The sequence below is a fragment of the Pongo abelii genome, chromosome 10 (assembly GCF_028885655.2).
Source record: "Pongo abelii isolate AG06213 chromosome 10, NHGRI_mPonAbe1-v2.0_pri, whole genome shotgun sequence".
Classification (NCBI taxonomy): Eukaryota; Metazoa; Chordata; class Mammalia; order Primates; family Hominidae; genus Pongo; species Pongo abelii.
Genome location: NC_071995.2, coordinates 46,402,252 through 46,454,469, shown reverse-complemented (window position 1 = coordinate 46,454,469; position 52,218 = coordinate 46,402,252). Strand labels below are relative to the sequence as shown.

Here is a 52,218-nt window from a genome sequence, read left to right as displayed (position 1 = left end):
CTGGGAGGCTGAGGTGGGAGGATTGCTTGAGGCCAGGAGTTCAAGACCAACCTGAGCAACAGAGTGAGACCCCATCTCTGCATACTTAGACACACAAATTAGCCAGGCACAGTAGTGTATAGTCCCAGCTACTAGGGATGCTGAGGAGGGAGGATTGTTTGAGCCCAGCAGTTGGAGGCTGCAGTGAGCCATGATTGACCACTGCACTCCTGCTGGGCTATAGATCTATACCCAGTCTCAGGAAAAAAAGGCAAAAAAAACACACAAAAACTTCCTACTAAGTGCTGTGGACTGTACTAATGGGAATATGGCAGTAAACAAACATTCTGCCTTCAAAGAATTTACAAATAAGTAAAACATAGTATGTTAGGTGGTGTGATAAGCACTTTTTTAAATTTTTTTTTTTTTTTTTGAGACAAAGTCTCACTGTTTCCCAGGCCAGAGTGCAGTGGCGAGATAACAGCTCACTACATCCTTGACCTCCCTAGGCTCAAGTGATCCCCCCATCTCCTGAGTAACTGGGACTATAGGTGTGCACCACCACACCTGGCGAATTTTTTTAGAGATGGGGTCACCCTATGTTGCCCAGGCTGGTCTTGAACTCTTGGGCTTAAGCGATCTGCCCGCCTGGGCCTCCTTCACTCTTGTTGGGATTATAGGTGTGAGCCACCACACCTGGCCGTAATGAGCACTTTGGAGACTAAAACAGGGAATAGGGGATAGGGATGTGTGTGTGCATGTGTGTGTGTGAGCACACGTGTGTGTGTTTAGGTAAGTAGGGCTGTTGGAATTGGAAAAAAGGTGGCTAGGGAAGGCTTCATGACCAGAAGCCTCATGACCTCTAGGGAAGACCTGAAGGAGGTGACAGCAAGTCATGGGAATAACTAGGATAAGATCATTCCAGGAAACGTGAGACATCAAAGGTTCTGAGGTGAGAATATGCTGGTATGTTTGAGAAATAGCAAGGAAACCAGTGTAACTGGTATAGCAATGAGTGAGGAGGGGGTATTGGAGAGGGGAGAGTAGCAGGATATGAGGTTAGAGAGGCAATAGAAAGCCAGATACAACAGGACCTTGTATAAAGATAGTGAATGGAACAGACGCTATTGGAAAATTTTGAGAAGGGAAATGACATCCAACTTAGGTTTTAAGATGTTCATTTCGGCTGCTGTGTTGAAAATAGATTATAGGAGTCAAGGGCAAGGAGCTCTCACAATTTAGGTAAGAGATGAGGGTGGCTTGGACAGGTTGGAAGTACCCAAGGTAATGAGAATTGATATATCTTTTTTTTTTTTTTTCTTTGAGATGGAGTTTTGCTCTTGTTGCCCAGGCTGGAATGGAATGGCGCGATCTCAGCTCACTGCAACCTCCGCCTCTCAGGTTCAAGCGATTCTCCTGCCTCAGCCTCCCAAGTAGCTGGGATTACAGGCATGCACCACCACACCTGGCTAGTTTTGTATTTTTAGTAGACACAGGGTTTCACTATGTTGGCCAGGCTGATCTTGAGCTCCTGACCTCAGGTAATCCACCCGCCTCAGCCTCCTAAAGTGCTGGGATTACAGGTGTGAACCACCTTGTTCAGCCGAGAAGTGATACAGCTTGAAGATGGAGCTAATAGGATTTGCTATTAGGTAGAAGAGAAAGAAGTGAAGGATAACTCCCAGTGTTTGTCCTGACCAACTGGAAGGTTGGGGTTGTCATATACTGAGGTAGAGATGACTACGGGAGTAGCGGGAGGTTGGCTTTAACATTAAATTTGAAATGCCAATTAGACATCCAAGTGGAGATGCCTACTGGACAGATGACTAGAGAGTCAAGTTCAAAGGAGGGGTCCAGGCTGGATATACACATTTGGGAAATAACAGTTTATGAATGGGATGAAACAGAGTGAGATAACTAAGGAAGTAGTAGTAGAAAATAGAAATGTTCAGTGTTTAGAATTGGGGAAGAGAGAAAAAAGAGACAGAGAGTGGGTGACTGATGTAGATGGGAAACTAGGAAGAGTATGGAGATCTAGAAAGAGTATGGAGTTCTAAGGAGGAGGAGTGGCCAAGTGTGTTAGACATTGCAAAGTGGTCTAATAAGATGAGGCCTGAAAACTTCATTAGAATTAGCAAGGTGAAGGTCTTTGATAACTTTTTTTTGAGACAGTCTTGCTCTGTCACCCAGGCTGGAGTGCAGTGGCACAATCTTGGCTCACTGCACCCTCTGCCTCCTAGGTTCAAGTGATTCTGCTCAACCTCCTAAGTAGCTGGGATTAAGGCACGTGCCACCACACCTGGCTAGTTTTTGTACTTTTAGTAGAGATGGGGTTTTACCATGTTGGCCAGGCTGGTCTTGAACTCCTCGCCTCAGGTGATTCACCCGCCTCGGCCTCTCAAAGTGCTGTGATTATAGGCGTGAGCCACCGCGTCCAGCCATTTTCATCTTTTTTCTCACTTTTCTCTAGGATTAGCCCCCCAAACTCCAGTTTCCTAATCCCTATTTACAAATAGCTTCTGGTCTACTTTAACCTCTTCAATAGCTACGAAGTGTTCAGTGAATTAAAAATAGCCGTCTACCTCCAGCCTGGGCGACAGAGCAAGACTCCATCTCAAAAAAAAAAAAAAAAAAAAAAAAAAAGGCCATCTACTTTGTTAAACAGAACAAAGAATTTGCTGATATCTTGAGCTTTTAATATCTGCTCCCTCCTTTCACTTAGAAGTGGTTCTAGGCCGGGCACGGTGGCTCATGCCTGTAATCCCAGCACTTTGGGAGCCCGAGGCGGGCAGATCACGAGGTCAGGAGTTGGAGACCAGCCTGGTCAATATGGTGAAACCCTGTCTCTATTAAAAATATAAAAAAATTAGCCGAGCGTGGTGGCGCACACCTGTTGTCCCAGTTACTTGGGGGGAGACTGAGGAAGAAGAATCCCTTGAACCTGGGAGGCGGAGTTGCAGTGAGCCAAGATCGCGCCACTGCACTCCAGCCAGCCGGGGCGACAGAGCAAGACTCTGTCTCAAAAAAAAAAAAGAAAAAAAAAGTGGTTCTAAATAGTAATGTTTTGTCTGTCTTGGACTTACAAGAAGGATTCTTTTTTCAACTAAGACCTTCAGTAAATTCACTGAAAGAAAGTCTTTTGTTTCTTTCCCATCTATTCCTGTGTCTCTTCATATTGTTCACTACAGTAGTTTTAATGTTGCTTTTTGATATTACTACATTTGGTTGCAGATTCGGATTCCCAAATTTTCTGTGACATGACTGCTTCTGGCTGTTTTTTAATTATAGGGTGTTTATAACAAAACATCTTTTTTTGTACTCTTGAGGGTTGGTCTGTTTGCTTATGTATATAAATCATTGTTATTAATATTATGTTTGTATTGCATCCATAATCCCAAACTATCCTAGAATGTTCACTCCAAGAGAGCAGGTTTATCTTCCTTGTTCTCTCCTGGCATTTAGGTGCTCAATAAATATTTGTTGAATGAATGAATTTCAGGCCTTTTTCTAGGGCTGCTCTGGTCTCTGGAAACAGCACAACCCCAAGTTGTTTTTTTTTTAAATAATTTATCGGTCCTATAGTGTTTCTCTCTCTCTCTCTCTCCCTCCCTCCCTCCCTCCCTCCCTCCCTCTCTCTTCTTTCTGTCTGTCTCTCTCTCTCTTCTTTCTTTCTTTTCTTTCTTTCATTTATTTATTTGAGATGAGGTATCTCCATATTGTCCAGGCTAGGATTGAACTCCTGAGCTCAGGCGATCTTCCCACCTCAGCTTTTCAAAGTGCTGGGATTACAGGGGTGAACCATGACGCCCAGCCTTAGTGTTTTTCTTGAGGGCTGTAGAATCTTTATGTTCACTTCCACTGTGACTCATGTTCACTTGCTCGTTAGGCATGGATAAAACATCTTTCTTAAACTGACAGTGAGCAGATAAGAGATGCTGGAAAGCAAAAAATGTCTGGAAGGGTTATGGGAAGAAAGCGAGGAATCATTTCTACAAGTGGTGGAGATGACAAAGATTTTTAGTTTAAATGATTGGTATCGTGTCTGTCATTTTTATGATACCCGCATTATTTAGCATGGAATTTTAAAGACAGGGTACACAGTTATGAGAAGCAGCCCTAAACTAGAACAAATATTTCCTTATTCTCAGTCCAATGCTCTTTACTATATAAGAGGCAATAAGGGAAAAGAATGCGGGCTGGGTTCAAATTCGTCTTCCTTTCCCATTTACTAGCTATGGTCCCATTCTGTTCCTCAGTCCTCTTATCTGTAAAATGGACATAATACTAACCTCTACCTCTTAGGGTTGCTTTGAAAAATTCAATGAATTTATACATGTAATTCCCAGAATCAGTAAACACCCAAAAAATATTTTTCTTTGTTCTCTACACCAAATTTTCAGTACATGTATTGAACTGTTCACAAAAGAAAGCTAAAGACTTTTTATGTGTAAACAGTGAGCCTCCAGCCTGTGTCTGATTTTTTTTTTAATTTTAATTTTTTTTTTTGAGACGGAGTTTCGCTCTTGTTGCCCAGGCTGGAGTGCAATGGCGCGATCTCGGCTCACCGCAATCTCCGCCTCCCGGGTTCAAGCGATTCTCCTGTCTCAGCCTCCCGAGTAGCTGGGATTACAGGCGTGCACCACCACGCCCGGCTAATTTTGTATTTTTAGTAGAGACGGCGTTTCTCCACGTTGGTCAGGCTGGTCTCGAGCTCCCGACCTCAGGTAATCTGCCCGCCTCAGCCTCCCAAAGTGTTGGGATTACAGGCGTGAGCCACCGCGCCCGGCCTGTCTGTCTGGTTTTATACTAGCTGTGTACAGTGGTGAGGGTACAGCAGCCTAGGACCACAGAGTGAGGGTCCAAAAGTAGCCGGAAAAAGAGCCACGCTGCAAGGTGGAAAAATATCAGCAGTTGGCAACCCGCCCCGCAGCCCGCTCTCCGCCCCCTTCCTCCCCGGCTCACTCTGCTCCGGGCGGAGTTGCTGATAGACGTCTGTCTTAGCCACCCCAACCTCGCGTTTTTCTCAGCGCTCCGCCCTCCCAGACACGATAGGTAGTGGGCCTCGGCTAATGGCGACACCCTATCATAAGAGCGGTAGCCAGTCAGTAGCCAGGAGTCCGGAAAGGGGCGAGGCCGATCTAGGAGCCGCTGGCGCCACTAGAGGAGGGCGAGCGGCGGGGCAGAGAGAGGCGCAGCGCAGCTCCTGAGGTAAGATGGCGGTGCTTCTTGCTCTAAGCTCTTGCAGTTGGGCTGCTATTTCGCTCTTTTTGTCAGCTCAGAGCTGCTACTCCGCCTCAAATCAGTGTCAGAGTCAGTCTCCTTCCTGCAGGCTTCCAGGAGCCAGGATCTCCGGTGACCGGAGCCGTAGGACAAAATGGCGCTCGCATGGGCTTCCGAGGCCAGGCCCAGTAGTGCGCTGTGAGGCAGGCCGGGACAAAGGCGGCGTGCGGGGAGGCGGCGTGGCCGCCGCGTGGGGCTGGTGTTGTCACTTCCCTTCGTGCTGCAGCTGTGCGAGTCCTGAAGATACATTCAGCGTGGTGTGGTTCTGGGTGGGGCCGGGGGTGGAGGGACACGCTAAAGGGAGGCAAAGTCACAAATGCCTGTGGAGACTTGGGGAGGGCGGCGGGGAGTTACGGAGCGTACCTTACGGGGCCGACTTTTGCCTGTCCTTCGGAAACTGCCCGCGCGATCTGTGTGGAGCAGGAATTTTCGGGAAGGGTAAGGGCTTTTTGATCTTTCGTTTGATCCCGCAGGTTTTGGTTATGAACAGGATTCGGATTCACGTCTTGCCAACCAATCGGGGGAGGATCACTCCAGTGCCCAGGTCTCAGGAACCTCTGTCTTGTGCATTCACTCATCGTCCATGCTCTCAGCCTCGTCTGGAGGGGCAGGAGTTTTGCATTAAGCATATCCTTGAAGACAAGAATGCACCCTTCAAGCAGTGTAGTTATATATCGACGAAGAATGGAAAAAGATGTCCCAATGCTGCCCCAAAGCCAGAGAAGAAAGATGGGTATATATGTATAGATATATATGTTGTTTGTCTTAAAGGGAGGGGGTATGTGATATGATGCGGGCTTCAGCATAGCTGCCGCGTTTGAGATCACGTTCTTGTAAATTTGGGGTTATGGTTGTATCCTTGGAAAACTGAAAAAACGGTGAAGACTGGAAAGACCCTTGAGTTGGATTACTTAGTTCACCTCTTTGGTTCTTTTCCCTTATCTGTAAAATAAAGTCATATTCTAAATTACTCTTTTTTTTTTTTTTTTTTTTTTTTTTTAAGAGAGATGGGGTCTTGCTGTTTTGACCAGGCTGGTCTCAAACGCCTGGCCTCAAGGTATCCTCCCATCTCGGCCTCCCAGAATGCTGGGATTACAGGCGTGAGCGACCGCGCCCGGCCCTAAAATTAATTTTTTTTTTTTTTTTTTTTGGAGACAGAGTCTCGCTTTATTCCCCAGGCTGGAGTGCAGTGGAGATCTCGGCTCACTGCAACCTCCTCTTTCCAGATTCAAGCGATTCTCCTGCCTCCCAAGTAGCTGGGACTTAAGGCGTGCGCCACCACGCCCGGCTAATTTTTGTACTTTTTAGTAGAGACGGGGTTTCACTGTGTTGGCCAGGCTTGTTTTGAACTGCTGACCTCAGGTGATCCATCCGCCTCGGCCTCCCAGAGTGTTGGGATTACAGGCGTGAGCCACCGCACCTGGCCCCTAAAATTCTTCTTAATGGAGGGGTGTGTGGCTCTATTTGGCTGTCCATGAATTTTGTTAAATAACATGCAAAGTTGTATATGTGTGTATTCTTCTGTAAGAGGCTTCATAGTTTTCATCATGTATGCAAAGGTATCCATGCAAAAACATAACCTGACTAGATAATTTTTTACATATCTTGTAGTTTTAAAATTGTGTCCCTGGCTGGTTGCAGTGGCTCATGCCTGTAATCCCAGCACTTTGGGAGGCCACGGCAGGAGGATCACTTGAGGCCAGAAGTTGGAGACCAACCCAGGCAATACAGTGAGACCCCGTCTCTACAAAAGATTAAAAAATTCGCTGGGCATAGTGGCGTGGACATGTAGTCCCAGCTACTTGGGAGGCTGAGGTGGGAGGATCACTTGAGCCTGGGAGTTCCAGACCAGACTTGGCAAGATAGACTTCGTTTCTACAAAAAACTTAAAAAAATTTGCTGGGCACAGTGGTGCATGCCTGTAGTTCCAGCTACTTTGAGGCTGAGGCAGGAGGATCGCTTGAACCAAGCAGTTTAAGGCTACAGTGAGCTGTGATTGCACCACTGCACTTTAGCCTGGGCAACAGAGCAAGACCCAATCCCTTGCCTCAGCCTCCCAAAGTGCTGGGATTACGTGGGTGAACCACTTCATCCAGCCTGTTATTTCCCTTTAATAAAGTTAAATGAGTTGACCTTGGGCCAGTTAAATTCCTCTGACTTGCATTTTTAGAAATGAATGTAATAGTCATTTTAATTCCGTAAAAATGATTTAAAGATTAGGGACTATGAACATTATTAAACGCTTTCAAGAAGGAACTTATCAAATATTAATGTTTTGTCTCTTTAGGGTGTCCTTCTGTGCTGAACATGTCCGTAGGAATGCCCTGGCACTTCATGCTCAAATGAAGAAGACCAACCCAGGGCCTATGGGTGAAACACTCCTGTGCCAGCTGAGCTCATATGCTAAGACAGAGCTGGGGTCTCAGACTCCAGAAAGTAGTCGCAGTGAAGCCAGCCGAATACTAGGTAAGGACCTTCTCTCCTGGAATGAAAAGGAGGAAGAAAGTTAAGGGGGAACTATTTTGGGTTAGCACAATGCCTTGAACTATTTGGCAGTATTGTTAATTCATCAGGAATTGGGTGAGAATTCCAGGATTGCTTTGTTGTTTACCAATTCTTTTGAATTTGAAGTAGTGTTTGCCTAGGTTTACTTTCCTTAGTTGGTGACCATTTCTTTCATTGCTTTTTTAATGCTCAGCAGCTTTGTTAGGTAATTTCAGGAAACAGTAATTTTAAGTTGATTTTTCTGTTTGAGAGGGCATGGTTTACTCATTTATGTTGTAAGTAATCTCACTTGGGTTGTATTTTCTTAAAGCGTTTTTATTTGCCAGTACCTTTGTACTAAGTGTTTTTTTTTGTTTTTAAAATTTCAGGGTTTGGGTTGATAAGTAATCTAGTTTTGTGTGGTGGAGTTACAGAGGTGGGAAGTCTTAATGGCTGCTCTCCCTTCCTTGCCTCAGATGAAGACAGCTGGAGTGATGGGGAGCAGGAACCCATTACTGTGGATCAGACATGGAGAGGTGACCCTGACAGTGAAGCTGATAGCATAGACAGTGATCAAGAAGATCCCCTAAAGTAAGTTGTAACTCCACATAAGGCATTTGAAATGTAGTTAGTATGTGGATTGTAGCGCTGCATGCTGTTAATAAATCAGTAACCTAGGAGGGTTGAAGACAGCTATTTGTCAGCAGTAAGAGGTTCTGTATATAAAAGTGGCATGGTTCATTGTCATCTTGCTTCAAGGCAGGATGATTGTTTTTTAGAAGCGTTGTAATTTAAAAAAAGTTTGAACACCAAATTCTACGTATGAGAAAGTATAGGGGAGAAAACAGGAAATTTAGACATGGGAGTGTGGGAGGTGGATTGAGAAATGGTCAGACCAGTTTAGAGAAGAGAAAATGGTTGTGAATGAGTGCTTGGCCTAAACCTCAGGAATAATGTGATTGTAGTTGAATACTTCCGCAAAATGTCATGTTTATGGGATTTATAAATTTTTTTGAAGTTGTATATTGTTTTAAATTGACAATTGTACATATTTATGGGGTACAGTGTGATGTTTGGATACTTGTAAACCTTGTGTCATGATCAAATCAGGGTAATAGCATATTCATCAGCTCAAGCATTTAGTGTTTTTTTGTGTGTGGATTTTTTTTAAAAAGAAGAATAAAAAGGTATTCAAGAGTTTGGTTTCATGCCTAAGAAAGAGAAACCGATTTAGAAACCCAAAAGTGATTATATCTTAATGAGGTTTATATCTTAGTAAGCTTCTGCTCTTCACTTAACCCATTATCACCGTAGGAGTTGTAGAAGCATAAAAACATTACCACTCTGGAGTCTCATATTTCTGTGTCTCAAGGTCTGGGTTTAGTTTTTAAAAATGTTTGCCTGCTGACTTCTGTGTCCTAACACTTTGTACTGACAGTTTATATAGAGGGACTGTAAATAGTGGAAGGGGTAATTTCTAGATTGACTGTTGGGCTTTTGTTCTTGCAATAGCATTTTCTTCATTACTTTGGATTCTTTGGTTTATAAGAAGTCATTTAGGGTTATATTTTCTCCTGACCCTGCTTAGCTTCTGAGATCAGAGGAGGTTGGGCATGTTCCGGATGGTATGGCCATATGTTAGGGTTACGTTTTCTGAGTAGAATAATTTCATCCATTTCTATTGAGTAATCTCACTGTGGTCAGCTATTCAGGAAGTACTAGTTTAGAAAACCCGTCTAAGTAGTTTGAAAGGGAATGTCTGTTCTCTCACAGGATTCTCTCACAAATAGTAACTTAAATCAACATATTCATTTCTTTTTTTTTTTTTTTTTTTTTTTGAGATGGAGTCTTGCACTGTCACCCAGGCTGGAGTGCAGTGGCACGATCTCAGTTCACTGCAACCTGTGCCTCCCAGGTTCAAGCGATTCTCCTGCCTCAGACTCCCTCCCAAGTAGCTGGGATTATAGGCACCCACCACCACACCCAGCTAATTTTTTGTATTTCTAGTAGAGATGGGGTTCACCATGTTGGCCAGGCTGGTCTCGAATTCCTGACCTTGTGATTCACCTGCCTCGGCCTCCCAAAGTGCTGGGATTACAGGCATGAGCCATCAGGCCCAGCTTCATTCCTTTTTTTTTCCATTGTGGTTCTAGATGGCCAAACTTGCTGCTTTGAAGAGATGTATGCTCTCTAGGGTTACAAAGGGAGTGTCGTTTGGTGTGGTAAACACTCAGCTTAAGGTCGAGAAACTTGATTTTGTTAGTAATAATCTAAAGTGGATCAGTCTCTAGGAGGCACATGCATGCTGATTTAACTTACGAGAGACCGCTGTATAAACCAAAATACCAGGTCATTTTATGAGAAATATAAATGTGGAAAGGACTAGGCAGTTGATGTCACTCTCTCCTAGGAGAAACATGTTCAGAAGAGAAAATAAAGCCCCAAATATGGTCAGCTATTAGGCAACTAAGTATAAGGCTTTCATTAATTTTCCTCAGTGAGATTATTTTTTAAAAAAATTTAGGCCCACTAAATTTACGCATTTTTAGGCATGTAAATGGAGTTGTTAAGTGTCTCCTTATAATATGATTACATATTACTATCTTCTTATATTTAATAATATAGTAATTTAGTAGTATGGCCATCGAGTGAAATTCTTTTCATTAAGAATTTTTATCTTAGGGCACCAGTGTCTTTGTCATCAATGGGATCACTTTTTGAATCATCTAATAGTTTAACCATATTTATCTTCAATTGCTTGTTACACAAAGGGCACCTTTTATATTGTTTATGATGTTGCTAGAGACTTCATCCTAACTAGAATATTGTTGGCATAGATTTTTAAAACTTCCTGTGAGTATATATATGATTTCTCTCAAAGTAACCACTTACTTAATTGTTTTGTTAAAAGTAAAGCTTGTTTATGGCCAGGCACAGTGACTTACGCATGTAATCCTAGCACTTTTTTTTTTGACACGGAGTTTCACTCTTGTCGCCCAGGCTGGAGTGCAATGGTGTGATCTCAGCTCACTGCAACCTCCGCCTCCCGGGTTCAAATGATTTTCCTGCCTCAGCCTCCCGAGTAGCTGGGATTACAGGTGCCCGTCACCACGCCCAGCTGATTTTTGTATTTTTAGTAGAGACGGGGTTTCTCCATGTTGGCAGGCTGGTCTTGAACTCCTGATCTGAGGTGATCCGCCCGCCTCAGCCTCCCAAAGTGCTGGGATTACAGGGACAAACCACCGCGCCCAGTGATCCTTTGGGAGGTTGAGGTGGGAGGTTTGCTTGAGTCCAGGAGTTCGGGACCAGCCTGGGCAACATAGGGAGACACCGTCTCTACGAAAGATTTAAAAATTAGCCAGACGTGGTGGTGCACGTGGTCTGTAGTCTTAGCTACTCGAGAGGCTCAGGTGGGAGGATCGCTTGAGCCTGGGAGGTCGAGGCTCTGTGATCGTGCCACTGCGTTCCAGTCTGGGCAACAGAGGGAGACCCTATCTCATACACACAGAAAAAATAAATATAAGCTTGTCTACAGCATCTAATACTTAAGAAATTTTATCCTAAAGGTAATTGTTAAAATTTCATTTCCCTTTTTAAGTAATAATTGTATCATATGACCTCTGTAAACATCCAAAACTTGTTTGGCTGAAGGTTATTTCACATTATTGAATCTTCATCATTGTTTTCCAAGTAAAGAAATTTGGAGAATGCCCTTTATAAGAGAGACTATTTAGTAGAATATAAGGTGAGACCCTCTTTTTTGAAGATGAATTCTAATAATAAAACCTTGACTTTAATTTGTGCATACCAGAGCAAGGGGAATTAGTACATAATTTTAATGTCCAGCTCTGAAAGTCTGGCGCATTCATCTTTATGTAAATGAGCCATCTGTTACATGAACCAGCAGGCATTCATTTAGTAGGTTGCTTACTGCCCCCACCAAATGATTTCTAGTAACTTCTAATAGTAATGGCTTCAGATTAGTACATTTCAGTCCCAGACCATTGGTTAAATTCTTTTCTGACAGGGTGCAGTGAAATTAATTTTTTAAAACAATTTTTATTTTTCTCATTTTCAGTATTCAAAAAGTGAATTTCATTTTAACAAACTCTATATTAGGTTAAGGCCTCAGTATTTTAGGTTACAGACAGGTTAATGTAGGCATAACCCATTTTTCTGAAGATGTAACTTAGTCACCTTGTGAAACCGTTATGTATTTATTTTTGAGACGGATGCTCGCTCTGTTGCCAGGCTGGAGCGCAGTGGCACGATCTCAGCTCACTGCAACCTTTGCCTCCTGGGTTCAAGCAATTCTTCTGCCTCAGCCTCCCTAGTAGCTGGGACTACAGGTGCACGCTGCCGTGCCTGGCTAATTTTTTTTTTTTTTTGTATTTTAGTAGAGATGGGGTTTCACCATGTTGCCCAGGCTGGTCTCAAACTCCTGAGCTCAGGCAGTATGCCCACCTCGGTCTCCCAAAGTGCTAGAATTACAGGCTTGAACCACCATGCCCAGCCAACCGTTACGTATTTTTAAAGCCTTTTCACATTTTCTGATAGTCTGTTAGCTTTTGTCATTTCTGTAATTTGCTGGTTTTATTTTATTTTATTTATTTTTTAAATTTATTTTTTATTATTTAATTTAATTTTATTTATTTAATTATTTATTATTATTTATTTATTTGTTTATTTTATTTATTTAATTTTTTATTTTTGGAGACAGAGTCTCGTTCTGTCGCCCAGGCTGGAGTGCAATGGTGCGATCTCGGCTCACTGTAATCTCTGCCTACCAGGTGCAAGTGATTCTCCTGCCTCAGTCTCCCGAGTAGCTGGGATTGTAGGTGCTTGCGACCATACCTGGCTAATTTTTGTATTTTTAGTAGAGAGGGGGTTTTGCCATGTTGGCCAGGCTGGTCTCGAACTTCTGACCGCAAGTGATCCACCCACCTTGGCCTTGTGCACCACGCCCGGCCCTTTGCTGGTTTTATTAACCATGTTTTGATTTTTCTTAATTTCTTTTCACTTTTACTTCAGAATATAGTTAAGTACGTCTTATACACAGGTAATATTGGCTTTTGTTTATATTTATGAAGAAATTTTGGCAGAAATTACTTGCTGTCAGTCCTTAAGTTAATTTTATATATTCTGTGTATTTCAGTGCCTTAACAGCTAGTTTTTAAAAATAAAGCATAGGCTGGCCACAGTGGCTCACACCTGTAATCCTAGCACTTTGGGAGGCCGAGTCAGGTGGATTGCCTGAACTCAGGAGTTAGAGACCAGCCTGGGCAACATGGTGAAACCCCATCTCTACTAAAAATACAAAAAATAAAAAAATTAGCCAGGTGTGGTGGCACACGCCTGCAATCCCAACTACTGTGGAGGCTGAGGCACAAGAATTGCTTGAACCCGGGAGGTGGAGGTTGCAGTGAGCCAACATTGTGCCATTTCAGTGCAGCCTGGGAAACAGAGCAAGACTCTGTCTTAAAAACAAAAAAGTAATAAAATAAAGCATAATTTTTTGACTTAAAATTAGTGTAATTTATGTGTTTTGCCTTTTCAATAAAATTTTTACTCAGAGTATGAAACTTAAGGTACATAGCTTGTTCTTTGTATTTATGTAATGATCAGACAGTGAATGAAACAAAATTTTTAAAATTGAAAGTTATTCTCCTATTTATTTATTTATTTATCTATTTTGAGACATGGTCTTGCTCTGTCACCCAGGTTGGAGTGCAGTGGTGCCATCTCAGCTCACTGCAGCGTCCCACTCCCAGGCTGAAGTGATCCTTTCACCTCAGCCTCCTGAGTATCTGGGACTACAGGTATACACCACCGTGCCCAGCTAACTTTTGTATTTTTTGTATTGACAGGGTTTTGCCATGTTACAGCCCAGGCTGGTCTTGAACTCCCAGGCTCAAGCAATCTGCCTGCCTCGGCCTCCCAAAGTGCTGGGATTACAGGCGTGAGCTATCATACCTGGCCTCATCTCTTAATTTTGATTGCATAAATCAGAGCCAGAGAACAGTCTTCCACGTATTAATCACTAGCATAACTTTTAGAAGTTCTTTTTTTTTTTTTTCTTTTTTTGAGTTGGAGTGTTGCTCTGTCACCCAGGCTGGAATGCAGTGGCACGATCTCGGCTCACTGCAACCTCTGCCTCCCAGGTTCAAGCAATTCTCCTGCCCCAGCCTCCCAAGTAGCTGGGATTACAGGCGCCCACCACCATACCCGGTTGATTTTTGTATTTTCAGTAGAGACGGGGTTTCGCCATGTTGGCCAGGCTGGTCTTGAACACCTGACCTCAGGTGATCCGCTTGCCTTGGCCTCCCAAAGTGCTAGGATTACAGGCGTGAGCCACCGTGCCTGGCCAGGAATTCTTGTAGTTTATAATTGGCAGCAAAGCTTAATCAAGTTGATATGGATCCGTGCCAGATCTTTGGCAATTAAGGGTTAACCTAGGGTACTGAATTTTGAGAATATTGTCAAGAAAATAAGCTGAGGACAGGGTATAGCCCATTTTGACTAGTTATTTGAGGGTCCATATGAGCTCCAATATAGGCCTGTATTTTTTAAACAATTACATATTTTGGCTGGGCGCAGTGGCTCACGCCTGTAATCCCAGCACTTTGGGAGGCTGAGGCTGGAAGATCGATCTGAGGTCAGGAGTTAAGACCAGCCTGACCAACATGGAGAAACCCCATCTCTACTGAAAATACAAAAATTAGCTGGGCATGGTGGTAGGTGCCTGTAATGCCAGCTACTTGGGAGGCTGAGACAGGAGAATCACTTGAACTTGGGAAGTGGAGGTTGCAGTGAGCCAAGGTTATGCCACTGCACTCCAGCCTGGGTGACAGAGCAAGACTCTGTCCCCAAAAAAAAAAAATTATTTGATATTGGTATCTTTAGTGCTTTAATTAAAATATATTGCCAGGTGCAGTAGCTTATGCCTTTAATTCCAGCACTTTGTGAGGCTGAGGCGGGAGGATCACTTAAACCCAAACCCAGGGGTTCAAGCCTGGACAACATGGTGAAATCCCATCTCTACAAAAAATACAAAAATTAACCAAGTGGGGTGGTGCACACCTGTAGTCCCAGCTACTCGGCAGGCTGATGTGGGAGGATCGCTTGAGCCCAGGAAGCAAAGGTTGTAGTGAGCTGTGATTGATTGCACCACTGCACTCCATCCTGGGTGACAAGAGTGAGACCTTATCTCAAAAAAAAAAAAAAAAAAATGTGTATATGTATATGTGAGAGATACATGTTAATGAATTGAACACTTTAAAGCTGTCCTGACTGGTAAGTGATGATTTTATATCAAAACATTAAGAATGTAGATTAATAAAAGTTTAAAGTGTTCCACATGTTCACTTTCTTTTCAACATAATGCAAATAGCTGGGAAAAATAAGACATTTCTCCTTCCCCCATTTTGGGAAATCACAGATTAGTATCCTTTCTTGGAGATTTTCTCTTTTGTTTTATTTAATAACAACTTGAATGGTACAATGTTTTGCAAAAACATTACTATTAAGGTGATTATGTCACCACTTGTTAAATAACAAACTTAGTCTGACATCTCTACTCTTTTAAACTTGGGTATTATTATTATTGTTTTCTTATGCTTTGCTGAATTCTGTTTTATTCCAGACATGCTGGTGTCTACACAGCAGAAGAAGTGGCCCTGATTATGCGTGAAAAGCTAATTCGTTTGCAGTCTTTGTATATTGATCAGTTTAAACGACTTCAGCATCTGCTCAAGGAGAAGAAGCGCCGGTACTTACATAATCGCAAAGTGGAACATGAAGCTCTAGGCAAGTTTTATGCCAGTTCCGACAAGCTGTTGTGGGTTTAACATGTGAATTTGTCATGTGTCACTTAATGACGGGGATACATACGTTGTTAGGTGATTTTTGTCATTCAAACTTCATAGAGTGACTCATGCTAACGTAGGTGGTATAGCCTACAACGTACCTAGGCTGCAAACCTGTACAAGCATGTTGCTGTACTGAATATTGTGGGCAGTTGTAACAGTGGTATTTGTGTACCTAAACACATCTAAACAGAGAAAAGGTACAGTTAAATTATGGCATAAAAGATTTTAAAAATGGGCACTTAGCATGAATGAAGCTTGTAGGACTGGAAGTTATTTTGGGCGAGTGAGTGAGTGGTGAGTCAACGGGAAGGCCTAGCACATTATTATTTACTACTGTAGACGTTATAAGTACTGTACACTTAAGCTGTACTAAATTTATAAAAAAAGTTTCTTCAATAATAAATTAACCCTTAGCTTACTGTAACTTTTTTTACTTTATAAACTTTTTTTTTTTTTTTTAATTGAGACGGACATGGAGTCTCGCTCTGTTGCCCAGGCTGGAGTGCAGTGGCATGATCTCAGCTCACTGCAACCTCTGCCTCCTAGGTTCAAGCAGTTCTCCCACCTCAGCCTCCCAAGTAGCTGGGATTACAGGCACATTCCACCATGCCCGGGTAATTTTTTTAATTTTTAGTAGAGAGGGGGTTTTGCCATGTTGGCCAGGCTGCTCTCAGAACTCCTGACCTCAAGTGATCCCCCTGCCTTGGCCTCCCAAAGTGCTGGGATTTCAGGCATGAGCCACCGTGCCTGGCCTATAAGCTTTTTTTTAAAGGGACAGAATCTTGCTGTGTCACTCAGGCTGGAGTGCAGTAGCATGGTCCTCACTCACTGCAGACTTCAACTCCTGTACTCAGGCTATCCTGCCTCAGCCTCCTGAGTAGCTAGGACTACAGATGTACCACCACACTCAGCTAATTTTTAAATTTTTGTAGACAGGGTCTCGCTATGTTGCCCAGGTTAGTCTTGAACTCCTGGGCTCAAGTGATCCTCCGACCACGGCTTCACAAAGTGCTGGGATTGATTACAGGCATGAGCCACTGCACCTGGCCTTTATAAACTTAAGAAGTTTTTTAAGAAAAACTTCTGGGCTCTGTAATAACACTTAGCTTAAAACACAAACACACTGTACAACTGTACAAAAATATTTTTTTATATCCCTATAAGCTTTTCTAGTTTTAATTAAAAAAAAAATCGTTTTAAACTTCTGTTAAAAACTAAGATGCAAACACGTACATTAGCCTAGGCCTACATGGGCCTAGTGTCACTGTCTTTCACCTCCACATCTTGTCCCAGTGGAAGGTCTTCAGGGACAATCTCATGCAGTGAGCTGTCATCTCATGATAACAATGTCTTCTGCAATACTTTTTGAGAGACCTGCCTGAGGCTGTTTAACATTTAACTTTTTTTTAAAAATAAATAGAGTGGAGTACAGTCTAAGGATAAATACAGTAAATATATAAACCAGTAACATAGTTGTTTATTATCGAGTATAGTTACTGTGCATAATTGTAGGTGCTAGATTTTTTTTGTGTGTGTGTGATGTAGTCTCACTCTGTCGCCAGGCTGGAGTACAGTGTGTGATCTTGGCTCACTGCATCCTCCACCTCCCAGGTTCAAGCGATTCTCCTGCCTCAGCCTCCTGAGTAACTGGGACTATAGGCATATGCCACCACGCCCAGCTAATTTTTGTATTTTTAGTAGAGATGGGGTTTCACCATGTTGGCCAGGATGGTCTCAATCTCCTGATCTGGTGATCCACCTGCCTTGGGCTCCCAAAAAGTGCTGGGATTACAGGTGTGAGCCACCGTGTCCAGCCTCTGCTAGACTTTTATATAACTGGCAGTGCAGTAGGTTTGGTCACCAGCATCACCACAAATGTGTGGGTTGAACTATGATGTCACTAGGCAATAAGAATTTTTCAGCTTTGGCTGGGTGCGGTGGCTCACGCCTGTAATCCCAGCACTTTGGGAGGCCGAGGCGGGCAGATCATGAGGTCAGGAGGTCGAGACCACGATGAAAACCCGTCTCTACTAAAAATACAAAAAATAAAAATTTGCTGGGCGTGCTGGTGGGCGCCTGTAGTCCCAGCTACTCAGGAGGCTGAGGCAGGAGAATGGTGTGAACCTGGGAGGCGGAGCTTGCAGTGAGCCAAGATTGCGCCACTGCACCCCAGCCTGGACAGCAGAGCGAGACTCCGCCTCAACAAAAAAAAAAAAAAAAAAAGAATTCTTCAGCTCTGTTATAATCTTATGGGACCACCATAGTATGTATGGTTCATGATTGATTAAAAAATGGTCATATAGTGCATGACTATAATTAGATTTATTTCTGTCTCGGTACCTGGATTGGGGGCTCATTTGCTTTTGAAACTGCCTATCTTATCCCCAAGGATTTTCCTGTTTACTTGTTGACTTGGAGAGGTAACCTTGATCTTGACTCTTGTAACTCTAGGCAGTAGTCTCCTGACTGGCCCAGAGGGACTTTTGGCCAAAGAACGAGAGAACTTAAAGCGATTAAAATGTCTGCGTCGATACCGCCAGCGCTATGGAGTGGAAGCCTTACTGCATAGGCAGTTGAAGGAACGGAGAATGCTGGCCACAGATGGTGCTGCCCAACAGGTAATTTGTGTGTATACCTTTAAGGTATATACGTTCACTTTATTTATTGTTTTTATTTTTTCGAGACGGAGTCTCGCACTGTCACTCGGGCTGGAGTGCAGTGGTGCGATCTCGGCTCACCGAGATCTCTCAACCTCTGCCTCCCAGTTTCAAGCGATTCTCCTGCGTCAGCCTCCCAAGTAGCTGGGATTACAGGCGGCCACCACCACGCGCCTGGCTAATTTTTTTGTATTTTTAGTAGAGATGGGGTTTCACTATGTTGGCCAGGCTGGTCTCCAGTGCCTGACCTCGTGATCTACCCACCTCGGCCTCCCAAAGTGTTGGGATTGCAGACATAAGCCACAGTGCCTGGTCATGTTCACTTTATTTACAAAGATAGAGTAATTGTCAAAACATTATGTCCAGTCTTTTTTTGAGACAGAGTTTCAATCTTGTTGCCCAGGCTGGAGTGCAATGGCGCCGTCTTGGCTCACCGCAGCATCCACCTCCCGGGTTCAAGTGATTCTCCTCCCTCAGCCTCCTGAGTAGCTGGGCTTACAGGCATGTGCCACCATGTCTGGCTAATTTTGTATTTTTAGTAGAGACGGGGTTTCTCCATGTTGGTCAGGCTGGTCTTGAACTCCCTATGTCCAGTCTTGGATCTGAAATCTGACTTTTTGCACTTGGGTTATAGTGAAAGCACTTAGCTTGAAGTCAGGAGTCATGGATTCTAGTGTGAGTCCCCACTGACCAGCTCTATGTCTGCACAGTTAGCTTAACTTTTCTGGGCCTCAGTATTCTCATCTGCATATTGAGTAGTTTGGAAAAGTTTCTAAGTCCTTGGTTCAGATATTCTTCAGTTCAGAAATAAGCACAGGTTAAGCCTAAATTGCTTGGGAATCTTGTTTTAAAAGGTGGGAAGGTAGAATAGGAGCAATTGAATGTCAGGAAGTAAGGTTAATAAGAAGAATAATTAAGTGATCATTCTTAAATTTGTTTTTCAAACCCTTGGTCTCTGTTTCAGTAAGAGTAATTTTGTTTCATTTGTTGAGATTCCACTTAAGGCTGCAATTTCAAAGAGTTCTGTTGGCAAAAGACAAAATTTGTGTTAATTAGGCTATATCACACTTTTAGAATATGGAGAGGTGTATTTGGGATTAAGGTTGACTCATTCTTTATACATTAGGTTTTAAGGTTTTTTGTCTTTTGCATAATATTGGTGAATCTATTTTTGTTAAGTGTTGAATTTCTAGCCTTTAGGATGTGCTTTTCTTATGTTACTATTTTCATCGTAATTGTTTGTATGTTCTTTTGTGGGTCTATTTTATCTGTCTTTTTCCATTTTAGGCCCATACCACTCGTTCCAGTCAGAGGTGCTTGGCCTTTGTGGATGATGTTCGTTGTTCCAATCAGTCTCTTCCAATGACCAGACACTGCCTTACCCGTATCTTTTTACTCTGCCTGTTAAGGCTGTGATTTGCTAGTTTGAAGACTAGTGGGAATCTCTGTGCTAGTTTGCTTAATTGAAGGATTTTGTTTTCCTTTGGCCCTGAATCAAGGCCAGCAGTTTGCTGAAGCTGTTGGTTTCAAGCAGGAGCCTAAAGAATTGTCTTTCTATGGTCTGTTGGCCATTTCATAACTTCGGAAATGTAATGGTCAATTCATTAGAAAGAAACATGAGTCATTTTTCATAGATGTGGGCTAATATTTATTTATAGTCTTAATACTTGGGTCCCAAAATATACATAAAATATTTGTAATTGTCTCAAGGTTTGTGATTTAACTTGCTTATTAGAATCCTAATGCTGTTAAATCTAATTATAAACTTAAAAAATTACTGTTGGTTTTCCACCCCAATTGAAAGGATGATTTTGCACTGTGAACTTCTAGTATTATCCTTTTGTGTAGTTAGGGCCCTCACTTCTGTATTTTATTTTATTTTTTATTTTTTGGAGCTGGAGTTTTGCTCTTGCCTCCCAGGCTGGAGTGCAATGGCGTAATCTCGTGCTTACTGCAACCTCCACCTCGCTGCAACCTCCGCCTCCCGAGTTCAAGCGATTCTCTGAGTAGCTGGGATTACAGGCACGTACCACAACACCCAGCTAAATGTTTGTATTATTAGTAGAGATGGGGTTTCACGATGTTGGCCAGGCTGGTCTCGAACTCCTGACCTCAGGTGATCCACCCGCCTTGGCTTCCCAGAATGCTGGGATTACAGGAGTGAGCCACCGTGCCCAGCTTTTATTTTTTTATTTTTCTTTTTTTGAGACGGGGTCTCACACTGTTATCCAGGCTGGAGTGCAGTGACTCACTCATAGCTCACTGCAGCCTTAACTCCTGGGTCAAGCAATTCTCCCACCTCAGCCTTCTGAATAGCTGGACTATGTGTGTGTGCCACCATGCCTGGCTAATTATTTATTTTATTTTATTATTAATTATATTTTTTGAGACAGAGTCTCGCTGTGTCGCCCAGGCTGGAGTGCAGTGGTGTGATCTCGGCTTACTACAACCTCCGCCTCCTGGGTTTAAGCAATTCTTGTGCGTCATCCTCCTGAGTAGCTGGGATTACAGGCGCGTGCCACCACGGCCGGCTAATTTTTGTATTTTTAGTAGAGACGGGGTTTCACCATGTTGGCCAGGTTGGTCTCATATTCCTGACCTCAAGTGATCTGCCTGCCTCGGCCTCCCAAAGTGCTGGGATTACAGGCATGAGCCACTGCACCTGGCCTATTTTTTTTTTTTTTTATTTTTTGTAGAGACAATTTTCAATATGTTGCCCAGGCTGGTCTCAAACTGCTGGGCTTAAGCAATCTGCCAGTCCTTTCCTCCCCAAATGCTGGGCTTACAGTCATGAGCCACTGTACCTGGCCTTTATAAACTTAAAAAAGAAACTTGACTCTTTAAAAAGTTTTCCTTTTTCAATTTTTTTGAGACAGACTCTTACTCTGTTGCCCAGGTTGGAGTGCAGTGGCATGATGATGGCTCACTGCCGTGATCTGCTGGGCTTAAATGATCTTCCCACCTCAGCCACCAGAGTAGCTGGGACTACAGGCATGTGCTACCACTTCCAGCTAATTTTGTTTAATTTTTGTAGAGAGGATGTGTCACTGTGTTGCCCAGGCTGGTCTCGAACTTCTGAGCTCATGTGATCCTCCCGCCTCAGCCTCCCAAAGTGCTAGGATTACAGGTGTGAGCCACCATGCCCAGTCTCGACTCTTTTATGATAACACTTGGTCACTGTGCCTGGCCTCTAACTTGCATACTTTAAACATCATTCAAATTAGAAGTTTGCTATTTCCAAAAATGAGATGCTTTTTTTTTCTTCTTTTCAATTAATTTGCCTTTGAACCATCATAATGTCTCTTGATTCTGTTAAAGGACTACATTTGGCATTGGGCCTTCACACCTTTTTGAGTTGTTGATTGAATTGTGAAAGTGCTTATTTATTATAGGCCTTGAGAAAAATTTCGCAGTAAAAGCACTTGTTAATTAAATAGGATTGCTGGATTTCATTTGATTGGCAAGAAATGCCAAATATTTGGAAACTAAAACTTATTTTCTTTATTTATTTTAATTTAATTTAATTTTTTTTGAGACAGAGTCTGACTCTGTCACCCAGGCTGGAGTGCAGTACCGCGATCTCAGCTTGCTGCAACCTCCACTCCCCTGGGTACAAGCGATTCTCCTGCCTCAGCCTCCCAAGTAGCTGGGATTACAGGCACCTGCCACCGCGCCCAGCTAATTTTTGTATTTTTAGTAGAGACGGGGTTTCACCATGTTAGCCAGGATGGTCTCGATCTCCTGACCTTGTGATCTGCCTGCCTTGGCCTCCAAAGTGCTGGGATTACAGGCATGAGCCACCGTGCCTGGCCACTTATTTTCTTTAATAGGAAGAGAAGGAGAACCTCTTCTTAGTCTTTTGATAGGAAGCTGATTTTTATTTTGCTTATTAAATATTTTACTAATTTGTTAATTACAACAGATGTCTGAAGAGATTATTGTTCTTGATATATAAAATAGTTGTGCAAAGTAATGAAAAACTCTAAAGATAAATGCTTACAGCCTGGACAATACAGTGAGACCTCATCTCTAAAGAAAAAGAAGAAAGAAAAATTATCTGGTCATGATGGCATGTGACTGTAGTCCTAGCTACCTGGGAGGATTTTTTGAGCCTAGGAGTTTGAAGCTGAAGTGAGTTAGGATCATGCCACTGCATCCCACTGCATTCTACCTTGGGTGACAGAGGAAGACCCTGTCTCTAAAAAAAAAAAAAGGCCGGGCGCAGTGGCTCACACCTGTAATTCCAGCACTTTGGGAGGCCAAGATGGGTGGATCACGAGGTCAGGAGTTTAAGGACCAGCCTGGCCAAGATGGTGAATGAAACCTCATCTCTACTAAAAATACAAAAAAATTTAGCTAGGCATGGTGGCGGGTGCCTGTAATCCTAGCTACTCGGGAGGCTGAGGCAGAGAATTGCTTGAACCCGGGAGGCAGAGGTTGCAGTGAGAGGAAATCGTGCCACTGCACTCAAGCCTGGGCAACAGAGTGAGACTCTGTCTCAAAAAAAAAAAAAACCTGGGTGCGGTGGCTCACGCCTGTAATCCCAGCACTTTGGGATGCCGAGGCGGGCAGATGACGAGGTCAGAAGGTCGAGACCATCCTGGCTAACGGTGAAACGCCGTCTGTACTAAAAATACAAAAATTAGCTGGGTGTGGTGGTGGGTGTCTGTAGTCCCCAGCTACTCAGGAGGCTGAGGCAGGAGAATGGCATGAACCTGGGAGGCGGAGCTTGCAGTGAGCTGAGGTTTTGCGCCACTGCACTCCAGCCTGGGCGACAGAGCGAGACTCTGTCTCAAAAAAAAAAAAAATTTGCTTAAAACATAATTGGGCAAAGGCTATGGGCAGATTTAAAAGAAGATAGAAAAGGCTAATAGGGCCGGGCAAAGTGGCTCTTGCCTGTAATCCCAGCACTTTGGGAGGCTGAGGCGGGTGGATCACCTGAGGTCAGGGGTTTGAGACCAGCTTTGCCAATATGGTGAAACCCCGTCTCTACTAAATATACAAAAATTAGCCGGGTGTGGTGATGGGCGCCCGTAATCCCAGCTATTCAGGATGCTGAGGCAGGAGAATCGCTTGAACCTGGGAGGCGGAGGTTGCGGTGAGCTGAGATCGCGCCATTGCACTCCAGCCTGGGCGACAGAGTGAGACTCTGTCTCGAAAGAAAAAAAAAAAAAAAAAAAAAAGGCTAATAGTTAAAAGTGTGTATCTTCACTATGAATACAGTTGGCCTTTGAACAATTCATGGGGTTAGGGTGCTGACACCCTACACAGTTGAAAATTTGTACATAATTTCTGATTCTCCCAAAATTTAACTGCTAATGGCCTTATGGCTTACTGTTGATCAGAAGCCTTATCAACAACATAGCTTCCTAACACATATTTTATATGTTTATATGTCTTATATATTGTATTCTTAAAATAAACTAGGAAAAAGTGTTACTAAGAAAATCATAAGGAAGAGAAAATATATTTACTATTTATTAAATGGAAGTGGATTATCATAGAGGTCCTTATTCTCATGGTCTTTTTGTTAAGTGTAGGGGGAAGTGTTATTGTCTGTAGGATGGCAGAGGCAGAAGAAAATGCACGTGTAAGTGGACCTGTGCAGTTCAAGCTTGTGTTGTTCAAAGGTCAACTGTAAATAGTAAATAAGGAAAATTTAAAATCTATAAAATTGATATTTGTACATATATTTGTTTTAAAATAAAATTTAAAATACGCAATTTTTCAAAAATGAGTCGTAAATTTCAAAAGTAGGTGAGAGTATGGTGAAATTGACCCTTCTAAATATTGCCAGTAGTAATATAAATAGATAAAAGCTTTTTGGAAAGCAATTGGACAATAATTCATATTTCCTCATATGGTAATTTTTACCTCTGGGAATTTATTTTAAGGAGATAATCAAAGGCAGACCAGTATTTTTACATGAAATATTCGTCCAACTTGAGACAGTCTTAAAATTTTTAGAGCTGGAGAATAGGGAGATAAATTAATGACACAACAGAGTGTGGAATATTTTCATGCATTAAATATATTTAACAAAATTTATGAATGACAGCAAAATGATAGTGACATTCCAGGATATGGAATTCTGTACGGTGTCTGAAATTGCATGAAACCAAATACTGGGAGGGAACAATACAGAAATGTGATAATTTGTGCATGGTGTGGTTGTGAATGCCCTTTTTTCACTGTTCTTTTATTTTTTGGTTTTTTAAGGTGAGCTTGAATTACTTTTATAAGGGAAGAAACTCAGTTTACAGATACTAAGGACTATTTTAGATATTATAATACTGTACTCAAATAGCTTATTAAAATATAAATATAAAGCAAAATTGAAAATGTATTTGAAAAGAGAAGGGAAGTATTTTTTTTCCTTTTATGCTCTTTCCTTTCCACTCCATAGTTGCCTAAGTCACTTACCCTTCCTTAAGTCCTTATCCCAGAGAAAGATGCGACTGCCATTGGTGACCTGTTAACTCTTTACTGTGGTCTAATGGAGACAGCACTCGACTGAAAGTGAAGGACCCAGACTCTAGTTGTAGGTTAACCATTCCCTTCTTTTTACCTCTTTTGCCCCATCTGAAAGGAAAGCGGGTGGAGGATGATGGGGGGAGTCCTTTTTTAGGATATTGTATTAAATACATAAGAGACTTGTGAAAGTCCTTTGAATTCCAGTGAAAAAAAGTTCTTGGCCAGGCGCGGTGGCTTACGCCTGTAATCCTAGCACTTTGGGAGGCTGAGGCGGGCCGATAACCTGAGGTCAGGAGTTAGAGACCAGCCTGGCCAACATGGTGAAACCCTGTCTCTGCTACAAGTATGAAAATCAGCCGGGTGTGATGGCAGGCGCCTGTAATCCCAGCTACTTTGTAGTCTGCAGCAGGAGAATCTCTTGAACCCAGGAGTCAGAGGTTACAGTGAGCCGAGATCGCGCCACTGCATTCTAGCCTGGGTGACAGAGCGAGACTTCGTCTAAAAAAAAGTTCTGGGTGAAACATTTAATGGATAATATTTTAAATATTAATAATTTAAGAGTGGGCTTCTTAAGCACATTAGATATTGCTTAGATTTTCTTAAGCACATAGTGCAAATCTGATGATTCCCATTAGATTCATATGTTTATTCATTTGGTCATTCAATAAATATTTGTTTGCCTTGTACTATCTTCTGTTTCTTTAGAGTAGTGGTTTTCAACTGGGGGCCATTTTGTTTTCCAGTTGGCAATGTGTGGAGAAATTTTTGGTTGTTATAACTCAGAGATGGAGGTGCTACTGACAGCTAGTGGATAGAGGCCAGGCATGCTGCTATATATCCTTCTTCCAACAAAGATGTACTTGGCCCACAATGTTGGTAGTGCCACAGTTGTCACACCCTGCTTGAGAGTTTAGTTATTTCCAAGTATGCATTGAAAGAAATAGCTTTATTCAAGGAAGTTTATATGGTTTTAAAAATTATAATGTATATTAGATTTTTTTATTTAAAAAATTACCATAAAAGTTTTGAGTTGAAAATTATAACTCCATAATTCAGGTACTATCAGTTTATAGAAAAATTGTGTTTTCTGGTTAAAAATAAGTCAAATTTTAATATAACGTTTATTAATCTAGGATAATAACCAGGTAGTTAACAGATTTCAAGAAATGGTAGCATTTGCATAAAATGTGTTTTGTAAAGTAACTTGAATTTTATTGTATCTAATCATCTCAATTTTGATTCATCCTACAGAGCTTCTTTGCTAACTTGGAAATATAGCCCTTTTCTTCTTCTACCTTTAACAAAAGTTGTTAATAGAGTCCTTGGAGCGTTTCTAGAATACTTTTTTTTTTTCAAAGGGCCTTCATAAGCAAAATTTTCTTCTTCCTTTAGGATCATAAAAGGATTCCTCTGTACTAGCACACTCCCCTAAAAAAAAAAAGGCATGGATATTTAATTTCTTGTTAGGATATGATACCTAGTGACTTTTACTAGAGCTCTGTTTCCCCCTATTCGAGTGGTGCTTTAAATGAATTTATCATGTAATCATCTTCTGAAGCAAGGTCCAAGAAATTGTTGCAAACTTTGCCAGTCTGCTAAGGGAGCAGACACATTGTATCGCTTGACTGTTTTGGAAGGGCTGTTTCGGGGCATTTTCAAGGCTATTTGCATTTGCCACTAAATGTTTCTTCTGAATACGTGTGTGTTGCTAGGAGTGTTACTGCTACTTGCTTAAGAGAGAATGGGATGGTGTCTAGTTTAAATGACCAGGATCCTGAAAAGGAGGTTGGAGACAAGTTTTAAATTACTGGTAGAGCTAGAATTTGATGCTAGTAAATGACATTTATTTTGAGAAGTAACTTTAAAAATTGCTAACTGCATTTGGTATTCTGTATCAAATGTAGTTGTAATTTATCTTGTATAGTCCAGACCTTGAGTTTTATGTGGCAGACAATGCTATTTGTATTTTACCTTTCGATAGATTGTGTTTTATTTCCCTTGACCATTTTTCTACAGATATTTGTCAGGATACGAATCAGGTTCTCTTCAAGTGCTGCCAGGGATCTGAAGAGGTACCCTGCAACAAACCTGTTCCTGTAAGCCTCTCTGAGGATCCCTGCTGCCCACTGCATTTCCAGTTGCCTCCTCAGATGTATAAGCCCGAGCAGGTACTGTCTGTGCCAGACGATCTGGAAGCCGGCCCCATGGATCTGTACTTGAGTGCTGCTGAGCTTCAGCCCACTGAGAGTTTACCTCTGGAGTTCAGTGATGTAAGTTAGAGAAGCTCTGCTCTGGTTCAGGCCCTTGAGACAAAGCCTTATTTATTAATGGTGAGAATAGGTTAGTCTTTGTGGTTAGGAGAATCGACAAAGTTTTTGAAGTGATATATACATATAGTTGTATTTGTATGTTAGCATATTCATTTAGAGAAATCTACCCTACCTTATATTTTTTTCCAGACTCTTCCCATACCTTTTTAGGGATACAATTTACATACTATAAATTGCACTCTTTGAAAATGTATAATTGAGTGATTTTTGGTATATTCACAAAGTTAGGCAACTACCACCACTATCTAATTTCAGAAGGTTTTCACTATCTCCAAAAGAAACTCAGTACTTATTATGACACTCTTCATTTTCTTCTCCCCCCAGCCCCTGGCCACCACGAATCTACTTTTTGTCTCTGATTTTGCTTATTCTGGACATTTCATATCAATGTAATAGTATATGTATACTTTTGTGTCTTGCTTGTTTCACTTAGCATGTTTTCAAGGTTTATCCATACTATAATATGTATCAATACTTCATTCCTTTTTGTGACTGAATTAATATTCCATTGTTTGGAAATACCATGGTTTAAAAATCTAACAGTTGATGGATATTTGTGCTGTTTCTACTTTCTGGCTATTAAGGAATATACTGTTAAGAACTTTTGAGACAGTTTCTGTCGGTGGCATGAGCCACCACACCCAGCTTAGTTATCATTTTTATAACATTTTTTTTTTTTTTTAATTGGGGTCTTGCTCTGTTGCTCAGGCTGGAGTGCAGTGGTATGATCATGGCTCACTGCAGCCTCGAACTCCTGGGCTTAAGTGATGCTCCTGCCTCAGCCTCCCAAGTAGCTGGGACTATAGGTTTATGCCACCATGCCCAGCCAATTTTTTATTTTTTGTGTAGATGAGGTCTCCCTATGTTGCATGGGCTGGTCTTCAACTCCTAGGCTCAAGTGATCCTCTTACCTTGGCCTCAAGTGATCCTCCTACCTTGGCCTCCCAAAGTGCTGGGGTTACAAGCGTGAACCACTGTGCCCGGCCACTATAACTTGGCTTTTTTTTTTAGACTGAGTCTCGTTGTGTTGTTCAAGCTGGAGTGCAGTGATGTGATCTCAGCTCACTGCAGCCTCTGCCTCCGGGGTTCAAGTGATTCTTGTGCTTCACCCTCCTGGGTAGCTGGGATTACAGGTGTGCGCCAGCAGGCCTTGCTAATTTTTGTATTTTTTGTAGAGACAGGGTTTCACCATGTTGGCCAGGCTGGTCTCTTAACTCCTGGCCTCAAGTGATCCGCTCACCTTGGCATCCCAAAGTGCTGGGATTATAGGCATGATTCACCACTCCTGGCCTATAACTGTTAATGATAACTTTGGTGATTTTACTTGTGGGAAGACTAGGCATCAGATATTAATATGAGTAAAAACACAGCCGTTCATTCTGGATATTTGCTTGTTTTCTGTGCTTTGATGCAAGGGTGGTTGGCAAGTAGTAACTTAACACCTTAATCTTAACTGCTTTTGAGTTCCTTCTCTCTCATTCTCTATTGCTGGTTTTGGAGATAGTAACAAAACGTGGATTCTCTTATTTTATCTTTATTTATTTTTTGAGACAGAGTCTTGGTCTGTCGCCCAGACTGGAGTGCAGTGGCATGATCTCGGCTCACTGCAGCCTTCACCATCTGGGTTCAAGCAATTCTCCTGTTCCTGCCTCCCGAGTAGCTGGGATTACAGGTGTGTGCCACCATGTCTGGCTAATTTTTGTATTTTTTAGTAGAGATGGGGTTTCGCCAGTTGGCCGGGCTGGTCTCGATCTCCTGACCTCAGGTGATCCACTCGCCTCAGCCTCCCCAAAGTGCTGAGATTACAGACCTGAGACACCGTGCCCGACTGAAAACATGGATTCTCTTTATATCCTGATACTTTAGTTTTTAAAACACTCCTGTTTTAATCGGCATTTTTGCTGATTTTCTTATTTTAGGTTCCTTTTCCCAATTTAAAATCTTATAAAAGACAACACTTTGTATATATGAGAAAAGCCTTTTCTGAAAACATACATTCCATTATTATCTTCAGATTTGGATGCCTTTTGCTTCAGTGTTTAAATCATTCCAAGCTAATCATTATTATTTTTGACAGAGTCTCGCTTTGTCACCTAGGCTGGAGTGCATTGGCATGATCTCGGCTCACTGCACCCTCTGCCTCCTGGGTTCAAGTGATTCCCTGGTCTAAGCTTTCCGAGTAGTTGGGATTACAGGTGTGCCCCACCGTGCCTGGCTAATTTTTGTATTTTTAGTAGAGACAGGGTTTCGCCATGTTGGCCAGGCTGGTCTTAAGCTCCTGGCCTCAAGTGATTCGCCCACCTTGGCCTCCCAAAGTGTTACGATTACAGGCGTGAGCCACCGTGCCCATTCCAAGCTAATTATTTATATAAGAATTGCACATGGGCCGGGTGCGGTGGCTCACGCTTGTAATCCCAGCACTTTGGGAGTCCGAGGCGGGCAGATCACCTGAGGTCAGGAGTTCAAGACTAGCCTGGCCAACATGGTGAAACTCCGTCTCTACAAAAAATACAAAAATTAACTGGATGTGGTGGCACTCACCTGTAATCCCAGCTACTGGGGAGGCTGAGGCAGGAGAATTGCTTGAACCCAGGAGGTGGAGGTTGCAGTGAGCCAGGATTCTGCCATTGCACTCCAGCCTGGGTAACAAGAGTAAAACTCTGTCTCACACACATGCGCGCGCGCACACACACACACACACACAAATTGCACATAGTAAAAGAATGGGAGAAAACAGATTTATAGTCTTAATGGTATGAGAACACTGGTTTCTGTGGGTAGTACAGAAGTTTCCAACTCACCTGAAATGAATGGTAGGTTGAGTGTATCCTATGCCCTATGTTTCTGCTTAAATTGAGCAGCTTTATTTCATTATTTTTTTTTTGAGACAGAGTCTTGCTCTGTCACCCAGACTGGAGTGCAGTGGTGCAGTCTCGGCTCACTGCAACCTCTGCCTCCTGGGTTCAAGCAATTCTCCTGCCTCAGGGTCCTGAGTAGCTGGGACTACAGGTATGTGCCACGATGCCTGGCTAATTTTTGTATTTTTAGTAGAGACGGGGTTTCACCATTTTGGCCAGGCTGGTAGTTTTTTGTGGAGACGGGATTTCACCATGTTAGCCAGGATGGTCTCAATCTCTTGACCTCGTGATCCGCCCGCCTCGGCCTCCCAAAGTCTTAGGATTGCAGGTGTGAGCCACCACGCCCGGCCTGAGCAGCTTTAAGTAGATTTTTAAATTATATATATTCTTTAATGTGAAGATGTTGTGATTCTCATTTTTAGTGATTAGTACACCAAAAAATGCGAAAGGATTGCAAATTCTTAGATTTATTTAAAAGCATAGAACTAAGCTTCTCGTGAAGCCAGATGAATAGAAACACAGAGCATCTATAAACTGGATTAGACATGGGGGGTACAAACCTCCTGGATATTTTTAATTCTTAGGAAGAAGGAGAATTTAGCACCAGACTCTTGAAAAAATTTAGCACCAGACTCTTGAAAAGCAGTGTCATGAAAGTTAGTTTGATATATTGTTTGAGTTTGTATTGCCTTAGGCCCTGAATCAAGACCAATGGTTTGCTGTAGCTGTTGGTTTCAAACAGGAGCTAAGAGTGGTGTCTTCCTGGTGGTCTGTTGGCTATTCAGTATTCCAGTGCGAATTGCCAGTTCAGTTGGAAGAAACAGTCTAGAATGTAATGTCATTTTTTTTTTCCAGAGCAAAACTATGTTAGGCTTAAGAACCAGGGAATTGGCCGGGTGTGGTGGCTCATACCTGTAATCCCAGCACTTTGGGAGGCTGAGGCGGGCCAATCACTGGGTCAGGAGAGCGAGGCCATCCTGGCTAACATGGTGAAACCCTGTCTCTACTAAAAATACTAAAAATTAGCTGGGTGTGGTGGCACACGCCCATAGTCCCAGCTACTTGGGAGGCTGAGGCAGGAGAATCACTTGAACCCAGGAGGTGGAGGTTGCAGTGAGCCGAGATCGCATCACTGCACTCCAGCCTGGGCGACAGAGCAAGACTCTGTCTCAAAAAAAACAAAAAAACAAAAAAAAAACCAGGTTGTTGCTCTGTCGGGATAGGGACTTAACCAAAATAATATTTCCTAGCCATTCAGAGGAACTGTGAGTTTTCTGTCGTCCTTCCTTTCTTCCTACCTTCTCCCTTTCCCCTGTTGGAGCTTGTTTGCTTGCTTTCTGGCTGTTAGGATGTTAATCAGGCTATCTTGTATTGCCCAGCAATATTTAATTTTAACGTAGCATTGTTCATATTTAAATTAATCACTGGTGAACTTACATGTTGATTACAGGTAGCCTCAGAGAGAATATGCTTTTTTAAAAAATATTTTTTTAATTGTAGTAAAACATACATAACAAAATTTTACTCTTTTAACCTATGTATGTATGTATGTAGGTGGGTAGGTAGAGATGGAGTCTTGCTTTGTCACCCAGGCTGGTCTTGAATTCCTGGCATCAAGTGATCCTCCCACTTCGGCTTTCCAAGGTGTTGTGATCATAGGCATGAGCCACTGCACCTGGCCATTTTTAAGTGTATAAGTCAGTGGTGGTATGAACATTTACCATGTTGTACAGCTATCACCATTTTCTGTTCCAGAACTTTTTCATCAACCCAAATAGAAACTTTGTACTTTTTAAACAGTAACTCTCTCCTTTCCCTTTCCCCTGTTCCCTACTATTCTCCGTTTCTACTTTGTGTTTTTGTGAATTTTCCTGGAATTTTTTTTTTTTTTTTTTGAGACAGGGTCTGGCTCTGCCATCCAGGTTGGAGTGCAGAGGCGCAATCTCGGCTCACTGCAGCCTCTGCGTCCCAAGCTCGAGGGATCTTCCCACCTCAACCTCCAGAGTAGCTGGGACTACAGGTGTGTGCCACCGCTCCTGGCTAATTTTTGCAGTTTTCGTAGAGACGGTTTCACCATGTTGCCCAGGCTGGTCTTGAACTCCTGGGCTCAAGCAATCTGCCTGCCTTGGCCTCCCACAGTGCTGGGATTACAGGGGTGGTGGCCAGAATTTTGTTTTTTAATCCACTATATTGGTCTATGTTTTACACTTGGCAGCAAAAGCTCTCAGTGCTTTTGGATCTTGTTTCGTTTGTTGGACATTCTTGTAAAATTTTTTTTTAAATTAAAGGTAGGCTAGGGTTGAGGGAGACAGCAGAGTATTGCTTTAAAGTTTGCTGAAAAACATGCCAACTTTATTACTGTTTCCCTTGGTATTGCTGATGGGCTTTTCTCTTTTTTCTAGGACTTGGATGTTGTGGGTGATGGTATGCAGTGTCCTCCTTCACCTTTGCTTTTTGATCCTTCACTAACCCTTGAAGATCATTTAGTCAAAGAAATTGCTGAAGACCCAGTGGATATTTTGGCAAGTGAAGAACAGCCCCACTTGTTTCCCTCATGTAGTGACCTGGCCAGGCAGAGGGTTCCCTGCTGGATAGCATGTACTCCTGCAGGGGAGTGGGGTGTCATCACTAGTATAAAGATGCTCCACATGTCTCTCACTCATTGAATACCATATAAGCAAAGCACTTTTAAAAATGCCGTACTCTGCTCCTGTGTATGCTTGTTGCTGTAGTTCTCCAGATGGGCTCTTAGAACACCTAATGGCCCCTGATCCTGATATCCCAGAGTAGGACATACATTTATTTAAATAAAAGCTTGAGACAAGGAATCTAGGGAAATCGTACCTTCTGAGGGAGAGTTCATCACTGAAATTGTTCTCACTGTAGAAGGACCAGTAAAGTAATGTGATCTGAGTTCTGTCCGTGAGCCTTGGACACTGGGTAGAATTCCAGTGGCCCTGACTGAAGACCAGCAGTTGTACTGTGGCTGTTGGTTTCAAGCAGAGGCCTAAAGGACTGTCTTCCTGTGGTCTGTTGGCTGTTCTGGGACCTCAGCAGGGAATGGCTATTTCATTTGGAAGAAACAACCTATAGTTCACCATCCCATTGGAAGAGGCTCAGGAATAGGCTCTTCCAAGGGACTAGGATAGCTAATATGGGAAGAGCATCTGTCCAGAATTAATTAATTTCTGTTGTATTGTTCTTATTGCTAGTATAAGTGGCCACTGATAAGTCAGATTCATACTTCAGACCACAGTGAATGAATTTCTAACTGAAGTGCCTTTATTTCTTTTAACAGGGCCAGATGCAGATGGCTGGAGATGGGTGCAGATCCCAGGGATCTCGAAATTCTGAGAAAGGCTCTGCACCATTGTCTCAGAGTGGATTGGCTACTGCAAATGGGAAGCCAGAACCCACTTCTATTAGTTGATAGTTTGTTTGGGGAACCATTTTACTTTGGTGGATTTAAATTTCTCGTTCTTCAAAGAAGTATTTCTGATCATCTCTCACAAAACACAGGCAACCCAGACTACCTTGTTTTTCTTCTGGATTGAGTATTATAGTCAAACGTAAAGCCAAATTTTGAGGACATGGACCGTGGGTTTCTTCCCACTCAGGGCAAGGAAGAGAAAGAGAGATAATCCCTATCAAAGCTTCTGGGATTATTTGGGAGTATACCTAAAAGGAAAGTGACATCTTTGTAATGAGATTTCCCAAGTCATGGATAGAAATCCACCTGAGTAGCTAGGTGGGAGCTGTCTTTGTGAGTGGTGTCTTTGAGATACTGACAGCCGTAATATTGGTTATCTCTATCTAAAGACCTGCAGTTTAGCTTTTCTTCACCTCTACTTATTGGGCAATCTTTAACCCCTTTCCCTGGTGAACTCTGGCTTTTATCCTCTGAGAAAACAGCCCACAGGACTGGGTCCTCGTTATCCATCTTGCTTTTAACCTATGTAAATTTCTGTGGTTGCTATCTTATGTAAAATATAGTAAAAATTTATTGTATATAGTTTCTATTAAATGTTAAAGAAAATGTTGTGAAAATATCAAACAGTCACCTGAATTGAATGCATGTTTTGTTTGAGAATATAGTCTCTTTTTCGCGGTTTTAGGGACCTGTCTCTGATGGGAAAGGGAAGTTGGGACAGATGATACTTCCATCCCAAGAAGTAAATAAATCTTCAGTAGATCATTTTGGTTTTGCTTTGAAGGAAGAAGTAAATGAAAAGGGGCAGGACTTATTAAAGCCCATCAGTTCCGAATATCTTTCTTCTTTTTACCCTCCACTCTGTGTCTCCTACACCCACTCCCATTTCTCACGATTAATGCCAATGCCATCTCTGCCAGGCCTGGTGGCTTACGCCTGTAATCCCAGCACTTTGGAAGGCTGAGGTAGGCGGATCACTTGAGCTCAGGACTTCAAGACCAGTCTGGGCAACATGGTGAGACCCTGTGTCTATATTTTTAAATTTTAAATAATTATTAAAAAAAAAAATAATCCTAATACCATCTCAAAATTCTCTAGTGGTAGGAATGTACTTAAAACAGAGAAATTGGGCCTGATGCTGGATCACTAAGATAGACATAGATAGGTATTGTCAAGATCGTTTTGACACTGAATCTTAGAGCAGGGTTAAAATAGAAGTTCAGTTAGGGTTGAGGTACCTACGCTAGAAATTGTCTTATTTCTGTACTACATTATGACAAGGAGGGTGAAAGATTACTTTCTATAAGAACTGAAATGGGCACAGAATGGCTTACAGTTACACCATCATCTTAACTAAGCATTTACATTCAGAGAATGGTCGAAAGTAACTCATAAAAGGCCTATCAGATGAACCACTGGGGAGATTGCCTTTACTAGGTCTTCCAGTGATACTGTTTTTAAGTTTGTAGTTTCCACTGCTTTTTTGATTCACTAGTCTAGTACTTTTTTTTTTTTTTTTTGAGACAGAGTCTGGCTCTGTCGCCTAGGCTGGAATGCCGTGGCTCAATCTCGGCTCACTGCAACCTGCATCTCCTAGGTTCAAATGATTCTCCTGCCTCAGCCTCCTGAGTAGCTGGGTTTACAGGCATGCGCCACCATGCCTGGTTATATTTTATATTTTTAGTAGAGATGGGGTTTTGCCATGTTGGCCAGGCTGGTCTCGAACTCCTGACCTCAGCCTCCCAAAATGCTAGGATTATAGGTGTGAGCCACCATGCCTAGCCTAGTCTAGTGCATTTTATACTTTATCCACAAAGACAAACATTACTTTTTATTTATGTGTTTGTTTATATTTGAGATGTGATCTGACTATGTCACCCAGGCTGGAGAGCAGTGTCATGATTATAGTTCACTGCAGTCTCAAACTGGGCTCAAGCCATTCTGCTTCAGCCTCTTAAATCTGGGACTTACGTACCATCATGCCTAGCTAAGACAGACGTTACTTCTTACACAGCTGTGAGCTTGAACATAACTGCTCAGATATCCTCTTCCTGTTGTTTAAAAAAATGTAATTTACAGACCACTAACATATATATCACCTAGCATGATTGCTAAAAAGTAAATTAATAGGCCCGTCAGCACTTTCTGGGGAATGAGGGCCAGGGAATCTACTCTTAGTACCTCAGAAATTCTGATAGCCACGCATGCTTGCAGACTCAAATGTGAGTTTTGGGAAGGCTATGTTTGGCTACCATTCTCCAAGGTTCTGGCTCTCATTAGGTGCGGAGAAAACAGGAAGAGGGGGTAGGAGGGGCCCCAGGCTGCACCATGTTACTGAGAAAGTTTTGGCCCTGGTAATGAGTCTCTAAACAAAGGTCTGTTAGAAGAAATGGCCTAATACCCTTGTTGTGCTCAGTCACTGGCAGCAACCTGAGGGAAGTGTGATACCTTGGTAGATCCAAAGGTTAGGATGCTGGAAGCTGTCAGTTAACTGCAGCTCATTCTCTTGAAGTCGGGGCGGCATACCTCCATGGCTACAGCCTTTTGTCAGATCCACTTCTCCCATGCATGTTCGTGATTCCTGGGGGCCTTTTAAAGGAGAAACTTAGGGGTGCAAATTATAGCCCTCATAGCTGCAGTTTGTCTTGGGGGCTGTAACTGGTAATCATCTCCCCTCTCTACTATACATTCTAAATTCCGTCAGTTATTACGATGGTAGGTCTTGGTTTGCTTGGTGGTGTGAACCTACCTTCATTACTTGCAAGTCTTGAGCCTTTGGTAATCATACCCTTCTCAGGTTAGGGTTGCTGCACGTGTTAATTCAGTTGCAGTTGTGTGAGGGAGTACCAACTGTATAGGCAGAATAATCATCCCAAAGATGTCCTCATCCTAATCCCTGGGATCTGTGAATATGTTACTGTAAAATGGCAAAAAGAACTTAAGATGTGGTCAAGGTTAAGGGTTTTGAGATGGAGAATAGCCTGGATTATCCAGGTGGGCCCAATATAATCATGAATCCTTAAAAGCAGAGAACCTTTCCCAGCTGTGATCAGAAGCAATAGCGTGGGAAGGTTTCAGTGACCTGTTGGTTCTGGATGTGTGCAAAGACTGGAGAGAGGTCTTTAGTTGTTAAGGATGACCCCTCTATACCAAAACTGACAGCCAGCAAGGAACTGTCTTAGAAAACCTGCCTGCTTCACTCCTTTATGCTTCATATGTGACTCCTGGTTTAGGCCCTCATCCTTTCTCTTGAGAAAGGCAGTCGTCTCCTAGTTGGTCTCTCAGTCTTACCCTTTTTCAATTCATACTGCAGCCAGAATGATCTTAAAAACTTTATCCTGTCTCTCACTGCTTATGACAACCCCTAGCCTTCAGTTACACCTCATTGTTGTCAGGAAAAAAAAACAACAACCAGCTGCTTTAGCATGGCATTTAAGACTTCATAATCTGATCATATTTATCTATGGGCAGTCATCCTGAAATGTTCTTTCTCTTACAGGCTATTCTCCAGCGATTCTTGGATTTATTTGAAAAGGAAACATTGAAATGTAGCCAAGTACATGGGGTTTGAATTCAGAAGGACCTGGATTGAATCCTGGTTTTGCCACTCACTCTGAGAACTTTGTGACTTCCAGAGAATCACTACCTCTCTGAACCTCAGTTTTCTCAACTGTGTAATAGGGGTAACACTCACCTAGAAGTATTGTGAGATAAAGTGAAAAACAAAGAATTAGAAACTCAGAAACATATAAACCCTCAGAAAATGGTAACTTATTATTTTAAAAGTATAAGTTCTCTCTTCTCAGCTCAGGCATCACTTCATCCAAGTTTTTCAATGATTAGTTAGTGCTGACATTGAATGAATACAAGCAAACTGGCAAATCCAGCCATGTCTATAGGTTCATTCATTTGTAAGGGAAAAGTACAATTCTGTAGACAAGACAGTAACTCAGTCTTCATGTTTACAGTTAAATATTTAATCTGCTGACTTACTATTATAAGTAGCAGTGCCTATACAGCTTGTATTATTTTGCCTTGCTCCCCTCTCAGCAAAGTTGTAAGATTCATCCTCCCTGTCTACATAAAGATGTTTTCATTTATTTTCATTACTACATATAGAAATTTAATACTTTTTTTTCTTTCTGTCTTTTTTTTTTTTTTTTTTGGAGACAGAGTCTCGCTGTGTTGCCAGGCTGGAGTGCAATGGTGTGATCTCGGCTCACTGCAACCTACGCCTCCTGGGTTCAAGTGATTCTCATGTCTCAGCCTCCTGAGTAACTGGGACTTACTACACTATTATTATTCTACTATGTGTAGAATTTTACTACATGACTACATCACTATTTATTCACTGTAACGTTGAGAGACAATTGTTTCCAGTTTTGGATATTTCAAGAATTAGTCATTGATATTTTTGTATATTAACGGCCGGGCACGGTGGCTTACACCTATAACCAGTGCTTTGAGAAGCTGAGGTGGGAAGATTGCTTGAGTCCAGGAGTTCCAGATCAGCTCAGGCAACATAGTGAGACCCTGTCTCTATAAAAATAAAAAATAAAAAAGCTGGGCATGGTGGTGTGTGCCTGTAGTCCCAGCTACTTAGGAGGCTGAGATGAGAGGATCTCTTGAACCCAGGAGTTTGAGGTTACAATGAGCTGTGATCTTACACTCCAGCTTGGGTGATACCAATACCCTGTCGCTTTAAATTAAACAAAAAAACTGAACATGTATATAGCTGTTGCACATGTGCCTACATATCTCTGTGGGATGCCCAGCAGTGTAATTTGGGTCATAGGGTAGATGTATTTATAGCTTTACTAGATAATGTAAAGCTAGTTCTCCATAGGGGTTTAACCAATTTATTTTATTTTTTGAGGTGGGGAATCTTGCTTATGTTGTCCAGGCTGTCCTGGAACTCCTGGGCGCAAGTGATCCTTCTGCCTCAACCTCCCAAGAAGCTGGGAATACAGGCGTGTGCCATGATGCCCAGCTGGAGTTTGTTTTTGTGTATAAGGGAGGTAGAGATCCAATTCTTTTTTTCCCATGTGACTGTCTGTCACGTGGTTTTTCTCTGCTCCCATGCAGTGCCAATTTTGTCAAATGGTCTGATTTTGGGCTCTCTGTTGGGTTCCATTGGTCTGTTTTTGTATCTCTGTTAACATTACACTATTAGAATTACTTTTGTTTTATAATAAGTAATGATTTCTGTCTGGTATAGCAAATTATCCTACTTGGTTCTTTTAAAGGAATGTTGTGCTGGTTTTTACACTGTTGTTTGCTGGGGCTAGAACTCTGCAAATCACATTTCTCCTTTGCCAGCTGGCTGGCCTGTAGGGACTACTAAAGCCAGGTTGTAGGGCTAGAAGAGACATTTTTCTTTTTCTTTTTTTTTTCTTCAAGATGGGTCTCACTTTGTTGCCCAGGCTGGAGTGCAGTGGTGCCATCTCGGCTCACTACAACCTCTGCCTGCCAGGTTCAAGCTATTCTCCTGCCTCAGCCTCCTGAGTAGCTGGGATTACAGGTGCCTGCCATCACACCCAGCTAATTTTTGTATTTTTAGTAAGAGAATGGGTTTCACCATGTTGGCTAGGCTGGTCTTGAATTCCTGGCCTCAAGTGATCCACCCACCTTCACTTCTCAAAGTGCTGGGATTACAGGCGTGAGCCACCGCACCTGGCCCGGGACACTTTCCTTCTCTTTGCTTTCTGTCTCTGTCAACATTCTCTCAGTAACAACAACTCATTCTGACAACATCACTTGGTTCCAGTTTGCAGTTTTTATTCTGAACTCCCAGAACCACCCTCATCGTGCCTCTTCAGATGTACAGTACCGGCCAGCCAGCATTCCTTCTCAAAGGTCAGAGTCCCAGATGTGTAGGGTCCCTCCTTCAAGCTTCTCTTCTGAGATCCTGAGGTACCTTTAGCAGCCAAGCAGCAACCGTTTCTCAAAATTTGAGTCTCAGGTCTGCAGGGCCCTTTCTTTCAAACTTTCCCTTTTGTTTCCCCTGCCCTAGGGTGGTAGCTGCTTCCTTTAGTTACTAACCTGTGATACTGCAGTGTTCCTTTTGTAATTTTTCAGATCTCTAATACAGTATGGCAGTTCTTTATATTAAATAAAGATTTTATATAGCTGTGTTTCAACACATTAGAGATTAAAGAAGAAAAATAATCTCAATAGATGCAGGGTTTTAAAAATAATATTTAATAACCATATGTGGTTTTTTTTTTTAACTTAGTGAAGCTAGGAGTAGAAAAGGTTTGTTAGCCTGATAGTATCTACAAAAAATACTCCAGCAAGTTTTTTGAAGTTTCTGTTTGAAATCAGGATTAAGAGAAGTTTGCCCACTATTACATTTCTATTTAGTATTGTTCTGGAAGTCCAAGCCAGAATCTTCTGTCTCCCTCTGAGATTCCGATTAAATCTGTGCTAAATATCTTCTCACTCTATACCTCTTACATGGAAATTTTTCATCTTTTTGTTGCCTTCTTGGATAGTTTCTTCTGACATCAATTCATGGCCACCCATTTTCTTCCTGTATGTATTATTTTGAAGCACATCTCAGATGTATCATTTAATCTGTAAATATTTTATTATGTATCTCTAAAAGATACACAAATATCATATTTTAAAAAATTAGCAATAATTCTTTAATATCAACTATTGAGTCAGTTTTCCAATTTCTAGTCGTATTTTTGTGTGTATGTGTGTATGTATGTAAATGTGTATGTAGATTGATCATTTAAGTTATAATTCAAATGAAGTTCACACAATATGATGACTTGATGATAATGTCTTACAAGTTTCTTTGAATCTATAGGTTACTCTCTCCTAATTTTGTTTTGGAGAAAATAGGTGGTTGTTCCCGTATAGTTTTCATAGTCTGGATTTGGCAGATTGCACCTCCATACTGTAGTTCAATATGTTATTCTGTTGGTATTTCCTGCAAGTTGGCAGTTGGGTCCAGAGGTGTGATCTTCATAGGTAGTGGTGTCTTCTATCAGGAGGCGTGTAATGTCTGGTTGTCTCTTTCTGTGCTGGTAGCAGCCTTTTGATGCTCATTGCTGAGATCCATTGATTCATTAGGTGTTGTAAAATGGTGATATTGTGAATTTATTTCTTTTTTATCTATTATTTGGAAAACTGAAGAAATTTCTCTTTATCCATTATTTGGATACCCAGTGGTATAGTTTGCATAGGAAAAGCAGGATAAATACTTAGTCTGTTCAGGCTGCTGTAACAAAATGCTATAAACTAGGTGGTTTACAAACAGCAGAAGTTTATTTCTCACAGTTCTGAAGACTGGGAAATCCAAGATCAAGGCATTAGCAGATTCAGTGTCTGGCAAGGGGGTCTACTTTCTTAAGGCAGCACCTTTTTTTTTTTTTTTTTTTGGTGACGGAGTCTTGCAGTGGCGTGATCTCCGCTCACCGCAACCTGCGCCTCCCGGGTTCAAGTGATTCTCCTACCTCAGGCTCCCAAGTAGCTGGAATTACAGGTACCCGCCACCACGCCTGGCTAATTTTTAGTAGAGAGGGGTTTTCACTATGTTGACCAGGCTGGTCTTGAACTCCTGACCTCATGATCCACCCACCTCGGCCTTCCAAAGTGCTGGGATTACAGGCATGAGCCACCGAGCCTAGCCAGCAGCATCTTCTTGCTCTGTCCTCACATGGTGGAAGAGGCTAGTTAGATAGCTCTCTGGGGTCTCTATAAGGGCACTAATCCCATTCATGAAGGCAAAGCCCTCATAACTAATCATCTCCTCAAATGCCCCACCTCTTAGTAATATCACCTTGTGGGTTAGGATTTCAACATAAGAATTTTGGATGCTCGCTTCAGCTGCACATATACTAAAATTGGAATGATAAAAAGAAGATTAGCAAAGAAATTAATTTTAAAAAAGATTAAGGAATTTCTGGAGTCACAAACATTCAAACCATACCAATACTTAACTCTTTTTCTTTATTTACTATTTTTCAAAATAATGAATTGGGTCATTAGCAACCTTCAAAAGTAATCAGAGTTTTAAAAATTGTAATGAAAGGCCAGGCGCGGTGGCTCATGCCTGTAATCCCAGCACTTTGGGAGGCTGAGGCGAGTGGATCACCTGAGGTCAGGAGTTCAAGACCAGCCTGGCCAACGTGGTGAAACCCCATCTTTACTAAAAATACAAAAATTAGCTGGGTGTGGTGACGGACGCCTGTAATCCCAGCTACTTGGGAGGCTGAAGTAGGAGAATCGCTTGAACCCGGGAGGCGGAGGTCGTGGTGAGCCGAGATTGCGCCATTGCACTCCAGCCTGGGTGACAAGAGCAAAACTCCATCTCAAAAAAAAAGAAAAAAAAAACTTACTAGTACTTACATTGTCCTATTTTTGCCCAAGGAGATGTTCTTCAGTTCACGTCTGTGTCCTTTTGATGTGGCCTCAGTAGGCTTTGCAATTTATATGTCAATATGTTTTAGGCTTGTTCGTTTCCTACTCTAAAGCCAGAATCACCCATTTCTACAAGGAGTTCTGGTTTCCTTTTTTTTTTTTCTTTTTTTTTTTGAGATGGAGTCTCGCTTTCTCCCCCAGGCTGGAGTGCAGTGGCGTGATCTTGGCTCACTGCAAGCTCCACCTCCCGAGTTCACACCATTCTCCTGCCTCAGCCTCCCGAGTGGCTGGGATTACAGGTGCCCGCCACCCCACCCGGCAGATTTTTTGTATTTTTAGTACAGACTGGGTTTCACCATGTTAGCCAGGATGGTCTCAATCTCCTAACCTTGTGATCCACCCGCCTCAGCCTCCCAAAGTGTTGGGATTACAGGTGTGAGCCACCGTGCCCGGCCAAGAGCTCTGGTTTCTTTTTAATAGGAAATGATGGTTTACAATCTCAGTGCTAGGGATGTCCATTGCAGATATAATCGTCATTGTTTCTACACTTTTTCAGTGAACAGAGATAGATATAATGCCTCATAATTTCATAATGATATTTCACATTCAGAACTAGGGAACTTTAACATAACCTCTTCTGTCTTATATCTGTACATCATTTTTTTCATGCTGACCATCTCCATTCTCAAGAACAGTAGGATGATAGAATTAAAATATAACCTCAGTGCTCATTTGTTTTAAAGAATAACTTCTATCCCTTGTATTTCTAGTCTGTTCTCTCCCTTACCTTGTGGGTAGCCATTTATATAAATTTTATGATTTATTCTTCTATTTACAAAAATATAAGCCTGTAGATTTTCATTATCTCAAACACTGGACCTAGTAACAGTTTGTACTCCTTTGTTTTAGAATGCTCATCCCCTTACCTTTCACTTGTTGATAGGTCAGCTCTATGATATTCTTTTGATTTGTTGATGACAGGCATGGAGGGAATTCCCACATGCTAACTTGTGGAGCAAAATGTCTTAGGATGCCCAGGTGACAAGAAACAGGTAGGGAAGTGACTTTGGCAAGAGGCTCTGAATAAGGTATAAGGTTGCAGTATCAGGCTTCTTCCTTTATTACCCTTGAATGTCATGGTAATAGTAAAAGGGTGGAAATGATGTAATGGGAATGTCGTTTTATGCAACCAGTGTGTGTGTTAAAAAATGGATCCTTTGGGGCCAGGCGTGGTGGCTCACACCTGTAATCCCAGCACTTTGGAAGGCCAAGGCAAGCAGATCACTTGAGGTCAAGAGTTCGAGACCAGCCTGGCTAACATGGTGAAACCCTGTCTTTACTAATAATACAAAAATTAGCTGGACATGGTCGTGTGCACCTGTAATCCCAGCTACTTGGGAGGCTTAGGCAAGAGAGTTGCTTGAACCTGGGAGGCAGAGGTTGCAGTGAGCCAAGATCATGCCACTGCACTCCAGCCTGGGTGACAGAGCGAGACTCCATCTCAAAAAAAAAAGGGCGGTGGGGGGACACTTTGGACCATGTCCTGTTTTTCATGGTGTCCAGCAGCTATTATACAGCAATATACTATACTGAGATTTTGTGAGCCAGAATCGTCTGACTCTTAGCTGCATTACCCTAGGAAACCAAAAGGTTATGCTAGGGCTATCAAAAATACACAAACTGGCTGGGTATGGAGGCTCACACCTATAATCACAGCACTGTGGGAGGCCAGGGTGGGAGTATCACTTGAGGCCAGAAGTTCAAGACCAGCTTGGGCATCATAGAGAGACAGACCCCCATCTCTACAAAAAAAAAAAAAAAAAAAAAAAGAAAAAAAATTAGCCTGGTACGGTGCTGTGCACCTGTAGTGCTAGCTACTCAAGAGGCTGAGGCGGGAGGATTACTTGAGCCCAGAAATTTTGAGGTTGCAATGAGCCATGATCATGCTACTATACTCCAGCCTGGGCCACAGAGCGAGGCCCTACCTCTTAAAAAAACAAAAAACAAAAAACACACAAACCAAAACAAAATGTTAATATCAATAAATGTTTCAGTCAAATCTCGGCCTAGGGCTGTTTTATATTTTTAAAGTAACTTTGCATGTGTTTTGTACAAGTCTTAGTGTGGAATAACTCATTTTGCACCCATGTGCTACCTAAAGCATATAGTCATGCACCACATAACATTTTGGTCACAGATGGACTACATATGTGATGGTGGTGCCATAAGGTTATAAGATAGTATTTTTAGTGTACCTTTTCTATGTGTTGCTATGTTTACATACACAAATACTTACCATTGTGTTACAATTGCCTGTAGTATTCAGTACAGTCACATGCTGTACGGATTTTTAACTTAGGAGCAATATGCTATACCATAGAGTGTAGGTGGGTGGTAGGCTATACCATCTCGGTTTGTGTAGGTGTACTCTATGGTTGCACAATATGAAATTGCCTAATGACATATGTCTTAAGAAGGTATCCCTGTTAAACATATATCTTATTCATGACTTTTCTTTAGTCCCTCACCTGCTTCTTACTTGCCTTGTATTTGAGCATTTATTGACATATAGATGAACCTGATATGAATGAATATATTAAGCTAGTAGTGTTCTAAGTATGCTAGGTATTATTACCTACGGTGTGCCAGAACTGTGATGGCATTGGTCTTATCCTTGATAAATAATGAATTCCTGGTAGCTATGTATTTGGCCAATGCTCACAAATATTTGTTGAGTTAAATTTTTAGCATTACTAGCTTGTTGTCACTGTCTTTTCAGCTGCAGAAAAAATGCTGGTCACAAAGCTGAAGCAATGGTGCAACAGTCAGTTTTACTATAGTCTGGGGAAAAGTCTGCCTTCAGACCAGGATCTGTCTGTCCCCTCTGGCCCGTCCCCTCTGGCCCAAGTCCACATAGGCCACCATGGCTGCAGTGACAAGAGGGGACTAGGGAGACAGTACCCGTCTTGTCAATATTGAGGGGACCTCTAAGGTTGGGGAAATCTCCCCACACTCAGGGAGACAGTGGGGGGAAGATGAGAAGCGGGTGAAGTGAGGTGAGAGTGGGAAAGGGGAGATGAGAGGGAAAGAAAGCACAGAGGTGGAAAGGTGGAGGAGAAACAACCTGTGATGGATGAGGCACTGTAAAGGGGCAGGGGTTACTCCTCACCCAGCTCAGTTGGGCCCCAGTAACCTGCTGAAGAAAGAAAAGTGACAAAAAGAAGGCTGGAGAATAATCACATACCTTTCCAAGAGCCTATTTTCTATCTTGCCCTGCTCCCAGTCCCTAGTCATTTATCAGTGACGCATAACCCATTGTTAGGGGTGTCTGTAGCCTCTAGATCTGCTTAAAAAAGCATCATGAAGTACAGAAACTCAGGTTCCTTCTAGATGACACAGATTCTGAAGCAGACTTCTGCTCCGGGTTCTCCTGGCTAACATATCTGTCTCTCATTCTCCAGAAGAATTCTGTTCAGCAGAATCTCAGTGGTGGGGTTTTGAGCTGCTGGAAGCAGCATCCCAAGGTCCCTGACACCAATCAAATTTTACCAATGCATTTCTCTAACCATTTCTTTCCAAGCCTACAACGATGCTAATCTATGATATTGAATCATCTCATCTGAAAGGCTACAGTAGCACTCCATTATATCCTTATACCCATACCTACCCCTCTTACCTATTTTTTACACTGCTGCCAGGGTGATCTTTGGGAAATGCAAATCTTATATTACTCCTTTGCTTAAAAACCCTTCAGTAACTCCTCCTTGAACTTAGGGTGAAGATCAAACTCCTTGCTATGGGCTATGATAGCCACACAATCTGTCTCCAGCCTACCTCTCCAGCCTCATCTCTCATGACTTATTTCTGTTCCACAAATGTGGAAAGCTTTGCTTTAGAGCTTTTGCACATACCTTCCCTCTGCCTGTTTCCTCCAACTTATCATTGACACTTACTCCTGGTTAACTTCTACCTATCCTACAGGTTTCATCTTAGAATTAATTTTCTGAGGGAGGTGTCCTTTGACCCCTGACATGGATGTGCTCTCTGTACTTTGTCTTCATAGTACCCTCACATTTGTAATATATGAGTATTTGTAAAATTATTTGTTTAATGTTTGTTTCCCCTTTTAGACTCTAGAACTGTAATAAGGGACTTACTATTTTACTCCCTGCTGTATCCCTTCTCCTCTGTAGTGCCTGGTGTATATTTGCATTGAATAATTAGTAGAAAAATCTAATAAAAGTGGTACCATGATCAGACTGGGTGAGCCACTTAGCAGCAGGAACCTGTAAGGGAGAGAGTGTTCTCACTCCTGGAGGGGATCGGGTACAGTTGGGATGGGCTTACCATGAAATGTAAAGCAGTGGAGGAAGTGGAAGGACCTACTGCTATGAGAATGCCTTCCTTCCTGTGTCTGACCCTTTGTCACAGCTATTTAGGACTCCTTTCTGGTTGTTCAACTCCTTATTTTGCCCTCATCCAAAAACTGTAGGGTATTTTTTTCCTGTTGAATTGTCATTTCTAGAATTCACTGGACATATAAACCTCATATCCTTTGGGATTGGTTATAGACCACAGATTGCCAGAACTGAAAGAGTCACTACTGCTATTACTGGTATGTGTAAGTATCAGCTTACGCTTAGTGCTCGCATGTGCCAGGCATTGTTATATAATTATCTCCATTTTACAGATGAGGCAGCCAGGTCATAAGAGACTAATGAATTTTCCCAAGGAATTTTATATATAATCTGGTCCAACCCTCTTAAGTAAAAGTGAGGAAATCAAGGCCTAGAAATGTTAATGACTTACCAGTAACACCAAGTGTATTAGTTTCCCAAGGCTGCCATAACAAAACAGCAAACTGGGTGGCTTAAAACAACAGAAATTTGTCTCAGTTCTGGACACTAGATGGCTGAAAGTATTGGCATGGCCATGTTCTCTGAAACTTGTAGGAATGAAAGAATTCTTCCTTGCCTCTTCCTAGCTTCTGGTGGTTTGTGGGCTGTTTTTGATATTCCTTGGCTTGCAGCTTCATAACTCCAATCTCTGTCTTCATTGTCACAAGGAGTTCTCTCTGTTTCTCTGTCTTTACACGGCCATCTTATAAGGACACTAGTTATATTGGATTAGGGGCCCACCCTACTTCAGTATGACTTCATCTTAACTAATTATTAAAAATGGCAAAAACCATAATTACTTTTGCACCAAACTAATACATCTGTAATGACACTATTTCCAGAAGGTTATATTCTTGAGATACTGGGGGTTAGGACTTCAACATATCATTCTTTGGGGGACACGATTCAACTCATAGCACTAAGTAATTAATGGAAGAGCTGGCATAAGAATCCAAATAGATTCATCAATGAGATAATTTTTACATTGTGCCCCATATGAGTTCATATTCTTGTACTTATTCCACATTCATTGGATATAACTCAAAGTTTTAGTCAAACCTCTTTCTTTTTAGCCATAGAGCAATTTTGAGATTTATATTTTATTGTCTTATTTGTGGTTGACTTATCAATTTTATTTTTTAACAGCTTTATTGAGTCATAATTGTCAAACAATAAATTGCACCTGTTTAAAGTGTACAACTTGATACATTTTGGCACATATATACACTTATGAAACCATCCCCACAATAAAGATAGTAAGCATATCCATCACTCCAAAACTTTCCTTGAGTTCCTCTCTCTCCCATTCCTATTCCCTATTCCAAAGCATCACTACTCTGCTTTTTGTCACTGTAGATTAGTTTACATTTTTTGAGTTTTATATAAATGGAATTATATGCATTTTTTTGGTCTAGTGTCTCAGTTTAGTGTGCTGCTATATAACAAAATACCTTTAGGGTAATTTATTTATTTAATTATTTGAGATGGAGTCTCACTCTGTCGCCCAGGCTGGAGTGCAATAGCGTGATCTCGGCTTACTGCCACCTCTGCCTGCCGGGTTCAAGCAATTCTCCTGCCTCAGCCTCCTGAGTAGCTGGGACTACAGGCGTGCGCCACCACGCCCGGCTAATTTTTTGTATTTTTAGTACAGACAGGATTTCACCACACTGGCCAGGCTGGTCTCGAACTCCTGATCTTGTGATCCGCCTGCCTCAGACTCCCAAAGTGCTAGGATTACAGGTGTGAGCCACCGCACCTGGCCAGATAGGGTAATTTATAAATAAAATAAATTATTTGTCACAGTTCTGGAGACTGGGAAGTCCAAGATCAAGATGATGGCAGTTTCAGTGTCTGGTGAGGGCTGCTGTCTGCTTCCAAGTTGGTGCCTTTTTATTGCGTCTGCACACAGCAGAAGGTGGAAGGGCAAGAGGAGACTAATGCTGTGTCCTCACATGGAAGAGAAGGAAGGCCTAGGCAGCTCTCTGAAGCCTCTTTTATAAAGGCACTAAGTAGTTTATGAGGGTGGAGCCCTCAAGACTTAATCACCTCCCCAAAGGCCCTACCTCTTAGTAATATCACATTAGATATTAGGTTCCAACATGTGAATTTTGGAGGGACACATGTATGGTCAGCCTTTTTAAAATTTTAACAATTCTAATGAGTGTGGTTATATTCCATTGTAGTTTTAATTAGCTCTTCCCTAATGGTTAATGAGTTGAGCAGCTTTTCATCAGCTGCTTATTTGCCATCCATGTGTCTCTGGTGAAGTTTCTATTCAAAGTTCCCCTACTCTTGGCCGTAGTCATCAGCAAAGGAATCAAGGATTTTCTTTTTTTCCCCCTTAACTGTGAGGTCAGTGTTGCTGGAACAAAAATGAGAACAACAAGCCTAATCTTTCCTAATGTCCTCCTTCTTTTTCTTTTCTTTTCTTTCTTTTTTTTTTTTTTTTAGACAGAGCCTTGCTCTGTCACCCAGGCTGGGGTGCAGTGGCGCGATCTCGGCTCACTGCAAGCTCCGCCTCCTGGGTTCACGCCATTCTCCTGCCTCAGCCTCCTGAGTAGCTGGGACTACAGGCACCCACCACCACACCCGGCTAATTTTTTGTATTTTTAGTAGAGATGGGGTTTCACCATGTTAGCCAGGATGGTCTCGATCTCCTGACCTCGTAATCTGCCTGCCTCGGCTTCCCAAAGTTCTGGGATTACAGGCATGAGCCACCGTGCCCAGCATCTCCTTCCTAATAAAGAAAGCTTATTGGTTTTCAATAAAATAATACAGTGGAAGATCAAAGCGTTACTTGTGTATGGAATGGCAGTTTTTCCTGTCCAGAGAACTGCAACTTCTACTAGTGGCCACTGTGCCCTGGGGTGGTCTCTACTGTGGGGCAAAATGACTGCTTGCTTTTCTTTTAGTGTAGCCCCCTTCCCTCTGCTGCTTGCTCTTTTGGATGCAGCATTAAAAAAAGGTAGGTCAAGTTTTTAGGACATGTGTTTGAATTCAGCGCTCTGAGGCAAACTGCTTCAAAGTCCAATTGTACATCTAGATTTGGGGATGATCAAAAAAGTCCACTGTTACCTCTGCTACTGCTTTTCATTTTGATTTTTTAAATGGGCAGAAAAGTTCATGTCTTGCTGGCTACAATCATAGACGTATGTATGTTTCTTGCTCTTCTAATACCACAGACAGCTTTGAGATGAGTAAAAGATAACAAAAGCAGCCATAGGTAGCCAGCTGAATCATTGCCATTTATTGAAAATACCATGCTTTCCTTACATCAGTACAATGACAACTTTGTCCTGTCAGGTGATCATATTTGTGAAAGTCACCATTCTGTTCCACTGATCTGTTCACCTGTCTTTTCACCAGTACTATGCTATCTTAATTACCATAGCATTGTAATAGATCTTGATATCTAGAAGTGTGAGATGTTTGGTTTTTTCTTCACAAAAGCTGCCTCAGCTACTCTTCAGTTGATTTTTTTTTTTTTTTTTGATAGAGTCTTGCTCTGTCTGCCAGGCTGGAGTGCAGTGGCATGATCTCGGTTCACTGTAACCTCCTCCTCCCAGGTTCAAGCCATTCTCCTGGCTCAGCCTCCTGAGTAGCTGGGATTACAGGCGTGTGCCACCACACCCGGCTAATTTTTGTATTTTTAGTAGAGACGGGGTTTCACTATGTTGGTCAGGCTGGTCTCGAACTCCTGACCTCGTGATTCGCCTGCCTCGGCCTTCCAAAGTGCTGAAATTACAGGCATGAGCCATCGTGCCTGGCCTTTTTTTTTTTTTTTTTTTTTTTTTTGACAGAGTCTCACTCCATCACCCAGGCTGCAGTGGAGTGATCTCAACTCACTGCAATCTCTGCCTCCTGGGTTTAAGTGCTTCAGCCTCCTGAGTAGCTGGGATTACAGGCATGCACCACCACGCTTGGCTAATTTTTGTATTTTTAGTAGACATGGGGTTTCACCATGTTGTCCAGGCTGGTCTCAAACTCCTGGCCTCAAGTAATCCGCCTACCTCAGCCTCCCAAAGTGCTGGAATTATAGGCGTGAGCCACCGTGCTGGCCCTAGTTGATTTTTAAAAGACTAAAAAGAACAATGTTGTGCTTCTAGGACTGAATGAAAACACTCCACATCCAAAGCTCTGTTAAAAGAAGTGTCCCAAACAAAAGAATTAACTTTTCTTTCTTTTTTTTTTTTTTTTTTTTGAGACGAAGTTTCACTCTTATCACCCAGGCTAGAGTGCAACGGTGTGATCTCAGCTCACGGCAACCTCCACCTCCTGGGTCCAAGCAATTCTCCTGCCTCAGCCTTCCGAGTAGCTGGGATTGTAGGCGCCCGCCACTATGTCCGGCTAATTTTTTGAATTTTTAGTAGAGATGGGGTTTCACCATGTTGGCCAGGCTGGTCTCAAACTCCTGATCTCGGGTGATCCACCTGCCTCGGCCGCCCAGAATGCTGGGATTACAGGCATGAGCCACTGTGCCTGGCCTTAACTTATTTCTTAAGTGCAAAGTAAACATCTACAAAAAAATATGTATGCACTCTCAACTTTGATGATTTTATGTAGGGAGCAGAAAGGAGTTGCATTAGATTTTGATTAAGGATCTGTTTATATTAGTTACTGGTTGGATTATTCTGGGTGGGAATTTTGGATTCCCTCCCTGGGTTTGTAATGGGACAAAGGATAGGACCGTATCTAAATCCCCTTTCTAGGCAACTAACCATAAAGTAAGGGATCAGTAAACATATTTTAACCAAATGTAATGCAAATCACCAAAGGAGGTACAGAATCTGCATCCACACAATGAAGAATCTTGCTAATCTAAGGGGGGTTAGGGTTCGTGGTGGGATAGTAAAGAGTACTCTTTGGAGAAGTAGAGGAGTGAGGAAGAGTATTTGTCAGTGCCTTTGCTGTGTCATAAGCCACCCAAAAACTCAGTGGCTTACAACAACATTTATTTTTCTTGCTCCTGGGTCTGGTGGATTGCTGATGGGTTGGGGTGGGGAGGAGACTCTACTTCAGGAGCCAGGATTTGGGTTGGGATCAGGTCTGTTCCAAATGTTTCATTCTGGGATGTAGGTAGATGGAGAATGCAGCTCTCTTCTGGCAATCACAGGAGCACAAGAAGCCAAATGACACCAGGTAAGCACATTTTTCATTTCAACTTAGTCATATCTGCTAACATTTCATTGGCTAAAGCAGGTTGCATGGCCAAGTTCAATCTTGATGTAGTGGGGAAATAATACTCTGTCCTATGTGTGGTCTGGAAGATCACATGACGTAGGAGGTAAGGAATTGGGAATAATAATTCATTCTACCCAAGGAGGGGACAGAATTCTTTTTTTTTTTTTTTAAGACGGATTCTCACTCTATTGCCTAAGCTGGAGTGCAGTGGTGTGATCTTGGCTCACTGCAGCCTCTGCCTCCCGGGTTCAAGCAATTCTCCTGCCTCAGCCTCCTGAGTAGCTGGGATTACAGGCCCACAGCACCACGCCTGGCTAATTTTTGTGTTTTTAGTAGAGACGGGGTTTTGCCATGTTGGCCAGGCTGGTCTCGAACTCCTGATCTCTGGTGACCTGCCCACCTTGGCTTCCTAAAGTGCTGGGATTACAGGCATGAACCACCGTGCCCAGTCCGGACAGGATTCCTGGATGGTTGTGAGAGCCCACCTTGCTGCCTCCTGGAATGTGAAGATACAGAGAACTTCCTCTAGGAGATTTGGGAGATAATTAGCCCTAGTATAGAGCTATGTAACACTAATGCTATAGTACAAGCCAGCCTCTCTTTATTTTCTCTTCACTTTATTTTCCTGGTCTTCCACTCCTTCCTTCTCCTATTTGGGAACCCTCAGCTGGGACTTAACCATGGTGTGTTGCCAACAAGACAAGGAAAGTATTTGAGCCAGCAGTTGTAGCAGCAGCAGTGACAGCAACAGCAGCAGAAATGATGAAATCCATTCAGAGAAGGAGGCAGCTGCAGGAGCAGCAAGGCAGTGATAGTGCCAATTGGGGAATGATTTCTGTAACACAGAGGGTATGGCAAGGGTCAAATAAGATCTAGTGTCTGAAAGTGCTTTATAAACTGTTAAAAG

General features: G+C 42.3%; 1 protein-coding gene, 1 long non-coding RNA gene and 3 other non-coding genes across 13 annotated transcripts; all 5 read left to right on the top strand.

The window, feature by feature from the left end:
- The first annotated feature begins 4,944 nt into the window (after positions 1-4,944).
- On the top strand, positions 4,945-33,984 carry KANSL2 (KAT8 regulatory NSL complex subunit 2). 9 transcript variants are annotated; one of them, XM_054526452.2, is made up of 10 exons: positions 4,945-5,187; positions 5,733-5,992; positions 7,547-7,725; positions 8,220-8,334; positions 15,386-15,553; positions 18,067-18,229; positions 19,556-19,652; positions 26,759-26,910; positions 32,333-32,452; positions 33,229-33,984. In XM_054526452.2, the coding sequence occupies exons 2-10, from the start codon at positions 5,742-5,744 to the stop codon at positions 33,358-33,360; spliced, it is 1,377 nt and encodes a 458-aa protein (XP_054382427.1). In that variant the 5' UTR covers positions 4,945-5,187; positions 5,733-5,741; the 3' UTR covers positions 33,361-33,984.
- LOC129049123 (uncharacterized) lies at positions 15,560-17,837 on the top strand. The gene is made up of 2 exons (XR_008511940.1): positions 15,560-17,222; positions 17,721-17,837. It is a non-coding gene; the product is annotated as an uncharacterized LOC129049123 (long non-coding RNA).
- LOC112135974 (small nucleolar RNA SNORA2/SNORA34 family) lies at positions 19,752-19,888 on the top strand. The gene has a single exon (XR_002917190.1). It is a non-coding gene; the product is annotated as a small nucleolar RNA SNORA2/SNORA34 family (small nucleolar RNA).
- LOC112135975 (small nucleolar RNA SNORA2/SNORA34 family) lies at positions 30,622-30,756 on the top strand. Its single transcript, XR_002917191.1, has one exon. It is a non-coding gene; the product is annotated as a small nucleolar RNA SNORA2/SNORA34 family (small nucleolar RNA).
- Positions 32,882-33,018, top strand: LOC112135976 (small nucleolar RNA SNORA2/SNORA34 family). The gene has a single exon (XR_002917192.1). It is a non-coding gene; the product is annotated as a small nucleolar RNA SNORA2/SNORA34 family (small nucleolar RNA).
- Positions 33,985-52,218: the final 18,234 nt, after the last annotated feature.

Coding starts and splice junctions, on each gene's coding strand:
- KANSL2 (XM_054526449.1), top strand. CDS start 5,742: ATGAACAGGATTCGGATTCACGTCTTGCCAACCAATCGGGGGAGGATC. Junction 27,013..32,332: donor TACCTCTGGAGTTCAGTGAT/GTAAGTTAGAGA, acceptor TCTTTTTTCTAG/GACTTGGATGTTGTGGGTGA. Junction 32,453..33,228: donor AAGACCCAGTGGATATTTTG/GCAAGTGAAGAA, acceptor TTCTTTTAACAG/GGCCAGATGCAGATGGCTGG.